The sequence below is a fragment of the Danio rerio genome, chromosome 13 (genome assembly GCF_052040795.2).
Source record: "Danio rerio strain M-AB ecotype USA chromosome 13, GRCz13ab, whole genome shotgun sequence".
In the NCBI taxonomy this organism is placed as follows: Eukaryota; Metazoa; Chordata; class Actinopteri; order Cypriniformes; family Danionidae; genus Danio; species Danio rerio.
The window spans coordinates 11993510-12065598 of record NC_141033.1 but is presented as its reverse complement, the minus strand read 5'-3'; the positions used below and the strand labels follow the sequence as shown (position 1 = coordinate 12065598).

General features: G+C 36.4%; 1 protein-coding gene across 2 annotated transcripts; it reads right to left on the bottom strand.

The window, feature by feature from the left end:
- Positions 1 to 14501: 14501 nt before the first annotated feature.
- On the bottom strand, positions 14502 to 68077 carry trim8a (tripartite motif containing 8a). Of its 2 annotated transcripts, XM_087277326.1 has the most exons (7): positions 66957 to 68077; positions 65685 to 66549; positions 30742 to 30837; positions 21115 to 21348; positions 19029 to 19060; positions 18829 to 18944; positions 14502 to 16111 (listed from the first exon to the last, which is right to left on the bottom strand). In XM_087277326.1, exons 2-7 carry the CDS (start codon positions 66276 to 66278, stop codon positions 15480 to 15482), a joined length of 1704 nt encoding a protein of 567 aa, XP_087133452.1. In that variant the 5' UTR covers positions 66279 to 66549; positions 66957 to 68077; the 3' UTR covers positions 14502 to 15479. The 2 variants fall into 2 exon arrangements, with proteins under 2 accessions (XP_087133452.1, NP_001265783.1); NM_001278854.1 differs by lacking the exon at positions 66957 to 68077 and having other exon boundaries at positions 15480 to 16111; positions 65685 to 66257.
- Positions 68078 to 72089: the final 4012 nt, after the last annotated feature.

The following is a 72089-nucleotide window of genomic DNA, read 5'->3' as shown; positions in this document are numbered from 1 at the left end:
TGTAAAGTTTTGAAAAAAGGTGACATTGTTTTGAAAACATATGTGGGCAGTTGGAAAAAACTGTTACCCCAGAATATTAGCCTAGAAACAGCAACTTTTTATTTTTCGTTGATCTTAGTACACTAGTCAAGCTCAAGAACAATCAAAATTATTAAAACTCTTTTTGAAGGAGATGCTAATGGTCTAATCCAATTTAATGATTTATGCTAAGCTAAGCTAAATGTGCTTCTATCGGGCAGGAGTTTGGCTGAATAGATTCAAGAATAGCTGTTTGAAGACTTGTAAACTGAGCCCATTCCTCTAAAAAAGTGGTTACTTTAAGAGCGAGTGAAAAACAGTGCGTTCAACTTTTCACTACATCAACTCATTGGTGTGTATTTGGCTGTTGACCAGGGTGTGTACTGGTGCACTAGGCTTTTGTGTGTGTGCGTGCGCAGTTGAAGGTGTGTTTTACCGCTGTTGCTCTGCCGGGAGTCTGTCAGCTGTCATGCAGCTGCCGTTTGCATTAGCAGGCCTGAAGCTCTGTGTTTCTCCATCTTCTCTATGACACATCGCACATCTAATTCCAAAGCCTAATCAAAGACATCCACACAGTGCAGGGCTTGTCAGGCCAGCAAATGCTACAGAGATCCTCTGGTTTTATATTGCTGTAATGAGTAACTGGAGACGGGGGGAAATCTGCTGTTCTGGCTGCCCTCTTTGTTACCTGAGTCTCTCCGAATTATTAACACTAGAGCCTGGGAATTTAGCCTCCATAACAGACTCGCAGTGTTTCCTGCTTAACATCTTTGGTGTTAACAAAATGTACATATTGGTTGGACTCTACTTAAAGAAGCAGGTTGCCTCCTAAAAAAATATTATCATCATTTATTTAGTGTCATGTTGAACATCGCAGTATAATATAGTTGTTGAAAACTTATTTCAGTATTAAATAGAATTAGTTTATATTACTGTGGTGTATTATAACAGCAATGACAGAATTAACATGACAGATTCATTCCAGTAGGCCTATTTTGCTGTAGTATGTTTCAAAAGCACCGTATTATTTATATCAGCTGCAACAAGATAATGTTAACAGGTAAAAGAAATGGAAGTCTAATGTTTTTAACTAAACAGCATAAATCAGGGAAATCAGTACATTTGCCTAACATATCCCTAGTAGCAAAGAATTCTGGCCCAGATTTGGCAAAAAGCTGGCACAGCAGGCATTCATCCGGCACTGGCATACAGCATGTGGGCCAAACATTGCCCGGGTTTGGCAGAGGTGGCACCGTTTTTAGGGGGCACACAAGATTTGGGCCAGATGAAAAACGTAGTATTTGGCCCAGATTTAAAAATTTGATAAGTGGGCCATGTGAGTTTGGCCAGTCTTGACCCACATTTAAAATACACTAAAATCATTTTTGAGTAAAGAAAAAAAATTCTACCAATCAGGTCACTTTGAGAAAAGCGTGCCCATAGTGTGCCTAAAGCGCATCACTCCATGAGTTTATCAATTTCATTGCAATCGTGACACACCAACCTATCTGGACCAGTTCAGGCCCAGTTATGAGTTATTAACTTGGCTGAGACTTGGCCCAGATATGGTCTGTGTTTGGCCCTTGTCTGGAAGCCAGATTTGGTCCAGTCATGTACCGTAATTCACTGCGGCATGTGGGCTAAGCAAAACCTGATTGTGTGGGCCAGAGAAATGTTGCTATGTGGGATGTTTTAACCTTCGGTTTTTGAGGTAAGTTTAAACTACATTTTAAGCATTTATGTGACATTTTACATTTGTGCATTAAATACATTTTGATAAAGATAGTAAACCATGCCACCTTACCTGTTAACAGAGTTATTGTTTGTTTCTCAGCAGATGTAGCATTATGATAATATTAATGGAGAATGTGAGAATTATCAATGAAAGTATGCAATGTTATAAAAATAATACTTTAGCAAAATGCTGAAATATTAGGGGCAAATAGTGGCGTAAGTACTTTTTTTTCTGAAAATGTGCAGTAAATACTGACAAGAGTAAATAATTGAAAGCCTTTTGAAAAGTTGGAGAAACCGAAAGGAATAAAGACTGAACAGGTAAACTTCTCAGCAGACTGATAGCTAACATTAGCACACTTGTTTGCTTGATTCACACAGTTATTGAGTTTCCTTTGTTGTGAGGAAAATTGCACATATTTATTGTTGGCCAATAGTGAAAGCAAATCCCCTGTCTACTGATCTGAGCAATCGTTAGATTTAAACACCTGTATTAGGATTTAATTTTAGAGCATTTACATTTTTATTTAGGCAGAACAAAAGTGGTAGATATTAAATCTTGTAGGTTCTCACAGTCAGTTTGATGTACAATGAGAGATTCGCTGCTATGTATTCACAGATGCATCCACATAAAGCTGTTAAACCTAAATAAAAAAAAACCCCCAAAAATATCATTGCTTTAAACGGATAAAGACAGAGGCAAAGTTTTTAAATAAAAATGCACTGATTTTATAATTTTGATGACAAATAATTAGTATTTGTATTTCTATGGGATTCCCCGTGATGGAAGGGCATCAACTGTGAAAAACATATGCCGGATAAGTTGGAAGTTTATTCCGCTGTGGCGACCCCAGAATAATAAAGGGAGTAAGCTAAAAAGAAAACGAATGAATGAAAAATAATTTAAACAAAATGGCTTCTCCCTTACTCAGTCTGCTTTTATTTTTTCCGCAAAAAATCATTAAATTAATCAAAAGTGACAGTGAGGTCAGCAAAACTTAGTATTGATCCAAGAATCCAAGAAAAATAAATGCTTTCAGCATTGATAAGTCATAAGTCTTTCTTGTCAGCGAATCAGCATAATTGAATGAGTTTTAATGGATCAACTGAAGTGATGCTGCTGAAAATTCAGCCTTAACAGCCCACAAATACATTTAGAAAAAAAATATAAAACTAAAAGTATTAGCTAAAGTATTTACTGCAATTATTTATAGTCAATTTACATTGCAATAATTATTCACAATAGTAGTTTTTCTGATCAAATAAAATGAAAAGTTAAAAAAATATATTTGCATTTATAACTACATTTATAATATAACATAGTGACAGCAGATGAATAAACTCGCTACAGTTTGACAAATATTGCATCTGTTAGACAACATAATGTACTTTTGTGTCTTTTTTAAGTGAGAATCTAGTTGTTTAGATTGCATGTATGCAATTTATTCAAACAATAGTGCCCATTTTTATACTTATCATTTCAGAGCGTCGGCATCCATCAGCCTGTCCAGCGCAATCTCACAGCAATTCGTAACTTTTTGATTTAGTGGCTAATTTGTATGAATTCGTACGATCTAATGCGTACAATTTAGTTTGATTTGCTCATCCCCTAGTTAGGGTTAGGGGTGGGGTTGGGTGCCACGCCTCCTTTTTAAAATCATACATTTTCGTACAACTAAACTCATACGAATTCGTACGAATTAGCCTCTAAACTGACAAAACATAAAATACTTACATTTCCTCGTGAGATCAGGCTGGTCTGTCATACTGAAAGAAGAAGCAAAGCCATGCACAGGGGTGTGGCCCAGCCGAGTAGCTAGAGCCACTGCCTCTCTGCCCTCATTGGCTGAGGCGTCACTCTCAGCAGGCACTTTCTCGATCGACCCTCCACCCCTCCTCACTTTACGATAGTGCCCCTGCTCTTTACTTTGCGATCGCACAACCCCCCCACCCCCCGCGGCCATCACATTATGATCACCCCGTACCCCCCAACCTCCTTTTGCGGTTGCGTTGAGCACCTGCTCCTGTAAGGGTCTGTGTGCACGGGCCTGCAAAGAAGGTTGACGCTGCTCCACAAGATGGTGACAGAGACGGCATAATAAGCCCTTAGAGGAGAAAAGCTCAGCATAATTTTAAACTACAGCTGATCAAATCACATACAGCCATTGCATTGCTACTGGTGTGATATTGCTCACATATCACACACTAACACTGTTAAATCACCTACTCTTTTCCTTTATTTTGTAAAATCGTTGAAACACTGACATTATTATACTACAGAAGAAAATGGGAATATGAGGTTATTTAGTAAAGCTTTGACAACTTGCAAACAGTCTGCAATTTCAGTCTGTTCTTCATACAAAGCTATCTTATGATATATTGTATCACTTGGAAACTAAAGTGCGTAGTGTTTGATTCTGAGTGTTTTTTTGTTTTGTTTTTTGGTGTGTGGAGTTTGACAGCTTCTGGTCACTGTGCCGTTCAAGTATCTGGAAAAGATCTGTGTGAAGAATCGGCACTCAAAACGTTTCCACAGAAACAATAGCAGCATGTGGTCTGGACCGGCATGGGGATGAGTAAGTGATGCCAGCGTTTTTATCTGTCCCTTTTAAGTTAATTCACAAATGTTTTCATTATGACACACTGGTGACATTGGTTTACTCATTAAACTTCTCGCCTTTTCATGCTCTTCCAATCCAAGTATAACAAATGCTCTGTTTCTCACTGTGACTGGTGGCCATTTATCATTTATAAGGAACAGTGTGTGTGAACAATAAAACATGTGAACGTCATTTTCAGGCTTCAGATGGCAGTAGATTATGGAAATCAAGTTCACACATTTTATAAAAGCCCTTAAAGGCCAAAGTATAATTTGGTTTTGTACACTCTAAAAAACCTTGAGTTATTTTAACCCAGTGGTTGAGTTAAAAATATTTGGTGCTGTGTTGGGTTATTTTTAACCTTTATTGGGTTATTTATTACAAACTCAACTTGTTGATTTAAATGTTTGGTGCTTTGTTGGGTTATTTTAAACTTTTATTGGATTATTTTTTTAATAACTCAACCACTAGGGTTAAAAATTTGAATTTCAACAGTCAACTGATTCAACCGACACAGCAGTATTTCGAAAAGTGTGTAATGTTGTTTTGCGTTTTAAAGTAAATTGAAGCTCCAATACAGTAAAATTTCTGTTGTTTTTTATCATGTTTAGGCTGCCTAGCTCTCTTTGTTTCGAGTGATTTTTATATCCAGTTCACCAGCACTCTTAATTAATGATGAAACAAACGCTTCGTAAACAATCTATATTAAACAGATAAAAACTGTTTATTTACCTTCCTTGTTTATCTCTACATTTTTTCGGGGGGATTGATACAACCCAGTGTAACTATAATATGGAAGGCCGTCTGGGCCAAAATCTATCAAACTAAAATGTGTCAACACATGAAATGCATTTTTTTTTATCAGTATAGTACATACTTAGCTCTTTTTTTCTTAACATTGCTTAAAACAACAACAACAACAACAACAACAATAATAATAGTGAACTTTTAGTTGATTTTGCACAACTTAGTCCACAAGGTGGCAACTCTTTAGATGGAAAAGAAAGAGTCAGAACAACAACAAACTACTGAAGACAGCAAAAACAATGTACACATTTATTGATAAGTGCATGTGTGAGAGGACTTACTGTTGATTGTTGATGGAAATACTGCTGAGGAAAACGTCCATATATTAAAATAAACATTTCTGTTATGCTGGGCATGGTGGCTGAAAGAGCTCAAATTTGCTGCAAGTTAAGAAAACATGCAAATAGAAAAACTTATGAATAAAGAAACCATCTTCATCAGTTGGACAATACAGACACGTGCAAACTTTGACTACATATGCAAATATTTAAACGTGTTGCAAGTTAATAGCATTTGAATAGCACAGACCACAACGGAAATGTGTCGGGGGCTGCAAAAAATGGATGAACCCGATTCCTGTTTCTGGTTTAGAGTCAGCGGTGTTGACATTGATCTAAGAGAGTTGTTGTTATTTATTTATTTTTACCATACTAGTTGTAAGGTTCCTTGTTTGAATATTTTAGGCCTAATAATCTGATGAATTGCACAATTAACTTTAAATTACTGTTGACTCTAAACAAGAAGCAGGAATTTAGATGCATTTAATATCTCATGAGCAGCGCTGCTTGAAGTAGAATACATATGAATGAAGACACGCATTGCTCAGGTGTGAGTTTTTCACAGACTTCAACAGTGTGAAAATTTTGATGGTTTAGTGGGTCTCGTCTATCAAATCTGATCTTTAATTTGTATTTTACATTGAATTCAAGTCAGGGGACTGGCTAGGCCATTCTACAGCTTTATTTCTTTCTCTAAAAGCATTTGATAGTTTCCTTGGCTGTGTTTTGGATCGTTGTCTTGCTGAAATGTCCACCCTGGTTTCACCTTCATCATCCTGATGATGTAGATGTTGGACTGAAGCAGCTGATATTAATTTACAATGACGAAAAGCAGAGGGTTGCTGAAGAACTACTGAGAGATTTCAGCTGCTGTCTGGGCTTTCACTGCCTTTCTACAACTCCCTTTCTTTATGTGTTCAATACTTTTTCCCTGCGCCATTTCATTTTATTACACATAACCTAATTTATAAACTAACAAGTTTTTTGTTGTTGCATATATGGATTTCTTTAGTTGTTATCAACATCCGGTGAACATTTCAAGTCAACAGCACCATTAGAAGTATGTTTTCTGAGAGAAATAGCGACACGCTGAATACTTACTTCCCTCACTGTATGATTCTTTGAAATTGGATTAGAGCATTGTCAATCCCATAATGTGTAACAAGGGTTGGATGGCTGTCAAAAACAAACAAACAAAAGCAGTGCCATTTTGCATTAAACTGCAAACCACTTCCATTCACTGTAGATGATAAATTGTAATCAGCCTATTGACCTTATTCTCCGCAGACGAGCGGGCGCTGCCATTTGAATCTTTTTGGCACGAGACTTCCGGTCTCATTCACTTCCATTCATTTTTAGACATTAAAAACTGCTCGTTTCGCTGTTTGATGTTGCAAACTGATATTTCCTTGTTGTATTATTCTACTTGGTCTTTGTAGTCATGCAAACATTTGTTTGTAGAGCAAGTAGTTTGACCGTTTTTTGCCGTTTATTATTTCTTGTCATTTCTCCCATAGGCGACTGAAACGGAAGTTCTAAGACAATCGCGAAAACAGGCGCACTTCCGCATTTTAGAATAAGGTCAATAGGCCTATGGATATTGAAATACATTTATGGATGTTAAAAGCTTCAGTTTTTGCTTGGTTATTCAGGCACAATGCACCAGGATCTCTAAAAATAGAAACCGTTGTTACATTTTTTTCCCCTGTTTAAAAATTTTCTGACTTTCGCAAGTTGTAAAAGAATGTGAGGTTTTAATCTATACATTTTAAATCTGCATTGAATAAATACATGTCTTCGCATGGTAGTCATATATTTATTGTTTTCATCTGCAATGTCCAAGAACAGCTTCTCATTTAAGTCATTTTGTCTGTAATCTGATTAGAATTTTCCTATTGAATATAAACAAATGGCCTCACCCCAGAAAAAAATCCTAGAATCTCCCATGTGTATCAGTCATCTGTGTTCGTGCACAGCATTAATCTGAAAATACTTTTAAACTCTGTGCATTTGACATAGCACATCTGTTAATATACACAACATGTAAATTTACTTATGGCTTGAAGGCACTGAAACGGAAGTGCAGAAGATCCCCCAACCCCATCCTTTAAAGTACCCAGAGGCCCCTGCAGTTCTCCTGCCTCTGTAGCTCCAGGACTGGCCTCATAGGCCCTAAGAGGGATTTTGGATTATCCGTCCTGGCTTTAGGGATTGGAGCTGCAATGTGCTGGATAGCAGAAATCTTAATTCTACATGGTATAAATAGATTATTGAGCATGTGAGGCACTGACAGACATTCCAGTTTCGATGTTGCCACCCGTCTTCCCTGTCGTCTCCTATTTCAGGGTTTCCTTTTTCTGTAAATCTCTTAAAAACTTGATCCCTCCCCCATCAGAGTCTTTCCTTCTCACTCCATATCGGTAAAGCTATGCGAAAATGAAAAGCAGGAAAAACAAAGGCCGTGCATGCATCTGGAGTTAACATCTGTCTCAGATTTGCAGCTGAAGAGCTCAGCAGTTAACGCAGGTGTAAACGGGGTCCACGTCTTGTGATCGGAGCACTCAAACTACATCTGACTGTATTTAATTCGAAGAGAAGTCTTCAATCCGCCCTGATGCTTCCGCCTACTCACCTTTTGTTTTATGGGAAATAACCATCTGATTAACAACAACAACATAAAAAATGTTTGGCAGCACTGAGAGGTCAGCAGCTTCCCTATGGTTTTTGGGGATTTGCTTTCTTTGGTTCAGACAAACAAGAACATTCACATGCCATCAGAAGCCCTATTTGGACAGGACTAGTTTCCCTGGAGTGCATTAGAAAAATGCAATCAGAAAGTGCTAAATGCAGGTGAAAACTGTGTATGAGACATTCTGATCTTTCTTTTGAACATTTCCTAAACACACACTCGACTTGATTGCTACTGTGGAAATTCATTAAGATGCATTTATTAATAAAGTGTTGTAAACACTACGATACATACTAGCCAACATTCGTTTTTCCCACCACCCTCATGTTTTGTTTTATCTTCTGGAAAAGTCCTGTAATTTCAGAAGGCAAAGGCATCAAAAAACATCAAAACACCCCCTATCAAAATTGCCGTTAATAGCTTAATCCTTAAGTGTGCTCATTTATACTATTATAGTGCTCACGGCGACCTGAGTTCAATTCCCGGCTTGAGGTCCTATATGCCGATCCTTCCCCTCTTTCTACTCCCAATGCTTTCCTGTTTGTCCTCCACTATCGTATTTCAATAAAAGGTAAAAAAACCCTTAAAGGGTACCTACTGTATGATGAAAATCTTAATTTGTAGGCTGTTTAGACAGAACTGTGTGTAGGTATAGTGTGTCTACAGTTATACTGCGGTGGTATAAACACAGTAAGTCTCTTATTTTAATTTACTGATGTTAAAATAAGATCCAAATCCCTCCCATTTTAAGGCCGACCATAACGTGATGTAGGAGTGCGGTTTCCTCACCCATTATATTGATGTGGTGCCGCACATTAACATGTCTCTGTAACGTGTATACTCATATCAACAAGACAGGTGGTGTGCAAAGCAACCGGGAATAAAAGATCTGTTCAGCTCTCTGTGATCATCAATCATCATCAAATCTGACCAAGAAAGAGTTTTACTAAATTAAAACATTTTTAAAACAGTGCATGATTATAATGAATTACAGTGATTTTTACCCTCATCATCACAACAGCTGTGTGTCAGTACAGTTATTAAAAAAAAATCTTCAATTCTGGTTTGTGGATGTTAAATCAGGTTTACTTTGTACATTAACATGACGGATATCCAATAAGCAGTGAATATTAACTTGTATCCTGTCACATGTGCCATGCAAAAACAATGCAAAGTTAAACACGTGTGCTGTGTGTGTGTGTGTGTGTGTGTGTGTGTGTGTGTGTGTGTGTCTGGGGGGTGGGGGGTGGGTGCGTGAACTTTGTAATAACATTGTGTATGAATCATCGTTGCAGAAGGGCTTGAATTAACTATACAACAAATACATCAAATAATCATTGGGAACGTTCTTATTGTAGTATTTCTCACAAATTTTACTTGAGATCTGCTTCCTTCATGTCTGTCACTGTGCTGTTTATCTGATGCAGCCGAGGCAGAGATTGAGGCACACTCTGGGCGGGGAGACCTAGCATTAAAGGCACAGGCAACAAAAACGACTACACTGTGTTCAGAGCAGAACGTCCAATATTCTGAAAGGTATAATAAATAATTTGATGGGTGTTTTGAGCTGAAACTTTACAGACACATTCTGGAGACACTAAAGACTTATCTTAAACCTTGAAAAAAGGGCAAGATAGGTGCCCTTTAAAAAATTACTATAAAAAACCCACCAGAAATGCAAATCAAATCAATTTGATGTCAACTAAACATTGGTGTTAAAATGTATTACAGGACTGTCCTTTATTACATTTTTGAGGGCTTTTATTTTACACCAATGTTAGATTTAAATTTGATTTTGTTTTGTACATTATAGAGATAAAGGATCCAGTGTAAATATGGAACTTAAGCTTGCAAATGAATAAAACATTTCTTATATTCGAATACTTCTTGTGTCATTATTTTGGTGCTCAAAAGGACGTCAATGTATGGATGTCAAATAGACCTCAAGACTTTGACATCAAATTGATTTGCATATTTGTTGTCAATGTCAATTTGATGTCATTTTGACATCGAGGTGCCGCGCTGGGATCAAAGTCACCATCTTTCCCTGTATAACGAAGCCATATTTAATAATTAATGACAAAGGAAAAGCAAGCGAATATGACTGTTGCAGAAAAGCAGGCAGCTTTAGACAACAGCTAGTCTGTTTGTTCTGGACTCAAGAGGTTAGACCCCAAAGACTTTGCGCAAACACCGTCCGATTCTCACACAGCAACTCTCTCGAAATCAAAATCCCCACATACGAGGTGCTTTTTATATTCCTTTTCACTTCAGGCTTTAAATGCATCCCTATGTGATCACATGTATAGAAGAGCGAAGCTGAGTAGCCTCTGTTGTGTTTTGCAATCGATCCTTCCGGCAGGCTTCAGTCCTCCCACGGGCTGAAATGAGCCAGCATGAGCAGCCAGCGTGATTAGCATCATGGGACGGCAGAGCTCAGAAAAACAAACCCATTGTGGAGCTCTCGGAGCATATGGCGTGTCCACCCACAGCAAGCTGAGGGGGGAAAAAAAGAGGCCAGAGTCTAGTCAGATTTCTAATTGGTCACAAAACGTTGACTGTGCTGGTCTGGGAGAGCAGTAAAGGGTGAATGCATGGGGTTTGTGGGAGGAGAGGGGCCGGAACGTTACACTTTATAAATAAATGATGAGCTGTTCTTCAAGCCTGATTACTTCCCCCATCCCCTTTCTACCCCGGTCGCCCCTGCGCCCTCATCCCACCGTGTTTTAATGGAAAAATGTGACTGATGCCCCTATTGACCCATGTGGAATAGCTGGAAAGTCTGGCATCAGTCCTTGCTATATTTAAATGATTTAGAAGTGGTCAGGATTGTTTTTTGGCATAATTTTCTAAGAGGAAGCTGAATTTTTGCTTTAGATTTACTTTTAATGCCGTTACTTTCTTTTACACAAATGATTAAACTTCCTCGCCAATCATTAACTTCACTTTAAACATAACCTCCAAACCTGTTTTGATAATCAACAACAAGGTCTAGGCAAATGATCCAAGACAAAGACAAACACAGTCCAGCTTGATTTAAGGGATTTCTCTGGATCCGACAATGTTGCGTAATTTCCTGTGATCACAACTGCTTTTTAACAAATATTTTAACTTTAGTTTTGGCCTGATAACTACACTCTAGAATCTAGATAATGCTCGGCTGTTTTTACAAATTTGGGTAAAAGATGGAACAACTTTTTTTTTAATTAAATTTGTTTAACCTAGTTTGGGTTTTGGTATATTTTATCCATATTTGAATTGAAACATCACAACATTTTTTTGAGTCCAAGTACTTCTCAGTAACTTGTCCTTCACAGGCCTATAGATGTTTTCCAACAAGCATACGCAGACTCATGCATGAAAATTTTATCATGCACATGCTACAGTCCCTTTATTTCTGCAGATGTTACTTCTGAGAAGGAATTTCCACCTTTTTGACCTTTTCTCTTCTAGTAAGATCACAACAATGCATTTGTATCATTATTTTAAAGTTTATCTGAGCTTACATTTAAAGGGCACATGTTTTACCTCTTTTACAAAATGTAATATAAGACTTTGGTGTCTGAAGAATGTGTCCGTGCAGTTACAGCTCAAAATACCCATCAGATTATTTATTATATAATGTAGAATTTGTCCATTTTAGTGTCTAAAGACAACGTAGATGTTTTTGTAGCTTGTGGCTTTAAATGCAAATGAGCTGCTTCTTTTCGCCCACCGCTCTGATGTTTTTGTCCACTTCTTATGCATTACATCAGATAAACAGCAGTCAGTGATAGAAACAAACATGGACAAAACCGAAATAAGGTCACTAGTCAAAAATACGTGTCATTGATTGTTATCTATATGTTGCAGTGTTCGTACATTCATAGAAAGCAATGGTTAAGATTCGAAAAGACTTGATGTGTCACAGAGAAATGCATCTGGTGTGCGATAAACATTAAGGAGCAGTTTAAGCCAGTCATCTATTCATGGCATGTCAGAAGGTAAAATGCAGAATAAACGGATTATACATTTATTCAGCATTAAGCGGTGTTTAAATGTATCTTTGTTAGTTTAATGTGTGTATTGTGAAATCTACAGTTTAAAAGTGCCATAAAATTAAGTTTTTTTTTAAATGTTTAGATATCAGTATTGTTAGTTTTTAGGATATACCTTTAGCTAGTGTGCTCCAAACAGTGGCAAAATTAATATTTAGAAGATATAAAAAATAATAATTTATAATTAATAATTATATAAAAAATTATATAAACATATAAAGCTTGTAGTTTTTCAGTTCCGTCTAAATGGATCTACGGTTTTATTTATATCACTTCATACTAGATTCTTATCAAATCATAGTCAATTAAATTTTCTCTAGTATCTGACAAGCCCCGCCCCCTTTAAGACACCTCATTTGGTTTTCATTTGATGAGCTTCTTAATCACTCTGTGGCAAAGCGGTGAAAAACCAACAGCTATTGGCTGTTTTTAAAAAAGGGAGCGCCACTACGTCCAACCCCCTCTTCGTGTTTTGGTTGAGATTACATTAAACATTGAATAAAAATACATACTTGAAAAAACACCATGGGATGGCTTTGAGTATGCAATGAGGCAACAAACTCGTGTACCATTCACACCCATTCAAAACATTGTCAAAATTGAGCTTTCATTCCAAAGTTGCCTTTCCACTGCACTCGATAAATGACAAGCGACAAGCATACCTGCCAACACTTCTGTTTTCCCCGGGAGTCTCCAGTATTTCAGACCCATCTCCCGCTCATCTGCGTATTGATCTGTCTGTCTCCCCCCCTCCACCGAGAGACCTGATCATCTCCGTATGCAGAAAATTTGCATCCGATTTTAGCTGGAGATCCATAAAAAAATATTTGAACTCCTGCAACTAGGCCGTATGCAAACAGTCGACCGGATGTGATCTATTCCAGTGTTGTCCAAGCAGATGCGTGTGCGTGAGATGAGAAATACTATTTTTTCATTAAAAAACATTTCTATTCATAAACGAGTAATAAAAATATTATATTTTAATGTCTCCATATTCTCTATAAAAGTCTATGAATTTATAGTATTCATTCATTCATTCAACCATAGTGAACCTACAGAGAATAAAGGGTCTAGTTTTTGCACTTTTTTATTTCGGACACTGTGAGAATCAGCTTGGTAAAGTCTAGATTGGATATGCGGCAGGCCGGATGTGCGATAGTCATATCAATATAGCAGCATTTTTTATGACAATGTATAACAATATTTATTTTTTTCACAGTGCTATGATGGTTGGATTGGGGGTAGGCGTTCAAAAATTTAATTTATTGGGTAATTTAATAGATAACATAAATAATACTCGGTATAACTACTGTTTTTACCTTACTGTGACGGTTAGGTTTAGGGTTGTAAAATACAATTAATTGAAAATTTCATAAATAATAAAAACAATTCTCATTAACTTTCCGCTGCAAACGTATCAGCTTCTCTCCCATGGCACACAACAAAACATGAAATTCTGTGTGACTGCCACAAGGGGGAGTATTCAGACAGTCATGTCCGAATGTCATGTGCAGTGGAAAGGCAGCTTAAGGGTAATTTCTAATCATTATAATTTCTATAAATAATGATATAATTTTTTTTTACTTCCCTAAGCCACATACAAACTATGTAGAAGACACAGAACAACTTACTGAAGTTAACATATTTAATCAATGCACTCTATGGCAGTGTTTCTCAAGTGGTGGGTCGCGACAGTGGGTCGCAGAGTGTGTGGTCAAAAAACAACAAATGTTTATTTTTTTTTTAACCTATTTTGCTTAAATAAGACTTTTATTTTGAAATGCGCGAGCAATAACTGTACCGTTTGACATGTGAAATTTCATTTAATTAAAGCAACAAATATGTCAAAGCGCAAGTACGACCCCGGATATGTAAAGTTTGGATTTACATATATTGACGACAAAAAAAAGGCTTAAAACCTCAGTGTGTCATATGTAGCGATGTGCTCTCACAAGAGCACTTTTAGAAACCAAACATTTGTCGTTTTTACTTTGTAATATTTCTATAATTTGAGACATTTTGTTAAATGACAATAATAAAGTATTGTTTATTTGTAAGTCTTGGTGATTTTCTTATGATTTATTTGTCACTACTTGTGTATGTTAACAAATAAACACAAATTAATTCCTAAAATTATTTCATAGTCCTAAAAATTTGGGCCGCGGGTTCATGACCATGTAAAAATGTGGGTCCCATGGCCAAACCAGTTGAGAACCCTTGCTCTATGGCACTTATTTCATCCATTTGTGTTGTTATTTTAAAGTCAAAATCAAAATTTAAGCATTTACGCCAATAAGAAAACACCACCACACAATTACAAAAGACGCTGCGCACACACTTCTCTTTAAACCAGCATTTAATACTCTTCTGAAGCACATTTATTTGATTTCCAAATGTACGCAGTCAGTTTTTCCTTGTATAAAATGTGTGAAAAAATGTCCACAAGCGTCCTCTAGTCTCCCTCAGTCGAGTCTCTTGAAGATCTGAGTTCACAGAAAGGCTTTCCTGCAGGCCTACGACCACAAACAGGAAGATTTTCGGCATGTCCTTGTCCACCCTTATAAGACTGAGAGGTGTGTGTAGGCACCAGTCATCCTGAACATGCTTCACATGTGCTTGAACGCAGGAAGTAACATTATCTGAGAGGAAGCAGAATCCAGAAGTGCTTCAGATGCAATAGCTCATGACATGCTTGCGAGCAAAGCCTCCCAAGAACCCGGATTGAATATTTTTTTATTCATACCTACCAACAAATGACTGAAAATAATAACTCATAGCTGTAAACTGAAAAAAAAAAACAAGCTCCTCTGGCCTCTAAGGAATGTAAATAACACATCAAAACCATAACGGTGTTAACCTGTGGAGCGGTTCGGCACAAACTTAATCCCAAATTCTCAAGTTTATAAATAATAAACACACTCCTTATATCGTTCAAACAACCAGAAGTTTAACAGCAACGTTAAACATAATCTTTACCACGTAATCAAAACCACCCAGATTCCAGATGCCTTGAAGGCAGGAAGAGTCGAGGTGAAAGGAGTTAAAACCAACTCCATGTAGGAGCGATCCCTATCAGAAACCTCCGCAATTATCCCAAATCTGTTTGTAATTTGAAAACCTCATCTGCGTCCCGCCTCCACATTTCTCAAAGAAAGATTCCCTTATCTTGTTTTACACAGGGACAAACACGTAATGCTCGAGCTGGAAGAGATGGATGATCTGAAGCCTGAAACGGCTGGCAAAAAGTGCTGTGTTGCTTTTAACCGTGATGTGCCTGAAAGTTCACCGAGGATATGAGCGAGCTGAGGTTGGAAGGTTAACTGGTGACGTAGGGTTTAGTGGAAGATTGCCCGTATAATCCGTAGAAATCAGGGTGCCTGTGGCTCTGCGAGGCGTCGATCCAGTCGTGCATGGAGAGCCCTTGGAGCGGTTGGGACATGGAAGGTGTTGAAGGCAGAGGGTGCGAGTAATCCTGTGTCCAAGGGAAAGATCCCGAGCGTGAATACGGAGGATGAGTGCGGTGGTTGGATATGGAGGGGACGCTGGAGCAGTAGCAGTTGTCCATGGTGCACATGAGAATCTTTCGGCCGCCGTATTGGGGCAGCATGGCCTGTTGGGAGGAGCTTGGATTGGAATAGTCGGCGGAGGTGAAAACGGAGCTGGAATGATGGACAGATTGGGCAGCGCCGCCGCCAGTGCCGCTGCTAAGGCCCACGATGTGCTGGGCGGAGCTGCAGGGAGCGATGGTTGTCTGTGCCGTGGCCCCGTCGCTGGAGCCCGGAGCCAGGAACTGCTGTTTGCTCATGGGGCCCGTCGAGGACTCCAGCAGGCTAGTGCTGCTTTCTGGGAAGGCCGTGGAGTGTTTGCGTTTCTCACCGCCGGTGGGATTCACACTGGAGGGGTGGACAGAAATGCTCTGGAGGAAGTGCGCAGGCGTGCTGAATGGGGCTGGAAACAAGGGGACAGAGAGGACAAAGAGGTTGAGTTGTGGAAAAAGATAATAATACTACATTGAAGAGAAATATTTGTGCAAGATCATAATAGAAAGATAAAGATCTAAATAAAATCAACAGGTACTTTTGATTATTAACGTATTCATAAATGCTGATGCACTAAAAAGTGTACAAAAATCTTATTAGTAGTTCATGTTAATAAATGGAACTGTTTTTGTTCAATTTAACCAATCTTTCTTATTTTTGCATGTTTTTTTATGAAAGATTTTTTAGGATGACAACATTATAGCAATGGTCCCCAACCAATTAGGATCAATTGGTACCGGGCCGCACAAGAATTATTTCTGTTTTATTTATTGTCTGAACAATCTTTTATTTTGAACATTTTTTTTTTGTTTTGAAAAGTGACTATATTCTCTCGCTTACACCTGAGCACCCAAATTTAACACACAAGGAAAAATGAGTGAGAGAAACAGACCTCTTTGGAAAGTTTCTTTGCGAAGGGGAAAAGGCCCAGCTTATTGCCAAGGAATGGATCAGACACCTATTTGTCAACAAATCAGATAAATCCAATGTCCGATGTCAACTGCTGGAGATCGCAAATGACGAATGACGAAAACGTTAGCATATCGCGTCTTTTCTGTGCGCAAGTTAGTTATTTCCAATAGAGGTGTGTAACTTGAGCTTGCAAGTGGCGTGAAGCACTTGTGACATACTTTGTATGAATTTTACACATTTTGGTCGACTAATTATCCCAGACAAACACAGAGCACCCAAACACTGCAGAGCTTTTTAATTTTCTCCATAAATAAAACTTGTATCAGAACTGTAATGTTTTGTCAGCATGTCTTCCTCTGAGAAAACGGTTGATGGTTGCGTAGCAATCTGCTAAAATTAGTCCGCGGTAAAATTGTCAAGCGTTGACCAGTCGGTGGTTATAAAAGGTTGGGGACCACTGCATTACATGGTAAATTACAAAATATAAGGGTAAATTACATACAGGGAAAATTCTTATAATATATAAAAAAATTAAAAACTAGTTTAAAATACTGGTTTAAATGTGTCATAATCTTTGTATTCATATTAGTTTCATACGAAACTTTCAATACAAAGATGAAGGGCCCTATCATACACCCGGCGCAGTGTGGCGCAAGACGCGGCGCAATAGTCTTTTGTTAGTTTCAGCTTGGCGCAAGAGTCGTTTTGAGGCAATGCGCTGCGCTGTTTAAATAGCAAATGCATTAGCGCTCATTTGTGCGCCCAAAGGCGCTCTGGTCTAAAAAGGAAGGCGTTCTGAGGCGGACCGCTGGCGCGTTGCTATTTTGAGACACTATAATAGATTTTTCATTAGACCAAAACTAACCTGGTCTAAACTCCGGCACAGAGTAATTTAAATATTAAGGATATATATAGGATATAATAAGAATAGATATAGGATATAAATATAAAGGATTAAAATATTACAAAACATTATTTTCTAGCCTACATAAATATGAAAAATCACTGCTTTTATGTCTTCTTCATCTCGGAAGGCTTTTTCAGTTCATTCATAACAATTTGCTTTTGTATAATGTTATTATTCTTAGCAGTATTATTTATTATATCCATATTTATATTTGTTTTATTAAAAACAAGCTTAGATTTACCCACCTGTCAGGTTTAAGACCATATGGGGCATGGCAGGTGTATTTGGAAATAACTCCGTATTTTGACCACACTTGGTAATTATTGTTCATTTATTCGTCTGCTAGAAATTAGAACTGAATTTAGAAATAGTTTTGAAACAAATCTTTGCGCTTAACAAACAAAATTAATTATTTATAGGCTAATTGATGTCTGTGCGTAAAGGTTTCCCTATCCAAGAGTGAAAGTGAAAGTAGATCATTTATCTCTCATTCTCACGCAGTAGATGCTGTTAGCTGTTTAACAGTTTTCCGTTAAAAAAAACTGTTAACTGTTTGCTTGTGAAATGCTCATTTTTTCCACTTAGACTTACTTTGCGTTCTGTAAATAGCGAATGCGCTCTTGGCGCGACGCAGCTGGGTCTTAAAGGGAATGGGAGATGAGACTCTAATTGGTTTATTCTCAAAACACACTTATAACTCATTAAGAAAATAAACTCAACCCTTTTTAGACCATGCGCCTTGCCGCAAGGCAGATTTCCCGTCCTTAAATTAGCAAAAACGCGTCCTGACACGCCCTGAAATCGTTTGCGCCCTGTGTTTTGCACTCTGCACATGGACCGTCAAAATAGAACCCTAAATGTCAGTTGGTGTAGTCATCAAGAAAATTGATTTTCCAGACATTTTTTAAACCTTTTATCTTGCTATTTACCATATATTTATATTTTTAAGTTATAAAAGCTTCTCCAGCTTTTTTTTTTTACAGAAAACTTCAAATTTTTAAGAGACCTGTTAATGTTTATTTTTATCCTTTGTAATTGTTTTCCTGTGTTTGGTTTTACCACATCAACCCAGCATGGTGCATTAAAAAATACAAAGATTTCAGTTAAGAAATTAATCACCATAGAGGATATACATTTATCCATAAATCATATTTATTTTAATGTATATTTTAACTAACTATCTAAGTTACTTCAATCACCCCCAAGCTTTATTTAAGGATTAGTTGCAATTAGTTATTTTTCATTGCTTCTTTACAAAATCCACAAACACCAACCCACCAGCTGTTACTGAGCAAGACTCCTCTTACCTTCCAGAACTTTTCTCAGGTTCTTTTCCTTTTTTGAGACTTCGGACAGGAATATTTTGGAATTAAGATGCCCTACTTTGTAAGGAGGCAGAACGCTGCCTGTGCATGACTGTGATCTGTAAAAGAGCATTGATCACCATATGTTCAGGAATCGGTTTGAACACTTGAAAGTAAAATGTGTGCACTCATGAATGACATACCTGTCCATGAGAATTTTCACTGGCTTTGTGTTCTGCAAAACAAAAAACACAAGAAAATATTAATCTCCACAAGCTTGTGCTTGACTGCTTCATTGTCTGTAAACATTGAAATATCTGGAGGAGCAGATCTGCTGATAGCCACACACAGACAGGGCAGGGTTTCTCTCAGGTTTGGGCACATTCTGGGTTTATGAGTGCACGTGGGGTGAACGAGAGGGCATTTCTAATGAAAGTCAGAAGAAAATGTTCTTAAGGAAATGTTCACTGTGTCCGAAACTCAATACAGCTCCGCAGTCAGACAGACATTTTAATTTGGAAAAGTGGTTTTAGACTTCCAAGAATCCATGACATTATGTTGAATAATCAAAAACAAATTAAAGACAATATTTAATAACTACACTGCCTTTTTTAAACATAGAATCATGCATCAGGGGAAAAGTATGCTTTTTAAAATGACTTAAGAGCATGCAACACTCACAATTACAATATTGATAGTTTTTGAAGATTTATTTTACAGTCATAATAAATTCAGAGAGATTCAGTTACCAGATTTTAAAATCTGGTAACTTTAAATGTGATGTCCAAGTGTTAAAAACGAACATTTTAAACTAAACAATGATCAACTTAAATCAAATCTGAATTGAATCAAATCACCATGGTCTTAATAATAGTCCTATTAAGTACATATCTTTAAATATTAAAAGCTTTCATAACTATACTCTAATAATCTTCTTCACGCAGTGAATTCTATTTTACTGTCAATATGTGTTTTTGTTAGTATTTTAGAAAGTGACGGTCATACTGAACACTGGCCAAGTTAAATGTTTTCAAATTTACCATAGAAAAAAGTCCAATTAAGTGCGTGTCCTTCAAATTGAGAGTGGCTAACTGTAGTATTGGTAACCTAGAAACCAACGGTAAACAAAGCAAGCATAATGGAGACAGATGATTAGTCACGTGGTTGTAATGTTCACTACCGGTGTCAAACTGGATTGTTTCTTTGGTGCACCGCGATGCAGACGTGTACAATTTGTTATCTGTTCAGTAATAGATCCTAACCACTTATTGCATACTGACATCAATTATCTCATATACGATATGTGGCGGTAGAATACTATGGCGAGGGAGACGAGAGCAAGTAATTAAAACGCAAAAACTCAGTTGGAATTTTGTAAATGAATAGGGCATGGAGGGATAACTGGGAATAGAACACAATCAGGAACTATGCTTCTAACTACAGCTCCAGAGGTGTAGTTGCTAATGTACAAATTTTTCAGTTTGCAAATGTTGGTTGAAATGATAAATTTGGGAAAGGCCAAATAAACAAACTATGCTTATAATGACACAACTTGCGACTATAGTTTGCTAACGATGGTTTTCGGAAACGCACCCCTGTTCGATAAATATCCAGCATCCTTAGTTATTATATTACCAAAAACAGAAAAACATTGCGCACCTCTAACTAGGCATGCGCAATATATCATTTCAGCATCGATATCACAACGTGCACATCCACAATATCCACAATGCAACGTTGAGTCTGGATTATAGTTGACCAGCAGCTTATATACGGAAATGGATACGGAATTTATATGATTTATTCAAAAAAAAAAAAAAGTTTTGTCTTTGCGAAAAGAAGATTATTTTGCATACCACACTGCCAGATATTTTTTCTTGTTTTAAGGAAAAACTACATTTCTTCGTAAGCTGAAAACAAAACAATATTTTACTTTATCTAAGAATTCTTTTAGATATTTGGACTAGAAACAAGTAGGAAAAGCATATTTTGCATTGTGATTATTCACTCTCTGTACCTGAATTCTGTTAGGCTTCCTAGAAAACCATCAAATAGTTCAAACAATCTTATGGAACTATGTTCAAAATGTCGCAAAAAAACAAACAAACAAAAAAAACACAATACCAGATTTTTCTAATATTGTGCAGCCCTACCTCTAACCTAAATGAACAAAAAAAATGACATTTATGATTTAATTTCTTTCCTCAAACACACAGGATTGCTGGATTTTGTGGCTGACCAGATGAAAGCATCGGTGAAGGCTGAGTAATAAGGCTGAATAAAGCTGACCTTCATAATGTTAATGTCCTCAGCCTTGTCGAACACCACCTGGACGGAGCTGAGAAGTTTCTTGGCCTCCTGACGACGTTCGTTGAGCTGTAGGGTTTGTGTGGAGCTCTCCTGGCAGTATTTGGAGTGAGCTTTATCCAGCACCTCCAGAGTCCTGCCCAGGTCGTCCTCTAAAAGCTGGTGCATCTTATGATACTGCACGCGCACCTCCTCTTTCAGCTGCCGGACCTTATCCTGAAACACACGAGGAGTGCACAGTCAATTTCTCTAAAGGCATGCAAACAAGGGGAACATTGTATGGGTCGGGGGCTTTACGTATGTATTTGTGGTTACTTTATGTAGTTGTCAATATATGTGTCTGTATTATTACTATTGGTGGTTATAGATTAGTTTTTTTAAATCTAGATCAATCTCACTGTAATCTTGGAATTAATCTAGATTAATCTAGATTAAAATGGCTCAACTGAATTCTGCCGAAAGCATTCAGAATATCTGTGCTACCCAAATAATGACTAAAAGTAAGTTTTTCAGAATGGGTTTTTCAAGCCAGGTGGCGCATTAGACCAGGGGCTTATCTCCGGTTTCCAGAATGCATTACAAACTGCTTGAGAAACTGTTCTATGATAATTGGTGATGTTTAATAAGATGTTCTTGTGTTTACTGTTTATTCAGTTAAACATGAATTTTAAACTGTAGGCCGGGCCTACATAAGCTCGAAACAGCGATTTTTGATTACCTTATTTGTGTCAAATACGGTACCCAGTTTGTCACTGGGGCATGAATGAAATGTTTATGAGTGATAGTGAAACTGCCGAACTGCAGTTAAAGTCACGCAAATTTAAAGGAAACTCTTATAAACTCTTACATGAAAGCACTTCACGTAAACACCTTAATTATATTATTGTCTATTATGGCAAACAACTATATTAAAGAGATGTCCATGTAAATGTAGTCAGTAGTGTCTTCGAAGTTAGTGAAAGATCCAGAAGGGCATATTGTTGATATGATTCAGAAGGGCACTTTTTTGTCAGACAGCTCAATGGTTTGACTTTACTTCACCGTCATTCATTTTAAAAAAGCACCTGGTCTATTTTATTTGTATTTTTTTTATTCGAACGCATAAACTCTACAGGTGCCTGATAGTTAGATGTGGAGCTAACATTAATCAGATTCACTCTAGTGAACTGCATCCATGTTAGCACGTCACGTTTGATGTGGTAATTTCACAGTAGGAATACACACAGGTTCGAAGACTCGTTATCGCCACCTACAGTGCAATTTGGCCAGGTAGACATCCAAGATAAAATATTTAAGTGAAAGTCATCATAGCTTCCTTAGAATTGACCCAGCTCCCAACCCAACTTAGATGAACAGCAATATTTTGTTATGATAACGTCGTCATCTGATAACGACCCGCCACTAATTATTACCTTAAATCTTAAAAATGACAGACTTCAGCAGCCTTTGAGATGTAGAGTAGGCCATGTTAAATTACTAATATTACTCTGAGTTTTTGGCTCATTCTGGTTTATATTATCCATATTAAAAATAAATAAACAGTGGAAGAGAAAATAAGAACTAATGAACCATTTAAAAGCAATAGCACAAATAAAGACAATAAGGGCATGAATTAAAGGACTTCAGGCACCTGGGCTTTAGTTTATGTTTGGGCCCTGCTACACTAATGTGCCTTTTACACTCCTGTGTTTCATTTAAAATGGTGTTTTACAATGAATCCTAATTCAGGTGTTTTTATTGCGGTTTAAAAAAAAAGATCTCTGTCCACTATACAGGCTAAAACACATGATAAGTGACCTTTCATGCTCTAGGCATCCACATATTTTGTTGCCATTCATATTTGCAGTCTACCAGTAGAGTTAAGGCTATACTTAAACTCTGCGGCTATTTGGGGAGTTTTCTGCACAGATTTGGCCTGACAAAAATGAAAAACTTCCCATAACCACATGAAGGTCTAAATACAAAATTAAGTTAACAGGAAACCCTTTAAAATGACATAAAACACTACTGATAATAAATTAGAATACTAATAATAAATCAATAAATAATAAATCTGTCAGATTTAAGATAAATGTCATATTATGGCTCGTTTCCACTGAGTGGTACAGTTTGTTACGGTTCGGTTTGGTATGCTTTTATGACCGTTTCCAATGTCAAAAGGTGTAACGAACCGAACCCTACCAAACCACTTTTTCAGCACCCTTTTGAAAGGGTACCAAACACGAGAAAGGGTACCAAAAGGCGGAGCTAGACGTGCAGCTGAATGCTATTGGTTTACAGAGATACGTCATTCACTTACGCAACAAGCCAGACTGAAAACAAAGAACCAGCCATGTTTAAAATACACACAAAGCCGAGAGATTACAGTGAAATTATATATACATGATATAATAACAAGCCATGGTCGATCCAGGCTCAAACAAACCTTGCTGTCGTCCTGATGAACAGCCACAAAGCCACGGGGTAGAGCAGAATCTACCCTGTGCCTTGTAGTTTTTTACAAGCCAGTCTGAAGCGTGAGCATTTTTGCTTTTTTGCTTGCGCTCGCCGCGCGTCTATATCTGAAATAACAAACTTCTTGAGCTGATGATAATAACGTGCGCTCGAATAATGACATGCTTTTAAAACCCGATCCAGTCAGACACTGACAAACGCACGAGTGATTCGTGAAAAAACAAAGGGGAAGCCGGAAAAAAGCAGCACATTATTTCTTTATCAAACGTGAACAAACTGCCTTGTTTTAATTTTTATCATCACCTTTTGTACTAATATGAACTGGGAATGATGGAATTACTCTCTAACAGTGGCTACACGTGCTGGTGATGATTACAGACACAGATAAGAGGTTTTCACTGACTGTAGGCTATATTTTGTCTTGTTTTGAACCTAAATAAGGATGAAATGTGTGCTGTGTGTAGTTTTTCTGTAGGGAAACGTGTTGTACGCACAGACATCCATTAGCCTATACATAATTAATTTTGTTTGTTAAGCGCAAAGATTTGTTTCAAAACTATTTCTAAAATCAGTTCTAATTTCCAGCAAACAAATAAATGAACAATGATAACGAAGTGTGGTCAAAAAACTGAGTTATATCCTAAAACACATGCTGTGCCCCATATGGTCTAAAACCTGACAGGTGGGCAAATCTAAGCTTGTTTTTAATAAAACAAATATAAATATGGATATAATAAATAATACTGCTAATAATAATAACATTATACAAAAGCAAATTGTCATGAATAAACTGAAAAAGCCTCCTGAGATGAAGAAGGCATGAAAGTAGGGTTTTTATATTTATGTAGGCTAGAAAATAATACTTTTTTTGTAATATTTTAATCCTTTAATTCTTTTCCATATGTAAAGATATTTGTGTATTGCTGTACCTCCTGTGTGTATTAAGCAGTGTGTAGGCAAGGTGCACAACTAACGCGCTATGCGCTGGACAATACACCAGCTTTGATCTGGTTAAGTGAACCGTCTATTTAAGTTCCTCAAAATAGCAACGCGCCAGCAATGCGCCTCAACACGCCTCCTTTTTAGACCAGGACGCCTATGGGTGCACATATGAGCACAAATGCATTTGCTATTTAAACAGCTTGGCGCAAAATGTCAAAACGACTCTTGCACCGAGCTAAAACTAGCAAACAACAATTGAGTCGCACCTTGCACCGTTTGTATGATATGGCCCAACAAATCACTAAACCCTCAGTAGATATTCTGACTCTGATTGGCTGATGACATTTTCCTCTTTTTGTCTTGACTCCTGCCATAAATATTTATTTTCAGCTATAGGTACACCTTTGGGTCCCTCCAGTCAATGGGTGGAGATAAAATAGTAAGGTCCCATCTAATTGGTCAAATTTATAAACAACCAATACATAAAATAAATGCATCACACATGCAGTATGTATATTGCATATTCATTCATTCATTCATTCATTCATCCATCCATTCATTCATCCATCCATTCATTCATCCATCCATCCATCCATCCATCCATCCATCCATCCATCCATCCATCCATTCATCCATTCATTCATTCATTCATTCATTCAATTATTCATTCATTCAATTATTCATTCATTCAATTATTCATTCATTCATTAATTCATTCAATTATTAATTTCCTTTAGCTTAATCCTTTATTTATTAGGGGTCGCTACAATCAAAAAATATATATATTTTTACTTGTTTAAACTACTTAATTAAAATGAGCAGAAACACAATACTTGAGATTTCACTGGGACAACTTAATTTTTTATGTTCAATCTACATAAACTTGTTAAAAGTGTTAAGTTACCTTAATCGATTTGTGTTGGGACAACATGAATGATGAACCCTGCATTTTTTACAGTGCAAGGCAGAGTGATCCGCCAACTGTTCCAGCATATGTTTTAGACAGCAGATGCCCTTGCGGCAGCCACAGCCCATTACTGGAAAACACCCATACACTCTTGCACACATACTACTATTATCACAATAACAATAATTTTGCAATATATTGCGCAGCCCCAGTCTTCAGCATTTGAAAAACATTCATTTTCATGGCTCAAAGATTCCGTAGTAGTGTGTACACCGGTTGTAACCACTACAAAACTTAAAACTTGCAATTTAAAACAACAACAAAAATTTAAACAGCACCTTAAATAGACCCCAATTAGAGAAGAATTTAAAGTTAAACATAAAAGTGTCATGTTAAAAAGTTGCAAAGATAAATGGGCTCTATTAATTTGAAAAATAAAATAAATAAACAAAAACCCCAACCTTTAAACATTTTTGTCATTGGATCTATGTGAATCGCATGGATGAGCTATTAGATCTGTGAGTTTTCATGTAAACACTATCCCGTAGGAAAGGAAATTCCAAATAGATATGCTTTATTCTTAAGATTTCTTTTTGATGTCTCTGTTTTGTGGCCTATACAGCTGTGAAAGTTTTTTGCAGAAATGTTTAGCTTCTCAGATGTTTAAAGTCCCTTCATACCAACAACGATGAAATGTAAGGTTAATTAAGTTAGCATTCACACTTGAAGATGAAAAGGTTCTGTTTATTATAAGTGTATACTGTATTTATGTTGCCTGCCCTTAAGAGTTGTCAGCCATTTTAAAGCTGTTTGAAATCTGATAGGCTGTCAATGTTTTGATCATTGCAAACCACTTTCAGAAGGATTTTCAAGTGACGTTTAATTTCGAGAGGAGCACGTGCTCATGATAGACGCAGCTGGCCAACATTAGCTAATCATGATCCTCCAATCAAAGGATCCCAAGTCACTATATATCCTCATTTCCTTTCTACAACTATCTTCGTCTGGAAACCCCCCCTCCCCCTTCTTCCACCTTCATCCAGAATGGGCGGCACGGTGGCCCAGTGACTAGCACTGTTGCCTCACAGCAAGAATACCAATGGCGTTGGATCTTCGATGGGCCATCTGTTATTTCTGTGCGGAGTTTGCATGTTCTCCCCATGTCCGCGTGGGTTTTCCGGTTTCCTCCTACCATCCAAATATGCTCTATATTACAGATAAAATAAGCCTAAATCTGTTTTGTAATGTCTTACTTTCAGGAAGAGTTCAGGAAGTTCACTCATCTCAAAGGCCTCATCAGCGGGGGAGTTTGAGATCGACCTGAGCTCAATTTCCCCACGCCCTGTGAAAGGTGGGAGCCCTGGACCCGCGGATCCCTTGAGCTCAGGGCTCTCTCCCGGGAAAGCACGCCAAACAAGCTATGTATAAACCATGAGCTAAGTGTAAACTCTTGAAACATTTTTATGCAGATGAATATCTCAAACTGTGCTTTTTATGTCTTGTATTAAGATGTTTTTGTCAATTTGATCACAAATGGATGATGTTAAGTAGAAGTGTAAACAGGCTCTAAAATGTTTTGAACTTTTACCCATTTAACCACCACCAGTCCCTACAAGAATTTTATAGCAGTAACTAACATCTGAGACAAAGTTGATTAATAAATGAGCCTAAGTTCCCCAAGTTTATTTTTGTAACCTTAGTGCAACAGCTAAATTGTACTTCTGGGCCCAAACTATTTGGCAAGAAATAAAATATGTGGAAAACAAATTTGTGCTTTGGATGGTGCAGAAGTGTTTGTAGTGCAGGTCACTGAACAGAGCTTTGAAGGATTAATAATAGTCTGCGAGATGCACAGAAGATTAGCATGTGCATTAATATTTTATTCCAAAATCCTTTTACGCTCTCAGAAGAATAACTGTGTGGCCACCGCTCAACTGGAGATAAGCTCTGAGCACATGGTCTAAAATGCTCTTTTTACTTTCATCATTTAAAACAGATTTTCTCTCATATTTGTCTTTATAAATAAAAAAATTGGGTGACAATTTAGTTAGTAACAATTTTCATTATTAACTAGTGGGTTATTACCTGTCTATTATTAAGTTATTGGCTATCATGGTTTCCACTACATTCATTCTTCCATGGCGGGGCACCACACCAATTCATTCCAGCCACGGCTACATTACAGCTTCTCATTCAAAACTTTCAGTTGTAGCTGTTATTTTAAAGCAAATTATAATCGCACTAAAACGTAGTCCTGAAAGTAAATTATAACAAAGCAAACATTTCTGTAATTGTAGTAGAGCTGTGCGTTATTTGTTTAACCTTTTAATGTTACATGCTGACTGACTAACAGGGCTGCTCAATGCACGAGGCCAGCAAACACGACATAGCTTTCAGTTATGATGAGCACATCACATTTCTATGATTATACTTTATTTTTAGATAAAGGTCTATGGTTCTACATACAATGACATTATCTTGCTGGAGCTTATGGCCGTTTCACTTTACTTAAGGATGCCGTTCAGTGGGTCGATTGGAGACATTCATAAATATTCCTAGCAAATCTAATAAATGTTGGGAGACATACTCGTTAAATAAATACAATAAATTGCACTTCAGCAGTGTTTATTTGAAAGTACACTAGAAAATCTGCACTTGAGCAGCGTATATATTAGAGGTCGTGCAAGGCATTTTGTGCACGAACAGAGGAAATTGGCATGCGAGCAAAGAGATTCGCATGCTCGTATTACATGAATGTGATCTCGTAATTCTGTGCTCACGACATTAGTCATTGAAATAACGCCATAGATAGATGGAAGATCTGTGTAAAAGGCCTGCCACCACAGCTGGAAAAAATCCTAGAGGAAAAACTGGCTATTTACAAATTCTATTTATTAATATTTTATTAATATTTTTATGATGCTACTTCATTATGTACTTTTGTTAGTTCAATTAGTTTTATATTTATTTATTTATTATTTATTTTTTATTCCATTTGTTGATATTCATTTATTCTTTAACTTATCTTAAACGTGAGTAATGTAACTTGAAATATAGTTGTTTTTCCTTACTTTTCTTTCAGCTGCTTTTATTTCACCTTTATGTCAACATATGAAAACACTTTTAAACAGTTCCAGTTAACTATAACAGCACAGGCATGTTTGTGTCAGAAAGTGCAGGTCATTATGTCACTCGCTCTGATTTTGTTCCTGATAATTTTGTTTTCGTAGCTGAATGTGAGAACATTCCACTTGTGTCAGCACAACCCAGCTCACTGCTTTGCTGCTACTGTAGTTCTGTTTTTTTTCTTTCATTCTGACATATTAAATTAAAAATGGATTACTTATTTTTTGCTTGCAATTCAGATTCATGTATGAGGCTATACTTAACCTCTATTTAGGGAGTTTTCTGCCTGTAATTGGCCTGACCAAAATGAAAAACTTCCCATAACCACATGAAGGTTTAAAAAGAAAGTTTAGGTATCATTTTACACGAAACCATCACATACAACACTGTTAATAATAAATAAATAATACATAATACTTCAGATTTGAGGTAAATGTCAGAAAATAGACATTCTAAGCTTTCAACTGTTATCATACATACAACATATGAAGAGTTCAGATGCAAAAACTGTGCCGTCTAAAATTTCCCTTAAAAATGAAATTTTTTTCAGCCGCTTTTGTTTATTTTGTGTTATTGCACTTTATAGACCATTAAAATGACTTATCCTTTGCGATATGAGTGAAATTACTGAACCTACACACAGGAGCCTGATAAAAATGTTAATTTTAGAAGAAAATTAACGGCAGTTAGAGGTTTTTGCATCTAAACTCTTCAGGCCACATAGTGCTAAAATTTAAAGCTGCATTGGAGTGCATTGATTCAATATGGTAAATTGTTCTCTAATAAATACTTTGTAGATAAGTGCCTTTGTTAAGTGCAAAAATTCGATAAAACTTATTTTCATTCATTCATTTATTTTCCTGTCGGTTTAGTCCCTTTATTAATCCGGGGTTGCCACAGCGGAATAAACCGCCAACTTATCCAGCACGTTTTTACGCAGCGGATGCCCTTCAAACCACAACCCATCTCTGGGAAACATCCACACAATCATTAAAACACGCACTTAAACACTACGGACAATTTAGCATACCTAATTCAACTGTACCGCATGTCTTTGGACTGTAGGGGAAACCGGAGCACCCGGAGGAAACCCATGCGAACACAGGGAGAACATGCAAACTCCACACAGAAATGTAGAACTTATTTTATTTTTTTATGTATGACCACATCTTTTCAACTGAGGTTTGTCTTAGCTAGAAGGAGTGAGTGAGATATTATTATGCTATCAGACTCCCGAGTTGTGTTTTGGATGAAATATAGGTTAAATTATAATTATTCTCAACAAAAGGGAAATCTGTGTTTTGAAACCTAAATGAAAACAAAGGCAAGAATTAATATCATACTCTACATAAACAGATGAGTTTTATAAATATATTGGCGTCTTTTCTCTTAGAAAACGTGATATGAGTGATATGACACCTGCGATAAACACTTATATTCAGCAGTCTACAGGAGTAAACACTTGAAGTTGATCAAAAAAAACAGAAATGGATGTTGTTCAATAATTTTGGACAATTTTGATTAAAGGTTTTGATCCTTTTCAAATGTTGACGACTGTACATGTGTTTGTTGCACAGCAAATCTCACAACATACAAGTTAAACTAATAAAAATGCATTTAAACAGACCTCCGCCTCTTTGAGGTGGGGCTAAATACTTTCATATTTTACACAATGGCAAATCAGCAGCGTTCAAAATGCAAGCAGCAAATGATGTCACTGGTCACTGGTTCTCCCTCCCTTCGTGTGGGTTTTCTCCAGGTGCTCTGGTTTCCCCCGCAGTCCAAAGACATGCGGTACAGGTGAATTGGGTAGGCTAAATTGTCCGTGTGTGTGAATGTGTGTGTGGATGTTTCCCAGAGATGGGTTGCGGCTGGAAGGGCATTCGCTGCGTAAAAACTTGCTGGATAAGTTAACGGTTCATTCCGCTGTGGCGACCCCGGATTAAAAAAGGGACTAAGCCGACAAGAAAATGAATGAATGAATGAATGAATGAATGAAAGAACAGCACGCATGTCTAATATTCCCAAACACAAAAATACCAGCAGATAGAGAGGAAAGGTCTACATAAGGCTTAAGAAGACAGACGCTGCCAATGTCACGGCAAAAGAAGCCTTTTCTACTATCATTACAGACTGACAGAAGCGCGCGCGTGTGTGTGTGTGTGTGAATGAATCCTCACCTCCACAAGCAGTTTGTCAGACTCCAACTTATACAGCTGCTCCTCGATGTCTTTCACCCGATCATCAATGCGGTCCTGCTGCTTCATTAACATATGCTGGAGGAAAGGAGAAAACAAAATACAAATCAATTTTGACAGATCAGAAATGGGACCTATTTTTAAAAATATTCTGACACTTTACAGCAAGGTTTTATTGTTAAACATGGACTAATGATGAATCTTAAGCTCGGTTTAAACCTGGTATTAAGATGCACTTTCATAGATCGGCTAAACAGCTGGACGATGCTAAAAACAAGGGTCAACAATATCTAAAATATTTTGAACTTGTCCCCTTTTGATTTAGATTTCGTAGGTAATCCAAAACACATTCATACAGATTGCTGTCGTAAAGGTAGTTTTAAGGTGTAAACCAGACCAAGCTTACAGTGACAGCTATTGCAAACTTCTGAAACAAACTCCAATGAAACCTAACTGTAAGCTACGATTCATTTTACCATTTCACTTACAGTTTATCTGGGAATGTACTTAGGAGACCTGAGCTAAACTGTAATTTTTTTAAATGATAAGTATTAACAGATGACAAACAAACAGTATTTATTTATTTATTTATTTATTATTGCCACATTAGCAACTTATGTCTATTTCGTGGCAAAATGGATATACATAAAATATTACATTATAAAAATAAATTTGTATTACAATAAAAAAGTTACTTAGGCAAAAGTATAAAATATCAAATAAACCATATTAACAGAAAACAAAAGATTCTGTCACAAGCATATAGCTGCTCATTTTGGTTAATGTTAGGCTGCGTCCAAAACCGCATACTTCCATACTATACAGTACGCTGAAATCAGTATGCGAGCCGAGTAGTATGTCCGAATTCATAGAATTTGAAAATCAGTATGCGAGAAGTACCCGGATGACTTACTTTCGGCGAGATTCTAGAATGCGCATCCCATACACGCTGCGCTATCCCATAATGTCCCGCTAGAGAATTCATGAATAGAAGTGAAGCAACGCATTTGATGCAGGTAGGTCACGTGACCATGACAAAAGGGCGGATGTAGTACATCTGAATTCCATTCATACTTTTCACATTTAAACTGTATAGAACGTACTTTTCTAACGGCCGAGTAGTACGTTTAAATTCAAATGCAGTACCTTCTGAGAAGTAGGCGGTTTCGGATGCAGCCTTAGTATACTAAATTAAAGTGAGACCCAATCAAACAAAAGCAATGTAGTCTCCATCTATTCCAAAATTCAAAACCAGAAATGGAATGCAAACTAATCAGGAATGAAAAACATGACAATGATGAAAGACCGATGTCCCCACATCGTTATTGTTTCTGTACACACACACATATATATACACACATATATATATATATATATATATATATATATATATATATATATATATATATATATATATATATATATATATATTAGGGCTGTAACGATACACCAAACCCACGATTCGGTTCGTATCACGATTTTTGACCCACGATTCGATTTGTATCACGATTTTTTATTTTATTTTTTTCGTGTGGGGTGGGAAAAAAAAAAGATTTTTAAAACTATTTTTAATTAAATAACATTTGAAAAATCTTTATAAACTAAACATCAAAGAACAATATTAACTATGCAAATTATTAACAATAAAAATAGCCATATATAAAATAAATAAATAGCCAAAGCTATATCACTTCTGTTTTCTGTAACAAAATACTGTTGAAAAACCAAACTAAACTCCATTGTTTAGATAGTTCAAGCATGTTGAAAATTATTTTTCAATCAAGTTCTCTTGCATAGAAAAAGTCAATTAAATAGCTAGGGATGCTCATTTCCTTAATTTTGCTAACCGACAACCGCCGCTCATTAATCGGTTATTAACGGTTAACTGGTCAGATTACTATTAATTTTATATTAAACAAACTGACGTGTCTATTTTGTGTATGACACATTAAATATTGCATTTTAAAATAATGATTTATTTTTATATATTAATAGCGGAACAGAACAACTGAGCATCTTCACGCACCTGCAGTGTTTAGCACAGAAGAGCAGAATAATCTAAATAAAATGAATAAAATAAATAGGACTGCCCTAAATTATTTTCACTTAAATAATTAATTTATTTTACAAAACGAAAATACTGACAGATTCTTTTTAATAACCGGCATAGGCTTTTTTTCCAATCATATGTTTATTTCTTCCGTCAAATAAAAATCGCAGACTTCCTCAAATGCTTGCTCCACGGAAAATATGCATTTATTTAATGCCCCGCTGTTATTATTATAATCACAAAACCTTTTACATTTTAATAAAAATCCTTATTTTAAAGATTATGTCCTGATATAGCCTATGGTTTCCTCTCTCTCCCTCGCGGTTCAACTGAGCGCGACAACAACAACACGCGCGCATATGTAGACTTTTTGTAAACAGTTTGTTTAAATATGATATTGCATTAATCTGCGTACATGCTTTAAGCTGTAAAATAAAAAGTAAAGCCTATTTGTTGCGTTTATTATGCAGATCCAGGTCAACATAAGCGCTGGTTTAGGATCAACAGGTCTGTATCAAACAGCAATATTCTTCTTCCATTTTGCTTCTTTAGCAAATGTGTCTGTAGGCACGGGTTATACGTTATCGTCCCACAAATTAAGTATGCCTTGCAGTTAAACAGGTGGCCGAAAACAAGGCGCACCTTGCTGCCTTTATGTTGACAAGGAAAAAAGAAGAGGCACGGTCCTCTTATAAACGACTGAATCAGCTGGGTATCGATTGTGCAAAAGTGTTGCTGTCTGTGTTGTTACAATTGTAATATTTAATACTATTGTGATATTCAAGATTTGTATATTCATACAGCTCTGGATAACTTAAAACAACGATTAGACCATCAGAGCGGTGTTAATGCGTCCTGAAGTAAAGCGAAACGGCTATAAACTCCAGCAAGATAGAGTGATAATATGCAGAGCCATATACCTTTATCTCTAAATAAAATAGGCTATAACTATAGAAACTGTGTTTATTTTAACTGAAAGCTTCGTCGTGTTTTCTGACCTCACGCACCTGTCAGTCAGCACTCCCAAAGGTTCAAACAGAAAGCGCACTGCACGGTTACAGAAAAGTTTGGCTGTTACCTGACATCTGGTGAACGCCCATCCCTCTCTGCGCAGCCACATTAACAGTTTGAGCAAATCATTGTATATGCGCTGAAAATCCGGCCGCTTTGACAGCATTGGCAATGTTTCTGGCGTTGTCGGTTGTCAAGCGGGGTTAAGTTGGTTTTGTTTTTGATATTCTTGACACATTCAGACAGCCCCTTACTAAGAGCTCCGTGCGAGCTCTCCCGGCTAAATATTGCGAGGGCTTAAACGGAGCAGTGCTTGTAATGTCGAACGAAAAAAAGTGTTAATTAGCTCAACTTTTGCAGGCACGCGTGACGTTATTGGAAAGGTATCACGGGGTGGGTGTGTCGCGATTCTTCCTTATTACACCGCGACACAGGATCGTAGATCTGAGTGTCGCGATTTCGATTTTATATTGTGTATCGTTACAGCCCTAATATATATATATATATATATATATATATATATATATATATATATATATATATATATATATATATATATATAGATACATATATATATATATATATATATATATATATATATATATATATATAGATACATATATATATATATATATATATACATACACATACATATATATATATATATATACACATACACATACATATATATGTATATACATGTATACACACACACACACACACACACACAGACACACAGACACACACACATATATATATATATATATATATATATATATATATATATATATATATATATATATATATATATATATATATATATATATGTGTGTGTGTATATATTTACAAAAAAATCTGTGGATTATTATAGGGATGGTTACATATTGGTTATTGTCTAACAAATATAAAGAATTTGTAGTTATCTGTTTCGCCAAACGTTCCATATGGGTGCATCTATAGCATTTTAAGAAAGATGGGACATCTTTAGGACTTTTTCTAATGAATAAGCATTAGCATTTCTATTCTTTGTTTTATTAAAATCATTGAAAGAAACAAACTTTTTAGGGCAGGGATTCCTGGAGGGCCGCAGCCCTACACAGTTTAGTTCCAACCCTGCTCCAACACACTTACCTGTAGGTTTCAATCAAGCCTGAAGGACTTAATTAGTTTAATCAGGTGTGTTTAATTAGGGTTGGAACTAAACTGTGCAGGGCTGCGGCCCTCCAGGAACTGAGTTTGACATCCCTGATTTAGGGTAATCTGATGAATACATCACACTGAAATAAAAACCAAAAAGATAAATACATCTTCTGAAAAAAGCTCACATTTCATTTTTATTTAGGACTCCATGATATTGGTTAAAATGTGATATTTTTTCTGCCATTTATATTGTGATATTTCACTAAATAAATGAGACAGCTGTATTTTAAAAATAAATAAATACATTTATATTGGATGATTTTTGTAGAGGAATGCATCTGCAGAAAGTAGAATTACCAGCATAGTAAGAAAACAAGTATTGAACATGCCACAGTTTTTCTCAGAAAACTTATTTCTAACGGTGCTGTTGACTTGAATTTTTCACGGAATGTTGATAACAACCTAAGAAATCCACATATGCAAGAAAAAACAAATCCAATTAGTTTATAAATGAAGTTATGTGTAATTAAATTAACTGACAGAGGGGAAAAGTATTAAACACAAGACGAAAGGGAGCTGTAGAAAGGCAGTGAAAGCCCAGAAAACTGAAATCTCTCAGTAGTTGTTCAGCAACCCTCTGCCATTCGTCATTGTAAATTAATATCAGCTGCTTCAGTTCAACATAAACATTTTCAGGATGATGAAACCAGGGTGGACATTTCAGCAGGACAATGATCCAAAACACACCAAAATGAAACTCAAACGCTTTCAGAGAAAGAAAATCAAGCTGTAGAATGGCCCAGCCAATCCCCTGACTTGAATTCAATAAAAACACAAATTAAAGATCAGATTTGATAGTCGAGACCCACAGAACCATCAAGATTTTTACACTCTGTTGAGGTTTGTGAAAAAAAAAAAAAATCACACCTGAGCAAAGCGTGTCTTCATGCTCCATATGAGAGCTGCCATCATTAAAAAGGCCTTTTATATCAAATATTAAATACGTTTCAGTAGTTCAGTACTTTCTCATTGTGTCATTTCATTGTTATTACACATAAATAATTTTTTTTTCCAATTCCTTTTTATTATATTTTAAGTAACATGTACATACACATTTCCATGTGTCAATTCCAACACAAACCAACAAATGAACAAACAAACCAAAAACAAAACAAAAGGCTTCTCAGTATTTTACATCAAAATACAACATCACCTCTATTACTAATCTTCTAGTAAAACATTTCTAAATCCACCACCTTTTAAAAACAGTGTAAAAGGTTCCCAAACTCTATCAAAAATTATATATCTATTTCTTATCATACAAGTTATTTTTTCCATTTTCATATTTGTCACAATCTCTTTCAGCCAACAACCTATAGTTAGTGCACATATACTTTTCCAATTTAAAGAAATAAGCCGTTTCGCTTGTAGAATACATATATTCAAAAACATTTGCTCCATCTTTTTTAACTTGATCTCCTTGGGATATAAATGAAATAAAAAAATTAAAGGAGACATTGGTATAGAAACCTCAAGAATATTTTCTATAATTTCTTTCATACATTTCCAAAAGTTCTGTATTCCTTTACATTCCCATATACAGTGATACAACGTTGCTTTTTGGTCCCTACATCTCAAGCAAGTATCTGGAATATTTTCATTATATTTATGCAATAAAACTGGAGTTATATAAATCCTCATCAACCATTTATATTGTAACAGTTTTAGACGAGTGTTCATTGTTAGTGATTGAGCTTCCTCGCACATCTTCATCCAGTCCTCTGTAGAAATATCCTCCTCAAGATCTACACATAAATAATTTTCAGATTTTTTGTTTGTTTTATTTCTGTTTGTATTGTTTGGGGTTTTACCAAAATCTTGTTCACTTCCATGTTGATAGCTTCTTTAGAAATAATATTCCAAGAAAAAAAACATGACGTGTTCAATACTTGTTGAGTCTAAAAGGATTTAGGTATAGAAATAAAATAATCAAATGTACAATAAAGTTGTATAAAAGTCTTCATTGTATAAATGGATACAATTAAATCAAATATTTTTTGTCAAAGCTACAAAATGCAATAAATGCTTGTGCCCAGATGCTTACACAGGCCTTAAACACACACACACACACACACACACACACACACACACACACACACACACACACACACACACACACACACACACACACACACAATTGATAAACTTTCCCTTTTTTATGGCTAAATTGAAATGATACCACAATTGTACCTAGTCAATTATCATCCCAACTCCACATCACAGATCCTGCCATGTGACTATTGCGGATTCACATATTGTAATATGAGCCGTGTTTTGGATGAAATTTAAGTTAAATTGTGATTATACTTGTCAAAAGGGTCAGACAAAGATGTTTTTTGAAGCTTTAACATATGAAAAGGCAGGCAAGAATTAATATTATCAACCTCTGTATAAACAGATGAGGTTTTATAAATCTATAGACCAATTGCCAACCTACATCACACATGACATCACACTAGTCCCGGTTGCAAAAAAAATGACAGGCTGCAATAGTAAAGATGTCGTGTTGTGCGGTAGGATGCCAAATTCAAAATCCAAAAATAGAAAAGGTAACTTTTACCATACACCACACTGCTTTAATGCTAACTTCAGATGTCTTTGGCTAAAAGGGAGCTGAATGAAGTGACGATCTAATTAGAAATGCTCAACTCTGCAGTTCTCATGTCATATCAGGTAAGTTCACGCTATGCTGAATCATAAACATCACTCATTTTTGATTGCAGAAAGGATTTTAACAAAAACAGTTACATATGGTTCATTAAACTGCCGACACTCAATGCTACAAATGAAACGTGAAAGTTATTGAGGTAAACTTGGTTTTATATTCACACATTCATTCAGTGACAACTTGTGACGCACTCCCTATATTGTTTACCACGGCACTTTAAATATTCGGTCTGAAATAACCCGCTAGTGTGACTTGAAAACAACATTAACACTGTTTATTTCAGGGGTTTTCAAACTGTGGGTCGCGACCCACTAGTGGGTCGCACAGTGAACAAAGGTGGGTCGCGCGATGTCACATAGCTACAGCTATATTTACATTGCGGTGAATCAAAACCAGAACGATTGACGGCAATAACTCAAAAACCTCTTACCCTAAAAATATCTAAAGTGTGTTTCCTACAAAAAGACAAAGCTGGTTATGTTTTACAGCTGTCTTTTTCTTTTTTTTTTTCGCTCGACATTACGTGCACTGCTCCGTTTGAGCCCTTGCAATCTGCGTTTATCCGGTAGAGCTCGCGCTGAGTGGAGCTCTCAGTAAGGGACTGTCGGAAAAGTGCTTATTTTTTTTCCAGTTTTTTTTTTTTTTTTTTTGCTCTGTCGTGAGTGTTTTATTTTAAACACAACTAATTTTCTCTTAAATGAGCACAAACAGTTACTAAAGTAGTCAAATGCTTCATTATAGATCTGTACATTAACACCTCTGTTATCAAACAAAACACAATGAGAGATTCATTTGCTGCTCCACTAAATATAGTAACTTGGTTAATAAAAGTGAAGTAGATTTTATAGCTTTATTTCATTTCTGGATAGGCCATTGATTTTAATAGGCTAAACTTTTTATTTTAGTAAATAGCTATTTTCAATAAATAGCTATAGTGCTATCTGTTAGTTTTAACGTCAGCTAATGTTATGGAAGGGCATAGATGTTATGGAAAATAGTAATAGTAATGTAACTACCCCCATCATTCCTTCCTCAAGCAAATGTGTAAATATTAGATGTATTCAGCGATAACGTTAATTGCATTGACATATTTATCTGACATTTTCCCAGCTTGTAGTAGTCGATCAAAAAGCTATTTAGTTTCTTATGGCTATACACTAGCAGTGGAATTTACTGCAATGTGACGGAGCATGATCAAAGGTTGATCACATTCTCTTCAAAAAAAAAAGATTATCTTTTTCAAAAAAAAATTATTACAGTCACAGCCAGCATCCCACAAAAAGCACTTCAAGTCTCATTTTGTGCATATCAAATCGCAAAATCACACTATATATTTTTGACTGCTTTAAATGGATACATTTTTCCATAATAAAATCCCTGGTTTATTTGACTGTGAACAATGTTGTTTTTTGATATTCATTAACTGCTAATAAGATTTCGCTATTTAGAGTTTGCAAATGAAACTTTTATGAAATTATATTATTAAGGAGAAAGTCAGAATGTGCGAATATAAAACCAACTTTACCTCTATGTGTAAGTTCACATACCCTGCCATACAGGTGTAGTTCGCTGTCAGAATGCAGTCGTTTTGCGTGTTGGTGATTAATTACCCAGGCACTACATAGTGTTGAATCTGGTCATCATGGAGCATTATTTCTTGCACATGACCACACAGAACAACATTGTTGGCATCCAAAGACTTGTAGACTTTTAACTTCTCTCTTGTAAAATCACTTGGAGCTTCAATGAGATTGTATATTTGGTGCTGGATGCTTGGTCATTTCGTTTTATCCAATATCCATTGGGAAGCTGCTATCGTAAATGGACCTGTCAGATGAATGGCGCTCACTTTAAAGTTATTTTTGCCGAATAACTGTGCTTATCACTGGTTGACAAGCTGTTATAATACGCTAAAAGCATTATGTAAATAACATATATAATATGTAATCAATATAACATATTTCTAAGACAACAACAAACTCTGTACCGCATCGAATGTCATTCCCTCGCTGTAAATGCTAGCGCTCCCGGTTTCTTTCTGCCACCTCCCTGCGCACGCATCCTGAATGTTTACAAACATGGTAATTGGTCTATTGGCATACTTTCCCTTAAGTAAGCTGCGTGCTATGACTAAAATCTTACTATAGTGTACTATATGTAGCAATAGGAAACATTTAAAGCTAAAAAAAACATTAAAAAACATCTCTTATGTAGCAGTATAATACATCATATTCTGTAATGTAGCTTGGGTCATACAAGTTTGCATCTCAGCACAAGCCCTCTCTAGGACGTCCCAAAAAAATACCAACCTTATTACAGCAAATGAGGTAGGCAAACAAAACATGTCGGCAATGAGACTAATTCATCAGAATCACTCTTTGCACGTTTGCTGTGATTCTGCCTGCTATTAGGTGTCTGGACAGGTTTTAAATTGGATTCAGAGGAAGCCACTAACCCCACAGCTCCCCCATCCCCCAGCCAAATCAAAGCCTGACAGTGTGCTGAAGCCTTTATAATACCCTTTATACTCGGATTCACATGCCCACCAGAAGAAACACTGCACCTCGCCACACCAAAGTCCACAGGATGCTGAATAACAAGCTAATTTACTTGTTTAATCACATAAATGTCCGTGCAACATGCAATCGGGCGATTGCGAAAGGGGGAATGCAGCTGTCATGACAACAATAACGCACATTGTGCATGCACGAGTGTGTGCGTTAATAAGTGTGGAAATTTGAAGCAGCGCGAGAGGGGGCAAGGCTCTCGTTTTGGTCACCATCTCTCCCTTTGTTTGCACGAGCTGCTTTCAGTGTCAGTGACAGATTGTCATGTTATCCGCCGATAGGGAGATGTGCATGAAACGCTGCAGGATCTATAGGTCACGTGAGAAGAGACACATTCTTAAGGCCTAAAGCAAATGGGCTCCGAAACAAATAGTCAACATTTGACAGTGTTATTATTACTGGTCACCATAGAAACCAATAGAGTTCACGAAATAAAATCTAATTCATTTTCTCTGTCAGCTCTGAATTACGGAATTCTGGTTCTCCCACAGGACAGAAAATAAACTAAAAAGGTTACTGAATTTTAATCTCGTATTTTTGATGTTTTTCACAATTGCCAGAGAAACTCTAACAGTATAATATAAACTAGGAGAGCACAATAATGGAAAAATATGCCATATTGTTGAGTGTTGAGATGATGATATTCCTTAACATTTCCCTAAAAAAAAGTCTCTATTTCTAATAATTTATATATGTAATTAGATTCGATTAGATTCAACTTTATTGTCAATGCACATGTACAAGTAGAAGGCAACAAAATGCAGTTTAAGTCTAACCAGGAATGCAATAGCAGCAAGTGCAGGATACAGGTATAATTATATAGAAAAACTATGGTGATATTTACAGATGGATGTACTATGAACATATACAGGTAGTATTACTAAGATCAGAGATTTTCAATATATAAATATATGTACAGGCTGCTACTATTATAATCAGAAGTATATAAACATAAATTCAAATGTACAGTACAGCTGAAGTCAGAATTATTAGCCCCCTGTTTATTTTTTCCCAATTTCTGTTTAACGACAATATATATTAACACATTTCTAAATATAATAGTTTTTATAACTTATTTCTAATAACTGAGTTATTTTATCTTTGCCATGTTGACAGTAAATACTATTTTACTACATGTTTTTCAAGAGACTAATATTCAGCTTAAAGTGACATTTAAAGGCTTAATTAGGTTAACTAGGCAAGTTATTGAATAACAATGGATTGTTCTGTAGACTATCAAAAATATATATAGCTTAAATGGGCTAATAATTTTTTTTTTTTATCAAAAACTGCTTTTATTCTAGCCAAAATAAAACAAATAAGACTTTCTCCAAACGAAAATAATATGATCATATTATCAAATATTGCTCTTTTCCTTAAAACAAGCAAAATAATCTGCCAGTGGGGTAAGCAAAATAATCTTATGTCAAAAGGAAAAACAAGATCATTTTGCTTACCCCGTTGGCAGATTAATTAGCTTGTTTTAAGGAAAAACTCACCTAATATTGGCATATTATTTCTGAAAACAAGAAATTATGTTTTGCTTGCCAAGAAAAAGCTTCTTGATAAGAATTTTTCGATGTTTGGACTAGAAAGAATACAAAAAATCTAAGTAAGAAAAGCAATGGTTGCAGTGTTAGGGTTGTTATCATACTGGAATTCGGTACCAAATGATAGTGAAATTTTAAAAACGACCATTTTCCGCTAACATTTGAACACTGTTGAGCACGTTCTTAAACAGTGCTGATTTTCTATTGTGTTCACATGCTCAACAGAAATGACTGTGATTAGCCAGGAAGGTCATCACTTCACCGAACTCATTGCTGTTTACCGAGTATAACCACAGATACTGGAGCATTTCAAAGTAGGACTGGGCCGATAAACGATATTATATCAAATTGCGATAAAATTAATTTTAAGAACAGTGATAAGCTCTGGACTTTTTTTTTACTCTATATTGATCTAAGAGCCAATCACACAGCAGAAATAATAATAATATTTTTTTTATAGTTTTTACTCTATTTACTACAAGGCAAATAGTAGCAAAGCAGAACAATAGAAACAAAACAATAAAATTAAGACAATAAATATGAACAATAAAATTGAATGATTAAATTGACTAAAATAATCAATCTAAAATTAAAAATAATAAATAAAAAGGTGAGTCTACAGTAGCTACTTAGAACAAGAAAGGAAACGTGCAACAATGGGAATCTAGAACTGTGTTAATATTAGAGATGTACTGAATTTTCAGCCACTGAAAACTTAACGACCATAAATAGGCCCTTTAATGGACCCTCTAATTGTGGCTTCAGTCGTTGAAATATGGAAGCAAAATCTGGAATCTGGAAGCCTTTTAAATCTGGAAGCATTAACTCATGTCGAAATATATATCGTTATCGTTCAATATGGAAAATAATTATATAGATTGCATTTTTGCCAAATCGCCCAGCCCTATTTCAAAGTCACGTTGATCAGCTGGTTTGTCTATAGGCTGACATACGAGTGAACCGCTAATGAATTGCTCCAGTGTTCCTGTATCTGTAGTTTTGCTCAGCAAACAGCGGTGAGTTCGGTGAACTGATGACCTTCACGGCCAATCTCAGTCATTTATGTTGAGCATGTAAACACAATGGCAAATCAGCGCTGTTTAAAAACGTGCTCAAATGTTAGCAGGAAATATTTTTTTAAATGACGGTATCAATTGGTACTGAATTCCAGTATCGTGACAACCCTACCATGCACGCAAATGTGTTGTAAAATTTCTGAAATATGAAGTTCAAATCAAACTTGATCAAGTAGGAGCTTAGTTATTTTATTAATAAAGCAACCAAGGCAGCTGTCTATGTAGGCAGCAGACAGCAAAACAGCCCACAAACAGATCAATAGCTTTACCAGATGAGTGTACCATTGCTGTTCTTACATACTGGCATTTGGAGCGCCATGTCAACAGTATCAGACTTAGTCACTGATTGCACACAGTACAGGAAACTCTCCGTCTCTTTAGCTCAACAATGGCCAAAGCTTCACGCAAGATACCAGCAGGAAGTTGCAGCAAATGACTGCACTCTTGCTGCCATTTAGCCTATCAGCATTTAAAAGAGCACTTTTTAATTTAAGGTTTCCTCATTTGTTCCGTTTGTTGGTGTTCAGACGAACGTATACATCTGTGCGAGCGCTTCACGATTCAAAACACGCAGATGTGCAGATACGACCTGTCAATCTCTTTTTGACTCGGAGCACGGAAGGTAGCATCTGAAGAATCTGCAGACTTACAGACAATTAACTGTGTCTGTGATAAATGTAAGCCGTTTAATTGCACAGATGCAAAGCCTGATGATAGGCTTGTCGAAGGCTTGCTTTTTTTTTAGGCGTTTAAGGTGAAAAAGACTGAAGAGAGAATACTCTGGTTTTTGTGGGGTAGTGTGAGGGGCGTGTGTGAATTTCACAGCTAAATGCTGGATGGGGTTGATTTATTTCAGCAGTTTGTAAGTGACTCAAAACAACCCACGTGCATTCTTAGCAAAGACAAAAGGTCAGGCGTCCTGGCAGCGAGATGTGAAATGTGCACAGTGCTCCGAGTGCATAGTGATGATAACTTATACCATTCACTTTATAAATGGGGAAAACTTGTGTGACTCTTGTAGCATTCATTCATAAGCACAGAATAAATCTTTGGGAGCTTTTAAAAGAATGATGCATGATCTTACAAAACGAATCTGTTTTACGTGCTGTCACCTCACAGCAATAAGGCCGCTGGTTCGAGCCTCGGCTGGGTCAGTTGGCATTTCTGTGTGGAGTTTGCATGTTCTCCCTTCGTTCGCATGGGTTTCCTCTGGGTGCTCCGGTTTCCCCCATAGACATGCGGTACAGGTGAACTGTGTATGCTAAATTGTCCGTAGTGTATGAGTGTGAATGATTGTGTATGGATGCTTCCCAGAGATGGGATGCAGCTGGAAAGGCATCCGCTGCATAAAACATGTGCTGGATAAGTTAACGGTTCATTCTGCTGTGGCGACCCCAGATTAATAAAGGGACTGAGCCGAAAAGAAAATGAATGAATGAATGTGTTCAAAACAAAGGTCTGTATTGGCAAATCCTACTGTACATGCAGATCTGGCTCTTTTCATGAATACAGTACTTTTTGTGTTCTAAAAATAGTCAATAAGAACTTATAAATAGTTTTAATAAACTATTAACTAACATAAAACTAACCTAAAATGAAAAGTACCCAGATTAACGGTGATTACAGCCTGTCCTATTATGACCTGAACTAAACTGAACTCTAAAACCTGGACTGACACAGTTTCAATTTACTTGAATTTCAGTTTACTAGAACTTCTATGTTAAGCTGCTTTGACACAATTTGCATTGTAAAAGCGCTATAGAGATAAAGATGATGTGAATTTAAATTAATTGAATATGTCTCTTTTCATTCATTTTCTTGTCGGCTTAGTCCCTTTATTAATCCAGGGTCGCCACAGCGGAATGAACCACCAACTTATCCAGCAAGTTTTTACACAGCGTATGCCCTTCCAGCCACATTCACTTGTACCGCATGTCTTTGGACTGTGGGGGAAACAGGAGCACTCGGAGGAAACCCACGCAAACACAGGGAGAACATGCAAACTCCACACAGAAACGCCAACTGAGCCGAGGCTCGAACCAGCAACCCAGCGACCTTCTTGCTGTGAGGCGACAGCACTACCTACTGCGCCACTGCTTCGCCTGTTTCTTTTCAACATTTCTTAAAACTGTGATATTGTGACCCCTACAACAACTAAATCAATACATTTTACTAATCATTCCACATTTTAAGTGCATTGACTGCATTCATTCAACCAGCAAATCTAGCTACAGCAAAGAATTGCAATAGTGTCTGGATGCAGCCTTTATGATGCAAGCTGAGATTTGGATCACTCAGTGATGCATAGTCAGACACAATGCACTCAATGAAGTGAGTGACACACTGTGACGGGTAGGGTTAGGGGTGGGGTTGGGTGAGCGCATTAAAAAGCATTGGTGCAGCTCAGATTGCACTGCACCAGGCCTGCATCCAGACCTCTCTCAAGAATTGAGGGACTTTTTTATATTTTGGAGTATTAGCAGCAATTGTATGATTTGATTTGAAAAGTATGATTTTTTAAGAAAAAAAGGAAGCATGATCTTTGAACTCTTTGATCCTAAACTTAAAGATGCAGTAGCTGATTGTCTTCAGAAGCATTTTTTGTTGTGCTGGTTGAAAGTCTCTTCACAGTCTAATAGTAATGATTAAAGTAAATGATCTAAATGTGTTTATATGTATTTTTATATTTTGGGTAAGGCATAAAACTAAAAAATGTTCATCCAATTAAATAGTCGGACCGACATCTCTTATAATTCCGATAAGTAGCCCAATCTGTCTGTCAGCAAATGCATTAAAACAACTGCGCAGTCTTTTGTACGCAGCTCCGCCACACGTCCACGAGAGAGAGAAATAGCATGTGCACGATCGGTAAAAACTTGCTGAATCAAAACTTTTTAAAAACGTGAATCAATATTGGAGTTACCTTTGCATGCTGGAGAAAGGATGACACAATGTCTGAAGGATTTCTCTTAGGTAATGTTTTAACATTTTAAAACTATTTTAGCTTCACGCAAAGCTGATGTAACGTTAGATGTTGTTGTTACAAATTGGTTATATCTTCAGAAGTGTTGTTCAGCCACTAAAATCGTCCGATGAAAGATTGATAAGACTACTTTCAGTTTCATAAGGGACCGTTTACACCATTGATAATGTAGATTTTAATTAGTTTAACAACAAAACACAAGCAAATACCGCTATTCCGCCTGGCCTCTCCCTATATTGTTTACCATGCAACTCTAATATTCACTCTGAAATCGCATGTCAGTTTGGCTTGCACGCCGCCGGACAAGCACTAGTCGCTTTTAACACATGAGAGAGGGTTCTTTTGCTGTGCTCTTGTTTCAGGAGGCATGACTCGAGGAGGCAGGGACTGTGATTCAGAGATTTATGCTAAGCTGTTAGCATTGTGGAAGATCACCTACTGCACCTTTAACAGTCATTGGAACATGAAAAAAAATTATAACGCTGATGTGATCGCGTAAAATAGTTACACATTTGCATGCAATTTCAAGAGATGTACTAGTTAAAACTTATTTCTCTTAAATTGAGATGACTTTTATTGCTAGAAAACAACATTTAATAATATGAATTGCAATTTTAAACATATGTTTTTATGATTCCTATATTTTTTAAATAATCAAAAATTTCTTAAACGAGTGACCTTTTTGCTGTGAGGCCACAGTGCTAACCACTGAGCCACTTTGCTGCCACCCACAGAACAGTTACCTTATCTCAAAATCAAACTCACAAATGTCTCATAATCTGGTTTGTCATACTTATAGGTGTGGGCTGCTATAGCCGAGCAAACAATTCTGTGTTTAATAGACATCTAATAGACATCTAAACGTAGACAGCTTGGCTGAAATAATGGAAAACTTTTTAGTGAAAATCTAATAGACATCTAAGAATAACTCAAAACTAGACTAGTGGTCAAATAGACAGATTAGACAGACTGTATAATCATTAATTTCTGTTCATTTGATGACTACACTAGTTTTGGCCTATTCTTGGATGTCTATTAGATTTTTATTAGCTATGTTTCCAGCCAAAAATGCGAACTTTATGCACAAAACTGGAATATTGCATAAAAGACTTGCGCATAAAGCAGCGTTTCCATCTAACTAGTCAAAGCGAACAAAATCGTCACTTCCTGATTAACTGGCGCCAAATATCAACAGTAAAAATGTAATTTGTTGCGGTAGGAGAAGCAGCGTCTATCTTTTCTTCATTTAATAAATGACTTACGCCTCAGAAGACAATGCTGACACGCAGTGAACACATGGTGGCATTTGAAGGCATAAGACGTGGAGCACAGACACACTTGATTCTGGAGGTAATTAATAATGTAATACTAAAACTAAACCGGTTGAGGCGTTTTAGAATGACCAAATCAACATTTCAGATGTTTTACAGTGTGGTCAGCCTGCTGGTTTATCCATTCATTCATTCACACACATTTTTATCGTCACATGATCTCTTATAACAAAACCACATGACTTTTTTTAATGTGCATACTGGAATTTGTTCAATAAAAGTGTCTTCTTTTCTTATCAAATAAAAAGTTTATCCTACTCAGTTATGCGCAAATGTTCTTTTAGCGCATTATAAAAATTGATGCGCATCTTGGAGTTTCCATCAAACATTTTGTTTTTTATTTTTTATGCGCATATCCAAAATGCTCATAAAAATATGTAGACGGAAACGTAGGTATTGACAGCCCAAATTTAGCCTTGTTTTAGGCAAGACAACTATGTTTAGACGTCTATTAGGCATCTATTAGACATCTTTTAAAAAACAAAAAATGCTTGCTAGGTGTCACCGACTCGGTCCCGGTCATTCCCCTCGCTGGCCAGCAGAGGCCGCCATCTCCGGACTTTTAGCATTACATCATCCATCTACACTGATTGCGCATACACCTGATCTGAATCTTGTTAACGACCCACGTACCTCATATAAGCCGCACTCAAACACTCAGTCAGTGCGAAGTCTTGTTCAGCCCTGGCCAGCATTACTGAGCGTTATATCCAGCCTGATCTCTTGTGTACGACTCAATCCTGTCTCTTACTTTTTGCTTTGCCTTCTGCCTGCCCACGACCCACGCCTGATACACGGACTCTGATTCTCGCTGCCTGCCTTTGACCCAAGCCTGATACACGGACTCTGATTCCCGCCCACTGCTCTCTACTCATGCCTGGTAACTCACTCTGTGTCTGTTCACCGTCATTCTTGAAACCAATAATACTACTGTGGATGTGTGTGTGTGCACCCAGGTGCATATTGTGTGTTTGAGTGAAGTTGTGATTAATAAATACTGCATAATGGATCCCTCTGTGTCAGTCTCCTCGTTACACTAGGAGGTCTCTGCTATCATGCTTTCACGGTATCACAGTATTGTGATTACCGCTTTAAAATAAGGTCCTTTCAATGCCACCAACCATCCCACCCTTCCCCCATATGAACACAATGATTATTATTGTTGGAAACATTTATAATGTTTTTAAACAGTAAACATATCAAATAAATAATAATTCCAATAAATAATTGACTTCTGCTGTCTTCATAAGTTTCAAAAGCAGAGATTTCTTTACAACACATTAAAAAAAAAAACCTAACATATACCTTAGGAATCAAATAACAGCAAATTTTTGGGGTTTTAAAACCTTGGCTTTTCCAAACTGCGGTAAACCGGTTATAGTGTCTACACTCTAAAAAAGAACTCAAGAGGTCTGTTACCACTGCATAGTTTAATACATTATTGTAACTTAAAAATTCTAAAATGCTGATTAGATTAAAACTTTTAAGTTGCCAGAATAATTTTATTAAGTTTTCAAAACAAGAAAATATTGATAATTACATCAATTTAAAAATGCGGCTAACTTAAAGGTAAATATATCTGTCAGTTGCTTTAAAACAATATTTAACTTGTAGCAACCCAAAGAAATTGGGTTGATAACTCACACTAACAGAGTTTTGTATTTTTGAGTCCACACACTAATGTTTTTTGTTATTTTTTACGTTGATAATATCGGACAGTACATGTTTTTGTTTTGTAAAACAATGAAAAAACTGTGGTTTGATACAAATAAAAAACCACCGAAAAACAAAAATGTTGTTGTTAAATGTATTTCTTACAAGCATGAACAGTAAATTTGAAAAGAAACAAAAAAAGTAACAATTTTGGCTACTTAATTTATTTGGGGTTCTAAACTTGAAAGTGTGATTGTAATTACATAACACTAGATTTGTTTTCAATTAAAAAAAAAACTAATTGAAACAACATTTATAGATTTGAGGTTTTTGCTATGTAAAAAAATGCTTCTGATTGAAGAGGAAAATATTTAGCTAACATAATAAAGTTTGTTGTCTGAACTTCATTTTGTTAGATGTTGTCGTAACTTCAATATATTAATGCAAACTGTTGCGTTATTTTTTTTCGTTTTGTCTAAACAATATTTTTTAGAGTGTAATACAACAAAATATACAGATGCATAAACAAAAAGGAAGAACAGATTCTGTTTACATTGTTTATCTACTCTGAACAGGTTATCTGACACTATAAAAAAAAATTAAAAGAAACCTGCTTTGCTTGGAAGATTCATGATGACTATGTGAAATGGCATGGCAAACAGCATAAGGAAGCAAAGCACCATATTACAGTACAAACTAGTTTGGGATAATTGCACATTCATCTGCCGCAGCTTCGTCCACATCAATCCCACATGAATCCGCATCACTGAAGACATTGCTGTCAATGTTAGAGCAAGCTCACTGCATACATCGCACCCTTATTTTCATACTACAATGGACACTTTTTTTAATGATTACATGTCTATGTGATCTTACACACTAGTCATAGGTGAAAAGTATTCAAGTATTCACCACTTTCTCAATAATAAGACTGCGATTCCAAACATCTGAAGTCATCTGATCTGACTGAACTGAACGTTTCTCAAGGCCAACTGCTGGAGCCATACAGCGCTGTTCGGACTTGCCCGCGTGCAGCAGTGTGATAAGAATGGCCTCTCAAATTATTCAGTGACACCACAATCAATTTTCAAGTCTTTCTAGAGCAAAATGCAGGGGGAGAGTTACATTTCCACTGATCCGGTCCAACTGCGAGCATGACTAATTTTCAGAGAATGGTCAAAAGTGGACTGAGCCTGGCATTCACGCATCGCAGTTAATGCTGGAAGTTGTTTTATGAAGCGTGAATGTCATTGTGCCGTCCAAAAGAGTAAACAAGTGAGATATGTGTCATAAAAATGAGTGAAGAAAAAAGGAGGCATAGGACAGCAGGGTGATCCTCCATTGGATCTCCCATGATGTCATCCCCACAAACAGGAGGCGGATTATTGGGAACGGAGCAGAGAGGGAACTGAGGTCACTCCCTTCCTGTGTCTGCCCGAAAACCCACGTCCTATTCCTGAACAAGAGGCGAGGGAGCGAAAAAGGCCAGGCAGTTTTACTGTGGGACCACTTGAGTCACACTCTCTAAATTTATGCACTTGCGAAAGAAAGAACAGAGGGATGTGTGTGTCTTTCAACAGCAGCTGTGGGCAGAGCGAGCCTTGCGTCCATTTCCTCCCTCTCTTCCCCCCCCCCTCCTTTCACAGACACTTGGCTGCTTTAGGAGCCATGACACATTGGCCATCTAAAAAGCATTCCTCCACGCATCCAGAAGTCCTCCCTGCCAAGTCCAGCAGCAGCAGCTCACCTCACAACAGTTCATTATTCTGGGAGGCAGCTGAAGGAACAGTGTGAGGGTTTTTTTCCCCCTCATACACTGCAGAATCTCCCAAAGCTCATTCTGTCAATAGCTCATCCATCACAGCTTCATTGATAGGTAAAGACTTTTAATAAGTTGCTTCTGGATCAGTACAAATAATTGCAGTAAATACAAATCAACAGATGTCTTTATGAAATGCATGTTTTTAGATGGCTAATTATTAATATATGATGCACTGCACTTTTTAGGAGCCAAATATTATCGGATGAATGTGGCTAGGGCTGCATGATATTGGAAAAATCAAACATTGCAATATTGTTTATTCTCTGATATCAGTGCTTCACACACACATGCTTTACTTGTATATTAACGGCCGCCCAAATATATTTAGTGACACATTTTTTTTTACTATTATCATCATCCTTTTACACTTTTTTGTATCCACCCAATGCAACCAAACAATCATGAGCGATTAAGTAGTGACAAATGTTCACGTTTTCCCGTTTTTTTTCGGTGTGCTCGAGACCTGTCAACACTCCCACAGATAGTCTCACGTGCTCTGAAGAGATTTTTTTTTAGGGATTAAAAAAAATTCCCCCAGCTGAGGTTTCTAAATCTCCTAAAATGTTGAGGATTTATTTTTTGCTTTTGCTTTCTAAAGCTGCCGTTATTTAATCGTATGTATTTTGCAGTCTCTTTTTTACTTACAGTGCATCCGGAAAGTATTCATAGCGCTTCACTTTTTCTAGCCTTATTCCAAAAATTTTAATTTCAATTCATTTATTTCCTCAAAATTCTACACACAATACCCCATAAGGACAATTGTAAAAACCAGAAAAGTCACATGTACATTCATAGCCTTTGCTCAATACTTTGTTGATGCACTTTTGGCAGCAATTACAGCCTCAAGTCTTTTTGAATTCGATGCTACAAGCTTGGCACACCTGTCTCTGGGAATGTTTGCCCATTCCTCTTTGCACTACCTCTCAAGCTCTATCAGGTTGGATGGGAAGCGAAGGTATACAGCCATTTTCAGATCTCTCCAGAGATGTTCAACAGGATTTAGGTCTGGGCTCTGGCTGGGCCACTCAAGGACATTCATTATTTTGGCGGTGTGCTTTGGGTCAATGTCCTGCTGTAAGATGAACCGTCACCCCAGTCTGAGGTCAGATTTTCGCAGATTTTCATTCATGATGTCTCTGTACGTTGCTGCATTCATCTTTCCATCTATCCTGACTAGTCTTCCAGTTCTTGCTGCTGAAAAACATCCCCACAGCATGATGCTGCCACCACCATACTTCACTGTAGGAATGGTATTAGCCTGATGATGAGCGGTGCCTGGTTTTCTCCAAATGTAACGCCTGGCATTCACTCAGAGTTTAATTTTAGTCTCCTCCGACCAGAGAATTTTGTTTCGTATGGTCTGAGAGTCCTTCAGATGCCTTTTGGCAAATTCCAGGCGGGCTGGTGGCTTCCATCTGGCCACTGTACTATACATGCCTGATTGGTGGATTGCTGCACAGATGGTTGTCCTTCTGTAAGTTTTTCCTCTCTCCACAGAAGAACACTGGAGCTCAGACAGAGTGATCATCAGGTTATTAATCACCTAACTGACTAAGGCCCTTCTCCCCTGATCACTCAGTTTATATGGCCAGCCAGCTCTAGGAAGAGCCCTGGTGGTTCCAAACATCTTTCACTTACGGATGATGAAGGGCACTGTGCTCAGTTTTTTTCTGTAACTTTCCCCAGCCTTGTGCCTCGAGACAACCCTGTCTCACAGATCTACTGACAATTTCTTTGTCTTCATACTTGGCTTGTGCTTTGACATGCACTGTCAACCCTGGGACCTTATATAGACAGCTGTATGCCTTTTCAAGTCATGTCCACTCAACTGAATTGACCACCGGTGAACTCTAATTAAGCTGCTGAAACGTCTCAATAATGATCAGTGGAAACATAATGTACCAGACCTTAATTTATAGCTTCACAGCAAGGGCTGTGGTTTTTTTTTATTTCTAATAAATTTGCAACAATTTTAAAATATTTTTCACATTGTTATTATGGGGTATTGTGTGTAGAATTTTAGGCAAATAAATTTCCTTAATCCCTTTAGGAATAAGGCTGTGACAAAAAATGTGGAAAAAGTAAAGCGCTAAAAAACTTTTCGGATGCACTGTAAGCATATTTTCGCTTGGCCTCACCAGCTGACTGTGGGTACAGTCATAAGAGAAACATAAAATAATAATTCTTAAACATAAATGACTTAGAAAAACTTAACTATATACTCTTAGAGGAGGAATTAACTGTTCTAAACTGGTTGCAAAATATATGTACCATTTGTAATGGTAGTTGCCTTATTTAAATAATCTACACGTTTTAATCTTGTAATTATTATAAGTCTTATAGATGTTGTTTGTTTTTATTCCCTTTTCTGTCTTTTATTACTCATTTGCTGTATATGTTATTAATTTCAAGATGTCACTAGGCTATCTTACATAGGCTACTTTGTATACATATCTAAAATGCATTGGCATTTAAGTTTGCTTTGAACTTGAAAGAGAGAGTAGTAGAATTTCCCTGTCAGTGGGTGCACATGGCTCCTGAATATTATAAAAGTAAGAGAACTAGTGGATTTCTTTTTTTATTTTATTTCAATAGTCTTTTTTTTACTTTAACCCAGTGAAAAGAAACAGCTTATAACAGTGCCATGATACATTAAATTATTGTTAAAAATTTAATTATGTTTTGTTTGATGCATATACTTAACTATTTATGTGATGTGGGTAAATGGTGTGTTTCAATCCGGCTATCGCCACAAGTATATTTCAAACCTGTGGGAAGCACTGGATATATATATATATATATATATATATATATATATATATATATATATATATATATATATATATATATATATATATTTATATATACACACACACACACACACACACACACACACACACACACACACACACACACACACACACACACATACATACATATATACATATATATATATATATATATATATATATATATATATATATACACATATATATATATATGAATACATATTTACTAGATGACTTGAATAACTATTTGAAAAGATTGATAGATTGATTGAGATGATTCTATAGGGGAGTGCATCTGCAAAACTGTTTAAATTTTTAAAGTTACAAATGTTACAATTTCTTTTCCCTGAATGCTTTCAAAACAATCATACATGCAGTCACAGGCCTCAAAAACACGTATGATATGATCAACTATAAGCAAGACTTAATATAGCATATTTTGCAATGTGACTGTTGCGAATGATCACATTGCGATATTGATGCTGATATATTGTTCAGTCCTAAAAGTGGCACTTAAAAGAGGTTTTTGCCAGAAAGTAAAAAATACCAAAAATATTAATCGAAAAAGAGACTATGTTGCACCACACTGTTGAGCAGGCTTAAGTTCTCTAGTTTTACCATCAGGCGCAGTCACTGTGTGGTCTGAAGCCGCGTTCACACTGGACGCAGAAAGCAATGTGATATGAAACCTATTCATATCAATGCACACATTTATTTCAGCTCATTCATTTCAATGCACTGTTGACTAGTATGTGTGTGTGCTGCGTTCAAAGTTCAAAATAGATCAATATTCCCCTCTGTTGATATTCAACTCATGTACTACCGGTAAACATATCTAAAGATGTACTGCACATGTTCAGCTGAAAAAACAAAGTCCACTTGATAAACGCAGAGACAAGCCATTTCTGGTAGAGCTACACAATATATCGATTTCGCAATGTGCACATCCGGCAATAGTCCCATTGCAATATATGCTATGCTAAGTCTGGATTATAGTTGACCAGGAGCTACAGAATTTTATTTAATCATTATATTTATATGATTTGTGCATGTAAAAAAATTTTTCTTACTTAGAATTTTTGTCTTTGTTATTAGTCCAAATATGAACATCTCAAAGCAAAAACACAATTATTTTACTTATTATTAAAGTCTTATTTTTGCCTTATTTTATATGATTTTTTAAATCTTGAGCTAAGTTTTTTTTTTAGATATTTGGACTAGAAATGAGACAAAGTAAGAAAACCATTATTTTGCATTGTGAATGTTATTTAATTTCTGTACCTGAATTCTGTTAGACTCCCCAGAAAAATCGTCAAATAGTGTTATTCTATCTTATAATTATCTTGTGAAACTGTAGTTACATCACAATATTTATTGCAGAAAAATAAAATATCGCAAAATCAGATTTTTCCAATATCGTGCAGCCCCAATTTTTATATAGTATACAAGTTCCTGCTGCTTGCAATAGCACTATAATACTGTCATTGAAATGCAGGAAAGATGACACCTCTCGACACACAGTCATTTTATTGAGTTATTGCTTTTTATCAGTGTAGTTTAAGGTGCTAAATGCAGTTTAAAAGGTTTGTTAAACTTAAATTATTTCATAAAATAAATTATTACAAAGTATGGCTGGCCAAATCCAGAATTTTCAGTATTGACACACAATTTAAATTCCGGTGCATTCCTACTGATTATTAGTGTAACACCCCAATACATTCATCAAGTCACAATGCAGTTCAAAATACGATACTGATTTCATCAACCCAGGCTCATTCTGAAAACGTACCGCTATATACATTTGTGGAGAGCGCCAAATACGTCCCAGGAGCTATGTTTTTTGCTGTTTTTGTTTTCGCAAATCCACCAGAGCCTGATGTGTATGCTTTTTGAGATCTCAAATTTCTTTTGCGAGTGCCATTCATCCCTGCTTTTCTCACGTAAATCCACCAGTGCTCACTGTTTGACTAACTGACTGACCTAACCTCCTCCTTCCCTAACCCCAACCAATCGTGTTTTCAAAAACACATATTGATCAGCCCACCCACTTCCCTAAACCCAAAATGACAGGTTTAAAAAGCAATCTGGAAAAAGAAAGCCCTTACCTGATTTTTACCACGTTTTCAGATTTTGTCACATCCTCACCCTGTAATTTACTGGTTTATTTTATTTTTGGATTTTTATCTTACCTGCTTTCTAAAACTGTTATTCGCCGGACCTAAACTCTGTCGTTGTGATCAACTCTCTGTTCCTCAAGTCCACCAACGTACTTGGCGAATTACTGGACAAACTAATAACAGTGGGAAAGTTGTTCATACGGAGGTGAGCGTGAAAAGAACGACATCATCCCGCCCCGAAGAATTCATTTTTAAAACGAAATGCAGTCTTAGGTACTTCTGGCAACAAAATTTGTGATCTCCGGAAATGTATATACGTCTATGTTTTCAGAATGAGCCTACATGGAATTTTATGATACAACAAAATGCCTATGTTTATGATCACTTGTGTGATTAGGCATGGGCCGGTGTAAGATTCTGATAATATATATTAATCTTGGATAAAAATATCACGGTTTCACAGTATTGTACTGCGCAAAAATCTGTTCTTTTTAAATATCTGGGTAAAAAACTTAAATTTTTCCCCTTTCAACACAAAATATGTTATTTTGAGAAATATTTATATATTTTAGAGCAGTGAACTTGTCAGGCTTAATGATTCAAATGAATCATTGACTTCTGCTGTCTTCGCTTGTTTCAAAAATACAGATTTCAATGCAATTTAAAACAGCATCTTTGGATATCTTGAGATACTGTTGTCCTAAAAAATCTTAAATAAACAAATAGTACACATAGCTAAGGAACGGTATAGCAGAACATTTTGGCTGTATTAAAACCTTGACTTTTCCAAACCGCGGTATACCTTGAAAACGGTTATTGTCCCATGCCTGTGTAATGGGAATTAAAAGTTATCCGCAATTCCATTTTTAACAAATACAAAGGTGCTTTGGTAAATCATGGAGAGAAAATGTGAAAATGTATAGACACAGAACGGGTAATAATCTTTCTGTTGCACATGTGTCAAACACCTGCATATCTGCGTGCTATCAATCAAATGGGAGTATGCTTTGAAAGGCTGAGCATTCGACTGTGTGCATATGCTAACATTCACGTAATACTTTGGATTTTATTGTGGCTTTGTCTGTTCTTGTCATTATCATACTCTATCATTTTGAGCATGAATAAAGCATTTGCTGGTATTTTAATGTTTTGATCACTTGCTCTGTAATACAGTAATCCAACCAAATTTTACTTTGTCTTTGCTCCGGATACACCCTGGATACATTTTAAGCAGCATTAGCAAAACCAACACTACTCCTTTTTATGCAACGTTTGTAAAAACTCATCATTCATTATGATTAAGTCTGGGTTGTCGGTCTGTTTATATTGGATTGCTTTCTCCATAACATGTGAACGGTTTCAGAGTTTGTTTTGGGTACAATTTTTCATGGATCCAAGATTCATTGCCATATTTTTTTCTTAAACAAAGGAGAAATCATGCCAGGTTCTCAAACAAATGCTATAACCGGGCCAAGTGTGAAAACACCCCAAAGTGCTAAATGTGGTATCACACCAGGAATAGACTTGAGCAAGTCTGGCTTGGTCTTGGTGCGCAATGACACCAGAATATAAATATTCATCATTTGCTTTGCTAAAAATATATATTTAACTGCTTGCACCCTGTTCATGGCTAAATATATATTTTAAAAAGTTTTAAATATTGTACTTCATTAGATATTTTGTCTTATATAAATAATAATTACGTTATTATAATAGTATAATATATAAATAATAATAAATAATTGTATAATAATAAAAACGAAAATTACATAAATACGCAAATTATTTAAAGTTATCAATCACTAATTACATAAATAAAGCTGTATTCAAATAACTTCTTATTGACTTATTGAGTAATTGAATAAATTTTTAGCCAATTTAATTATTTTACACAATAATACTACTTAAAATCCTCAAAAATCCAACACAATCACACAGCAACTATTTGTGGCTAATTTGTATGAATTTGTACAATCTCATTTATATAATTTAGTATGATTTGTATATTCCTCAATGATGGTTGGGCTTATGGATTTAGTTGAGAGCCATGCCTTCTTTCTAAAATCATACATTTTCATACAACTGAGCTCGAATTCGAACGAATTAGCCACTAAACTGACAATACGTAAAATAGTTTCCTCGTGGGATCAGGCTAATAAATCTCAACCCTCAATTCTTAACCTATACATTTGGCCTTTTAGTTTAATAAAAATAAAAATAACTTAATTCATCGTTTCCTAAGCATGTGGAACCTTCTGACCATCTTTAGTTGAAAACTTTTGTTATTATGCAAAATATCTGAATGAGAAGAACAAAAAAATACAATTATTCTGCTTCTCTGAATTTATACCATATATTGTCATGAACTGATATCACATTCAGTTCACTAATTAAGCATGTGCAGCTTTGTGAAAAAAGTTACGTTTAAATGAAAAATGGAATTATTCTGAAAAATGTATTTGTATAACAAAACATACAACAACTCAGCTTCTCTGTATTGTGTATACAGAACTGTTCAATTTATTTAAAGTAGTTAAGACTATTTTATCATACAGCGTGAAAAATAAACATTGAACATGTCAGCGTTGTTCTCAGAAAACATATTTCTAAAAGTGCTGTTGACTTGAAGTTTTTCCCGGATGTTGGTAACAACCATAGAAATCCATATATGCAATTAAAACAATCTAATTAGCTTGCAAATTAGGTTATGTGTAATAAAATGAAATGACGCAGGAGTAAAGTATTGAACACATGAAGAAAGGGAGGTGCAGAAAGGCAGTAAAAGCCCAGACAGCAGCTGAAATCTCTCAGTAGTTATTGAGCAACCCTCTGCCCTTCGTCATTGTAAATTAATATCAGCTACTTCAGTTCAACATCTACATTACCAGGATGAGGAAGATGAAACCAGGGTGGACATTTCAGCAAGACAACGATCCAAAACACAGCAAAATTCTCAAATGCTTTAAGAGAAAGAAATTCAAGCTGTAGAATGGTCCAACCAATCCCCTGACTTGAATCCAATAGAAAAGACAAATTAAAGATCAGATTTGATGAACGAGACCTGAGCAATTCATGTGACTTAATTCTCCATATGAGAGGCGTCGTTAAGCTGCCATTATTAAAAGCCTTTTATTCAAATTAATAAATACATTTTAGTAGTTCAGCACTTTATTATTATGTCGTTTCATTATTACACAGATTTTTTTTTTGTATATTTGCATTGTTTGTTTTTTTTTTAGCAAAATCTAGTTCACTTCCATGTCAACAGCTCCTTTAGAAATAATATTCCCAGAAAAAAACACATGGCGTGTGATTAAATGACCTAAAAATGAAAAGTAATATCTTACTTTATTTTTTTCAGCAGAAAAGTAATTTAATTACAGCAACAGATTACACCCAACACTGACATTGCAATTCTGGGTTTACAGTTATTGATGCGACATTACCATATGATGTGATGCCAAATTCAAAACTTTAATTTGTGAAGTAAACCTACATAATATTGTATGGTTTCAATCCATGATGCATGTTGCAATAAATAGTTACTCCTACCAACACTTATTAATATCATCTGCATAACAGTTTCTCTCTGCATTGCAGCTGCATTCAAGCTTTGTGCAAAAAAAATCCTGACGGTCACATTCTCAAGCATGAGATAATTCAAAAAGAATCTTGAGCTTCAATTTAAGAAACGCATTCAAGCGTCTGTACAAAAAGTGATATTATCAGTGTCACACACTTTCTTATTTGATTAGTTACCATAGAGATCTGAAACATTTCTCCATTTGAATCAATCCAAGTGGACTTTTGGACCCCGCTGCATGTCTGTGCTGGTATATGATTATCAGACATTCAGTTTTCCAATATTCAACAGCTTGACGCTTGACAAGTCTATGTGAACGCTCTCATCTATAAAACAAACAAGAGAAGTCTTCCTCCGTGAAAGCCTGTTTTATGGATAGGCTCATTATTTCTTTCTGCTATTTGGCAATCAATCTCACAGGGAAAAATAAAATATGTGTAGGTGGCGTTCATCGTGCAGTGAACATTTCAAATCAAGCACTCTGAAAATAAACCTCTTTGGAGCCATGAAAAAAATAAGGATTCTTTCCACAGACTTATTTTTAACCTTTCGACTGTAACTAAATTATTTTTAAAATGAGCTTTTAGAAAATAAAAGCACCTAAAGAATCAAGTTTAGTGTTGATAAACCAAAGGGAACACATATGATCAAAGGCTTTCAGTTGCTTCGAAATGAAACAATAAAGCTACAAACCACTACAGATGGCAATAAAGCTAGTTTTTCACACTTATTCTCGCTGGCTTTTGAGCAATTAGTTACTATTACGGTCCCAGTATTTCTCGCTCTGAGGAGTGTTGTCAGTGTCATTATACCGGCATTAACATTCGACGCAGAGACTCAGGATATGACAGAACTGTGTAGGAATGGCAGCATAATAATCATGTTCCAGTATACTGTAACTAATGTTTCAAGAGGAAGTGATTGCTTCAGTCTTTGAGAGGAAGTTCCCTGTTCAGCCCATCCCTGTCCAATAGCTTGATTCATGATTAAACTTATTGTGAAACTGAGCAGGAAAATGTTTCATTGAGCTTTTTGATATAATTTCATCTTACTTTTAATGTAATAAAAAACTGGGTTCAACACAACACAAATGGAATAAGTTAACCTAATCACATTTACAAGTTTAAGCGGATGGAACATAAAACAATTAAGTTGTCCCCAAAACAACCTTGAGAATTGTGTTGTTTCAACTCATTTTAAATAAGTAGTTTAAACAAGCAGCAACATGTATTTTTGAGTGTAGCATTAGGCTTAAAACATTACATTCAATTTAAAATGCATTCATTTTTCTTTGTCTTAGTCTGTTTATTCATCAGGGGTCGCCACAGCGAAATGAACTGCCAACTTTTACACAGGGGATGCCCTTCCAGCCACAACCCAGTACTGGGAAACATTAATACACACTCAATCACACACACACACTCATACACTACGACCAGTTTAGCTTATTCAATTCACCTAGCACATGTCTTTGGACTGTGAGGAAACCCAGAGCACCCGATGTAAACCCACGCTAACACGGAGAAAATGCCAACTCCACACAGAAATGCCAACTGGTCAAGTCGAGACTCGAACCAGCGACCTTCTTGCTGCGAGGTGACAGTGCTAAATACTGAGCCACCATGCCCCCTAATTTTAAATGTCATTCATTCATTCATTCATTTTCTTGTCGGCTTAGTCCCTTTATTAATCCGGGGTCGCCACAGCGGAATGAACCGCCAACTTATCCAGCAAGTTTTTTACGCAGCGGATGCCCTTTCAGCTGCAACCCATCTCTGGGAAACATACACACACATTCACACACACACACACACTCATACACTACGGACAATTCAGCCTACTCAATTCACCTGTACCACATGTCTTTGAACTGTGAGGGAAACCGGAGCACCTGGAGGAAATTCACACGAAGGCAGGAGGAACATGCAATCTCCACACAGAAACGAGGTTCAAACCAGCGACCCAGCGACCTTCTTGCTGTGAGGCCTACTGCGCCACTGCCTCGTCCCAATTTTAAATGTAATAAGTGTAAAATTTGTTCGTTATGTAAAGCAAATAAGAGTACTTTCTAGGTGGATAATAATAACAGGACAATAACTGTGGACCACAAAACACTAAAAAACAAATAAATGCACTAACAATAAAAACGTGAATTAAAAATCCATCAAACCAGCTTTTTAAAAATTTCTGACTTTGTTTTATTTAATTAAAAAAATGAATGATATGATTAACTAGTGCAGCACAATATTGAAAAAAACTGACATTGTGATATTTTGTTTTTGTGTGATTTATATTGCGATATGAATAGGATTTCACAAGATGACTATTTTGAAAGCAATAACAATTTACATGGATTGTGATGATTTTGTAGAGAAGTGCATCTGCATATAGCATACAAAACTATACACAAATACACAACATAAAATCATTTAAAGCAATAGAACAAAGATAAAAATGAAACAAACAACACTAAGGTTTTTGGTGGAGTCTATCAGTACTGAGAGTAGTATTGATATTGTGAGGAATGTAAAATAACAGTGTCTTTTTGTAAACATATATTTTTCAATCTTATAGAATTTATATACTTTTGAATCTATTTGTAAAAATTTAAACCCAATCAATCGAATTTAATCTAGTTATTAAAGCAGACAACATAATATTTTGTGCCCAAATGGTTTAAATTACTTGAAATCTTTTGAGATCCTGCGATTTGACTATTGGAGATTCACACAGTGCGATGTTGATGCTAAAACGATATATTGTGCAGCTGAAACAATTAGGCCCAATCCCAATTCTACCGCTTAGCCTGTTTTAAGGGCCATGGAGAAGAGGAAGAGGCAGGGGTATAAAAATAAAATAGGGATTGAGCCTTAATCAACGCAAATTTTTATTGTTTAATGCATTTAAAACAAAGCATCACAGAGCTGTGTCTTGATTAAGAAGCAACATTCTTCAAAAACCGCATTTGAAGCACGATTTCATCATTACAGTGCGACAAAGGCTGTCTCGGTTTGTGGGCCCCTTTAAATGGGGCCTTTGTTTTATCAGGAAGTGAAGGAAACCTCCAAAGGATCCTTTGCAACACAGAATATCCCAAGATTGAAGACCGTTTCTTATAACTACTCACATTTTTCGATTCAAGTTTATATGTATAGCACTTTTCACTATTGTTATTGTTTTAAAGCAGCTTTACAAAATACGCACATTATTGCATTACAATCAAAATCAGAAATGTTAAGGTTATTAGTTACCATCACTTTATTCGTTACTAATAACTGTAATTAACTAGTAATTAATTACTAGTAGGTTTTAGCAGCTAAAGTTATTATATATAAAAACACTTAACCTGCAGTTATATAGTACAAAGGTGATCAACGAAGTGTATCAAGTGTACATAATTACACAGTTACGTGTAAGTATTGTGTTTTAATATTTTTAAATATAACATTAGAAAAAAAGTCCAATTTATAAGTAACTGCTGCTCATCAATGGCAACTCATTTCACAATGTTTGGTTTAGCGTGCATGAACTATGTAGGACACACCTTCAAAGTTCATGACATTCAAAGGATGAAGCCTCTTATGTCGTTTCACGCCCATACACGAATCGTTTCAAGAAAGCTCTGCGCCCACGTAGAAATGGGAAAACTGGGCTAAAACAGATTAATGCATATGCCACACCTGGATGAGGAGTTGTAAACAAACAGTAGCTTTGTTTCCATCCAAAGATGCGAATTAACTTCATGCACAAAAAAGGAATACTGCATAAAAGACAATCGAATAAAGCAGCGTTTCCATCCGATGAATCAAAGAAAACTAAATCGTCACTTCCTGATTAACTAACGCCAAACATCAAAAATAAAAACAGAATTTGCTGAGGCAGGAAAAGCTCCGTCAATCTTTGCTTAATTTAATAAATGACTTAATTTAATAAATGACAAATGCCGACATGCAATAAACACGTGGTGGCGTTTGAAGTTAAAAGTTCACCCATTTTCAAAACTTATGCGCATCTTGGCGTTTAAGATCCAACATGCACATAACAATAGGTGGATGGAAATATAGCTACAGACAGAAGCAGAAAACCCTAAATAAAGCGAGCGTGCACATGAAGTCCATCTTCATAACTCATATATAGATATAAACAGGACACTGGTGACTTTAGAAATATCTGATGTATGTAACTGTTAAGGTGTCTTCACTGGTTGTCTGTTTGATATCGGTTACAAGGTTTTGTTGTGAAGTGCTTATAATCATAGCACAAACACAGCTCTGTAATCCAGTTTTCATATACGGGATTCTTCCTTCTGGTCACATGGTACCATGATGTCATGATTTCCAAAAAGTGAGGTTGGCATTTTGAGATTGTTTCCCCCCCTCTTGTTACCCATTATCCAAAATGTTTGTTTAAGGGCACCAACAACACTTGTCCCATGTGAATGAAAGGCCAAAACGATATTAAGCTTCTGCAGATTGACCTTAATCATTTGTTGTGAGGACGGGACATAAACTGAGCTGCAATGTTGCAATGAAAAGAACGACTTCTCTCAGATGACACATACAAGATTTATCCAATCATTTAGTCCATATAATCTCTGCCCCTTTCGACTGCACGCTCGGACATCTGCACCAGGGTAAAGTTGCTTTTATTTTTAAATATTCAGACTTTCTCCTTATTAATATAATATTAGACAAGTATTGTTAGCAAATTGTAAATAGGGAAATTCTATCATCAGCCAATGACTATCAAAGACTATGTTTACATGGACATCAGTTATCAAATTATTTGCTTTAACCTAAATAGGACAATAATATGATTAAGTTGTTTACATGAGTTGCTTTTTGAATGTTGCCTTTCATGATCCAGTTTTTACATGCTATCCATGTTTTCTCAGGAGTTTCATGTAATTTTGAGTGTTTCATTTTTAGTTTTGTCGATTTTACTTGCAGTTTGGCACTTTCACTTTCATTCAGGAACATTTCATGCATGCCCCCCATGACAAACGAGATATTGGATGGGAATATGAAGTGCTGGAAGAGTGTAGTTTAAATGGAATTTGATATCGCACGCCATATGGGGTAAAAAACCTCCGCATTTCATGATGCTGATGTCTGTGGTCCTTTACTAACTCTGTAGGTGCAGAGAATAGTATCAAACAGCCATGTATCCTGTCACAAAATGTGGCGATGATCCTAAATGATTTTAATAGTTTAAATAAGATGTTTACAGGTCTGTACTGCACTTCAAAAATGCGACTAAAATTAGCATACTCCACATGTCTTAATTCCATTTCTGTTTAGTTCGATTATGACTTTAATCAGATTAAATTAATCAAAAATTGCTCTTAATCAGAGTATTGTCCTAATCGCATTAAAATCAGATTATTGGTGTCCATGTAATCATACTCATTGTACAACATCGTTCGCTGTCAATTAAATAGTCCTAATGCTGTTTTGAAGTCATACTTACATGTGATTTCAGACCCAATATTCAAAGTAGCTGGTAAACAATATAGCGATTGTGTCTAATTGTCACCGATCAAAAATGAATGAATGTACGATTATAAAACCCAACTTTACCTCAATGACAGCTGCCTTTTATCCAATCAAACAATTGTGGAAGCAATCTGAGAATTAACCTCTGCATTTTACCTCTACATTCTAGACAAATAAATATCTGTTGCTACCAACATTTCATCACTATTGCAGCACATTCACACTGGATTTTAATCCACCAATGTATTTGAATATGTTAGCACATAATAGCTAACAGTGGGTTTCATAGGGGCTCATGCATTTACAGGTCTGTAAACCAGTTAGACAGGTAAATAATATCTTAAATCCACAGTATGCATCAGACCAGAAAAAAAGTTTTGTGTTTAATAGACATCTAATATACATCTAAATGTAGACAGCTTGGCTAAAGCAAGGCTAAACTTGGACTTTCAGTGAAAATCTAATAGACATCCAAAAACAGCCCAAAACTAGACTAGTTGTCAAACAGACAGATTAGACAGAGATTATATGTGTAGTTATTTATTTCTGTTTATTCGATGAATAGTCTAGTTTTGAGTTAATCTTAGATGTCTATTAGATTTTCACTGACAGCCCAAATTTAGCCTTGTTTTAGTCAAGACGACTATGTTTAGACGTCTAATAGACATCTAAGCGTAGACAGCTTGGCTAAAGCAAGGCTAAACTTGGACTTTCAGTGGAAAATCTAATAGACATCTGAGATTAGACCAAAACTAGACCAGTCGTCAAGTAGACAGACATCATATGTGTAGTTATTTATTTCTGTTTATCAAACGACTAGTCTAGTTTTGACCTATTCTTAGACATCTATTAGATTTTAACTGACAGACCAAATTTAGCCTTGTTTTAGCCAAGATGACTAAGTTTAGACTTCTAATAGACATCTTTCAAAGACAAAAAATGCTTGCTGGGACATGTCAAAAATGAACTGTTGGCTCTAATTCCTGATGTTGGCGGAGTGTAGAGTGAGGTTCAAAGCAAAGGCACTCACCCTGATGTCATTACGTCGCACTTCCACGTCGCACACCGCATGGCCGTGATTGGGCGCACATCTGGAAAAGCAGCAGTACTTGCAGACCGACACCTGCTCCACATCGCAGTGATACAGCCTGTACTCGTCGTGGTGCGGGCAGCTCCAGGCCCGGACCTCTTCAGTGGCTACCAGCAGATGCCCAGGTGCCGGACAGGGCTGCTGGAGGTGCGTCTGGATGTGGGACTGGCAGCAAGGTGCATTACAACGAAGGCACACTTTCTGCGCTTGAAGTGGAGGGCCTCGCCGACAGAGGATGCAATGCAACACAGCCGGTGCTTTCTCGACGTTCAGCGCGTTGAACTTCTCCACGATATTGTTCAGCTTGATGTTTTTCTCCAGGTTTGGTTTCTGGCTGTACGCGTGGTTGCACTCCGGGCAGCGCACATTGGCCGCGTCTTTGGCCCAGGCCTCGCTGATGCAGCCCCGGCAGAAGTTGTGCTTGCACGGCAGCTGCACTGGCTCCACGAACACATGCAAACAAATGGGACAAATGAGTTCCTCCTCAAAGCAGTTCCGCCAGCTCTCCGCCATCTCCGCCATTTGATCAGACATCCAGCTTTGAGTTGATCCGCGAGCTTTACAAGGTTTCGCTCATTCTCGCGACGCCTCCATGTATAGATCCAGATGTTTGGTCAGTTAATGAAGGCCATGCGAGCACAGAAGCCACAGAGAAACAGCTGTTGATCAGAACCAAGCATGCCCAGGGAGCGTTTGTGTTCCTGGCAAAAGTTAGTCAGCAACCAAATACCACAGCCGGGCGTGAGTCTGACAATCAGCGCTCGGATTCAAGACTTGTGCTTCTTCTCAATGTACAGATAAGTTACTAAATTGATTGAAGAAAAAAGAACATTATTAGTTAAGTTTGTTATAAATCATTCATTAAGTTGGTTAATAATTGTTTCACGTAAATAATAAGATCCACCTCAAAAAAAAAAAAAAAAAATCACTGACTATTTAGTCACCATAGTGGTAGTTAATAACTCAATCACAATAATAAAAATATAATAAGCATTATGAATAATTTTACCTCATGTATAATTATAGTTATTTAATTAACGAAGCTATTGTGACCGAATGTTTTGGGCTTTACATTTCAAGCCACATTTTTTTTTCAATTTCGAGACTATTAATATATATATATATATATATATATATATATATATATATATATATATATATATATATATATATATATATATATAACGTACCAATAAATTAAAAAAGAGTTACCTGTGAATATTCTTCATCGATCCAATAGCCTAAACGAGTCCATATTCCAGTAAAAGTATCTAATACGCATGAGTCTTGTGTAAATCCAGATGCTTGAGTATCCGCTGAAAGACAACCAAACTACTAGTCAAAGGCTCTGGCGTGCTCTAAAAGCCGGTGTCGGTCAAGATAAGACCAGTCAAATCCAAATGAAAATGTGGTTTCGTCGGATCGGAAGCATGTAGTCATTCGCTAAGTTTAAAACAGGAAAAGGGATGACGCCACAAGTTCGCGAAGCACCGAAATCGTCCTTTCGTAAGCAGATGGACAGTCATTTGCCGATCACGCATCTGATTTGAGCCCGGGGCACATGACATTTGCCCTGCTGGAATTATAATAAAGTAGACCCGAGCCTCTCGCGTAACACTATATATATCGGTAGGATTTCGGTCTCGTACAACTGTCAGGAAAGCAGCCGGTAAAGCCAGAAAGCCTGTTTATCTATTACCGTGACGCGACTTTGAATGAACACACAATCGACGCGTATTTATGTATGCCAACATGCTCCCGTAGCGTTAAAGCCAGATCGTATCGCTGTCAAAGCTATTTTCTCGCTATCTGTGTTGGTTAAACATTATAGACTGATCCATCACGCGAACCCGGTCCATGTTTACCTGTCTGCACTTAGCAGAGGCGGATTGCGTTCATTTTTTAGTGCCTAATATCATGTATTTTACGGTGCTGAAGCGAACTCGCCTAAAATATTCATGTATTAAAGCCAGATACCTTTGTTGCGCTTAAAGGAGACGATATCGTTTGGCCGTTGTTATCGCTCATCAGCCATCTTGTTTTCCTGTTTAACGCGAATTAAAAACGACGTATCTATTTACTTTTCCTCTCATTTGTGTGCCCTTTATACAGGCGCTTCACGTAAAGCGCAAAAAAAGATCCGGTCCTGCGATGGTCCAGGGGTATCGCGTCCCTTTAAAACGTTACTCCTGATTAAAAGCAGATGCTTCCGCGCCGTATTCCAATCTGCGTCTGTTATTATTTATGATTTTTTTCTCCTTTCAAGCAAATCCTAGATGAGAGGAATGCAGGCACAGGACTGCAACTCAGGATACAGTTCACATACTCCCCCTTCCAGAGTCACGTGATCTGCGCCGACTTGATACATTAAAGAGGGAGGAGTTCATCAATGGGGGTGGGGTATGAATTAAAGGGACATGCCTCTAGTTTTGTGCCTGACCTGTCCTATGTTAAAGGGTTTGTAATGATGAAAATCAACTTTTATAAGCTGATTGGACAGAACTGTGTGTGGCTATAGTGTGTCCACTGTCATATTAGAGTGATATAATGCCAACAAGTCCCTTTTTAAAAGGAGTCTTTATTTTTCCTGATGTTAAAATTGGACCCAAATCCCAGTGATTTTGAGGGATTTGTGTGGTCTTCCCCGCCCACCGAATTGATTGACAGGCACCATGTTTCTATAATAACATGTATACACATTTCCACAAAACCTTTTTTGCAAATAAACTGGGATTAAAATATTTGTTACAACTCTGTGATTTTATAAGTTTAAAATGTTTTAAAACTGCATGTTTGTAATAGAGTAAAATCGCTATGTAATTCTTAACCAATATAATCACCACAGCCGCCCGACATCGGTAAATGCTAATGTGTGTGTGTGTGTCTGCAAAGTGCATTTGTGTGAGACTTATCATTTCAGAAACTCCACCACAAATACATTATATAAACTTACTTCATATTTTTGACTAGTGGCCTCCTCAGCTTCATCTGTGTCGGTCTCAATCACCGACTGCTGTTTATCTGACGTAACGCATGATGATGAGAAGCAGACATGCACGTCAGAACGGTGGGTGGGGAGAAGGAGCTGATTTGCATTTAAAGTCACAGACAAAAAAAAAAAACTGCTACAGTATACTCAGCAAAAAAGGCAGATTTTGGAGGCTATAATAAATAATCTGATGGGTATTTTCAGCTGAAACTTTACAGAAACATTCTGGAGACACCAAAGGCTTGTCTTACATCTTGTAAAAGCGGTAAAATAGGTGCTCCTTAAAACTCAGGGTTTTCCAGTAAATCCTGCATTATTATTAGCGATGACTTAAGAATTACTGGAACATGTAATGGAGGCCAGCTAGTAAGGGCTGTGCAGGTAAACATCATTCCTCAGATCTCCAAAGGTGCTCTAGCGACTGTACCAGAGGCCATGGTCTTTAGCCTCCTTGTTAGAGCAACCGACTCCCATGCGGAAGGCTGCTGGTTCGATATCAGCCTGGTGCGGGATGGGAGGCGCAGGACTGGCAGTGTCACAGAAGGATGGATATTTAGCAATTTATTTAAAAACACAGTATAAAACAGTTGAATAAATGTACAGTAGCATCTTAAATTATACCTTTTTATTAAGTACAGACAAAATGTTGTAAAATTATTAATAATATAAACTGAAACTCATGGTAAAAATGTTTATTGTTTTATTTTAAATGCATAGTTCACACCAAAAATGTAATTTCACTCTCTATTTGCCTTAAGGGGTTCCACAATTTTATGACTTTTTTATTTTAATAAACATTAAAGAGGATATTTTGGAGAAAGCTTGAAATCCTGCAACCATTGACTTCCATAGTAGGTATAATATATACTATAGAAGTCAATGTTTGTCAGCTTTCTTCAAAATATTTTCTTTAGTGTAATAAAGGTTTGACGCAAGTAAAAGCTAGGTAAATAGTGAAAGTAATCTTAGCTTTGAGTGAACTATTTTTTATAAAGATATATTGAGAAATGATGATAATTAGACAATATATTCACTGCTTGTGTCCCTTGGCCATCCCTTGTCAGTGATAATCAACTCTTTGGTTATCAAAATTTTCAAATCAAATCTTGTGTACACTCAAAACTCATTGGATGAACTTAATTTAGTTGAGAGCAGGATTTCCATCTAACACATTTTGTGTAGCACCAATTAAAAAACTATTTATACAATTAAATGCAATTGAGTTGGTCCAATACATTTGTATTTGTATTTAACTTAAAGATATGATAATATAATGTATGTTTATTATGTGTTGTACATTTTTAGTTGAAGCTATCCTAAATGAACTAAAAGAGCCATTTTTAAGCACATTTCACGAGTTACATTCACAGTTGTTTGAGACTGATCTCTAAACTAATTTTAGGACAGTTATTGCTCACTGAGCAAAGCAACAAACTGCAGTTTTGCAAGTTAACCTGCCAACACCCAAAGCATGAGTGCTTCTGTAAGGTGGTAATCTCAAAACTATTACATGAAAATCTTCAAACTGAAGTGAAGATTCAACTCTAACAAATCTTTCTATTGACTTTAAACAACTAAGATTACTTTTATTGTCAACATTTCCCTCTCTTAATTCAACCCCACGCAAAGCAAGCCGGGAACTACATAAAACAAATAGAGTGGCTAAAGAAATGACAAGAGTTGTGTTGTTTCAGCTCATTTTAAACAAGTAATCTGAACAAACAGCAGGAATCATTTTTGAGTGTATTCAGCAGAAGAATGAACCCCATATACATTTAGAACAAGTGAAAGCTGAATAAATGATGACAGTTTTGTAGTAAATTACAGCTTTAATACAAAACAGCTCGGTTTGAATCTACTAATCAGCATTTTAACAGCCCACTAGAGTGCTGTTAATTACAAACAGGACATTTACATTGGCATATTAAAGAAACAGCGTCTCATTACAAGACGTAAAGGCAAAATGTCAGACACAGGTTTGTTGACTTGCTTAGTAATAGTATTAGGTTCATGAGTTGCCATAATAAAATAATATAAAAAGGAGCCTGAAATATATTTGACGTCTAGTGTATTAGGTATAACTTTTTAACAGCTTGTTTCCACACACATTTAATAATCCAATCCAATCACATGACAGTAGCTCCTCACATTTAGGGATGGATTGCTAAAGTTTAAATTGACCATCAGAATTGACATATTATGGTGATTTAAAAGTATCATGATTGATGATACCAAACAGACTGAGTAACTGCTGATCTACTGGGTTTTTCCAGGCACAATTGTTTTTAGGGTTAACAGAAAACTTCACACACAGAAGTGTCAGATCTTTTTTAAAAGATGCCTTGATGGCAGGGGTCAAAAGAGAATAGGCTATATGCAGATAGTGTTTTTCAGCCAATGATAAACTTCCGGTAAAGCTTAATGTGACTATTTTTGAATTTCATAGGGTTCCATTTACAATTATTATGTATTTTACTTAGTATGTGATAATTGAACAGAAAGTGACTTATTATTTGTGTATATTGGTTATATATTTGTTAATGATTAAAGTTTATGAGAGAGCAACATTGGTAATTGGTGTCAAGTGTAACTGTTACAGTTTAAATCATACAAATAACAGACACATGATTGTTCTGAGTTTAGTTGTTTTATGGTAAATGGTTATAAATTAAGGTGTTTACAGAGAAAAAAAAAAATTAAATAGATGGTTGACAAAGAATTTAAAGTGTATTCTGTGTCCTACTGATAAAAATACAGAAGGTATATTTTTGTGTTATGATGAGAGAGTACACTGTTAGTATTTGAAGACTTCATTGTTGTAAAAAGAGAAAAACAAAGAGAACAAAGCTGCATGTTTAATTAAATAAAACATGATTTGTGAGGATATTTTTGCTGTAATATGACTGTTAATAAACAGATGCTACTAAGCTGCGCCTGGGGGAAAGACACTGAAGTCTCAATGTGATTTTGTTTCTTTTGATATTTCAGGTAATCTGCCCATGAGTTCCGCAGCCAGGACCCGTAACATCCCCCTAATATAACGTGGGACCATCTTTTTAAAATGTGCTTTATAACAATAGAAAGTGGAAACATTGTCCACGTTTTTTCTTTTTTATGCCCAAGTTTAAACTAGAATTAACCAACAGGAATGAAAATAAACAGAGAAATCTATCAAATCACCGGTAGGGATAAACAGAAACGATGTATATGACGAAATAGGTGTAATTAAAACAGATATAGATCCATCTAGCCTTGTATCAATGGCTCAAGCTGCTGTCAGGGTAAGAGTTTTTAATAGGCACACTTTGGCGCTGTTAGTTGTGTTGTTTAAACGCCACCAAAGTCTACCTGAGTAC

Excerpts from the sequence above, each read along its gene's own strand:
- trim8a (XM_087277326.1), bottom strand. The coding sequence starts at position 66,278 with ATGTCTGATCAAATGGCGGAGATGGCGGAGAGCTGGCGGAACTGCTTT. Across the intron at positions 21,349-30,741 it reads CTGACAAACTGCTTGTGGAG|GATAAGGTCCGGCAGCTGAA; the intron begins GTGAGGATTCAT and ends CGTGTGTTTCAG. Across the intron at positions 18,945-19,028 it reads GTGAAAATTCTCATGGACAG|ATCACAGTCATGCACAGGCA; the intron begins GTATGTCATTCA and ends GCTCTTTTACAG.